Source organism: Periophthalmus magnuspinnatus, chromosome 8 (assembly GCF_009829125.3).
Source record: "Periophthalmus magnuspinnatus isolate fPerMag1 chromosome 8, fPerMag1.2.pri, whole genome shotgun sequence".
NCBI lineage: Eukaryota > Metazoa > Chordata > Actinopteri > Gobiiformes > Gobiidae > Periophthalmus > Periophthalmus magnuspinnatus.
Genome location: NC_047133.1, coordinates 100700 through 172597, shown reverse-complemented (window position 1 = coordinate 172597; position 71898 = coordinate 100700). Strand labels below are relative to the sequence as shown.

Genomic DNA, 71898 nt, shown 5'->3' with positions numbered 1-71898 from the left:
CTTTAGTCCTGCAGACTCCGCCCCCTCACTCTCCCTTTAGTCCTGCAGACTCCGCCCCCTCACTCTCCCCTTTAGTCCTGCAGACTCCGCCCCCTCACTCTCCCCTTTAGTCCTGCAGACTCCGCCCTCTCACTCTCCCCTTTAGTCCTGCAGACTCCGCCCCCTCACTCTCCCTTTAGTCCTGCAGACTCCGCCCCCTCACTCTCCCCTTTAGTCCAGACCTTAAAGATTGTAACATTTATTGTAACTGACCATAACTAACTGTTTGACATATACATGGCAGGGCATCTGAGTATTTCAAAGTATCTGTGAGCAATAAAAACCCCAGGAACAAAACAAACCTTTTATTTGTTCTTGCTGAAATGTTACGCAGTGGGGCTTTAATCATCTTAATTACAAAGCATCAGTGACATGTTTGTTGAAAGTGGTTAATATGACTCTAAATCCCACAATGCATCAGTGTGGGTGATGATGTCACTGACAGGGCGGGGCATTCACACAGTTCTCCTCCTCCTTAGTGGCGGGGCGTCCACAGTCCGCTCTAGGCTCCCCGAAAAACGTCGCCTTATCCTCCCTCAGGCCAATGGTGGGACTGCAAGAGAGAAGACGCGTCGGAACCAGGACTAAACCAGAACTAAACCAGGACTAAACCAGGACTAAACCAGAACTAAATCAGGACTAAACCAGGACTAAACCAGGACTAAACCAGAACTAAACCAGAACTAAATCAGGACTAAACCAGGACTAAACCAGGACTAAACCGGAACTAAATCGGGACTAAACCGGGACTAAACCGGGACTAAGCCGGGACTAAGCCGGGACTAAACCGGGACTAAACCGGGACTAAACCGGGACTAAACCAGAACTAAACCAGGACTAAACCAGAACTAAACCAGAACTAAATCAGGACTAAACCAGGACTAAACCAGGACTAAACCAGGACTAAACCAGGACTAAACCAGGACTAAACCGGAACTAAACCGGGACTAAACCGGGACTAAACCAGAACTAAACCAGGACTAAACCAGGACTAAACCAGAACTAAACCAGAACTAAATCAGGACTAAACCAGGACTAAACCAGAACTAAACCAGGACTAAACCAGGACTAAACCAGAACTAAACCAGAACTAAACCGGGACTAAACCGGGACTAAACCAGGACTAAACCAGGACTAAACCAGAACTAAATCAGGACTAAACCAGGACTGAACCAGGACTAAACCGGGACTAAACCAGGACTGAACCAGAACTAAACCAGGACTAAGCCAGGACTAAACCAGGACTGACAGGTCTGGACTCACCTGTAGTTCTCGTAGTTCGGTTGGCACCTCATTTTGCGTGAGCGTATGGATTTGTCTCCACAGGGGGGTATGCACTGGCTCCAGGGCTCCCAGCCGCTCCACTGACCCTTCACTGGACAGAGAGACACGTCACGTCACACACTGACCCTTCACTGGACAGAGAGACACGTCACGTCACACACTGACCCTTCACTGGACACAGAGACACGTCACACACTGACCCTTCACTGGACACAGAGACACGTCACGTCACACACTGACCCTTCACTGGACACAGAGACACGTCACGTCACACACTGACCCTTCACTGGACAGAGAGACACGTCACGTCACACACTGACCCTTCACTGGACACAGAGACACGTCACACACTGACCCTTCACTGGACACAGAGACACGTCACGTCACACACTGACCCTTCACTGGACACAGAGACACGTCACACACTGACCCTTCACTGGACACAGAGACACGTCACACACTGACCCTTCACTGGACACAGGGACACGTCACGTCACACACTGACCCTTCACTGGACAGAGAGACACGTCACGTCACACACTGACCCTTCACTGGACACAGAGACACGTCACGTCACACACTGACCCTTCACTGGACACAGAGACACGTCACACACTGACCCTTCACTGGACACAGAGACACGTCCCACACTGACCCTTCACTGGACACAGAGACACGTCACGTCACACACTGACCCTTCACTGGACACAGAGACACGTCACACACTGACCCTTCACTGGACACAGAGACACGTCCCACACTGACCCTTCACTGGACACAGGGACACGTCACGTCACACACTGACCCTTCACTGGACACAGAGACACGTCACACACTGACCCTTCACTGGACACAGAGACACGTCACACACTGACCCTTCACTGGACACAGAGACTCTCTTAAATACTTGTGTCTTATAGATGTGCTTATAAACTCATCGTGGTAAATAATTAAGATGTTCAGAATGTTCAGTGAGGAAGAACTTTGTCAAATAAAACCAGATTAAAGCTAAAAATGTGCAATTTCTTGTGAAAAGTAAAAAGACGTATTCTGAACGGTTCATGGGGTTTTCTGGGAGATATAAAGTACAGAAGTGTCTTGCTCCATGGCACAACCACATTACGCCCCAGAGCAGTGACCCCATAACCCTCAGGGGCCAAACTCCGACTGACCGTAGCAACCCTGGACGTCATAGCACACCCGCAACTCGGACAGCGGCTGTAGTGGACAGGGAGCGCCCCCTAGTGCCCTGTGGAGGCAGCGGCGCTCTCGGCTCTGGCTGCCCCCTATGGGCTCACATCTGATGGAGTAGGAGGGGTCAAACACCTCCAGACAGGGGCCCCAGGACGACCACTCCGACCACACGCCGTTCACTGGTCACCACCGAGACAGGAGCAAAAAGACAGGTCAGGTCAGACGGTTTTCACCTCAGAAATATACTTTAAAGGACATTAGTTTAAGAAAAGTATTTTATATATAAAAAGCATTTAACGATTTTATTTTATTGACTTTCATTGACTTTTGTAGCTTTGAGCCATTATGTCATTACCTCATCAAAAACATGCCTTAAGTTGTGTTTTGTTTCATTCATACATTTGAGTAACACTTCATTATTAGTCTGTCTTCATCTCCAAAGCTCAAAATGCTCTGTTCCACCCTGTGATGTATTTAAAAGTCTTTAAAGTCTTTAAAAGTTTTTAAAAGTCTTTAAAGTGTTTCTATGGGCTAATAACACATAACACATTTAAATCTTCATGTTGAAAATGCTACAGTACATTCACTGAAAAAAAACTTAACATGTTTTTCTTTTGTTTTTGATGCTCTGAGTGGAGAACAAAGGGAGGGCCCCTTTGCTCTCCATGCTAAGTCGCCCCCCGTTTAGAGAGATAACAGTCAGTGTGCATCCTGCTGATGAAACTACATCAGGTTTGTCACGTGGTGTGATGCAGTTTTGTATCATGCTTTTGTGTCTTTATGTAGAAGTGTCATGTGGTACGGGCTCGTGCTGCTGTAAGGACGGTTCAAATAGGAGAGATTGATATTATTCAAACATACATAGGCCGTTGGCGTCTCTTGGCTGACGTCATTTCCGGGTGAGTGCATTCTGTTTTGCGAGTTGTATATCTAGCGTATCTAGCGTCTCTCTCCTGAAATTGTTAATCCACGAATCTTTACAATTTTAAAAAGCAGTTTCTAACATCTACACTAGTGCCTGAATACTTCGCTAAACCACCGAAGTTTCATTCAGCATCTATTGCTCCGCACTTCGTGGATTAATCCCCTCTATCTCTCGGTTCAGCCTGAACTAGCCTAGCCGACTAGCATCATGGCTAAACCTTCCCCCTCTTCTCTCGCTTTTCCCTGCCCTGGTTGCCATATGTGGAGTGATGACCCTGGCTTATTTGATGATGATAGGGACAGTTGCGTTAAGTGTAGTGTAGTGGCAGTCCTGCAGGCCAGGGTCTCAGAGTTAGAAACGCGGATCCGCTCATTGGAGGCTCTGACCCCGAGTTACAGTCAGGTAGCAGCAGTAGGGACCGCGGACCGCAGTAGCTTTAGCGTAACTAGTGAGACTAGCCCCCCAGCGCAACCCGTGCAGCCGGGATCAGACCAGGACAGGTTTGTGACGGTTAGAAGAAAGCGTAGGACAGGCCAGGGACACAGGGCTGAGAATAGGACTGTAGCAGACCAGGGACACAGGGTTGAGAGTAGAGAGCTCCCCGTCCAGAACAGGTTTGCTCCCCTGAACTGGACCCGGGACACTTTAGTCATAGGGAGCTCCATAGTCAGGGACGTGGAACTGCCTGCAGCTTCCACGCGGTGTTACCCTGGAGCCAGACTGGGTGACATCGAGGGGAATCTTAGGCTTTTAAAGAAAAGTAAGAATAGGTACCGCCGGATCGTTATACACGCGGGGGGTAACGATACTCGGCGCGGTCAGTCAGAGGTGGTTAAGTTACAGATAGCTGCAGTCTGTCAATTGGCTAAGTCGATGTCGGAGTCCGTGTACTTCTCTGGCCCCCTCCCAACCTACACCAATTGTGAAATGTACAGCCGCTTTTCAGCAGTCAACCAGTGGTTGACCAATTGGTGCCCGCAGAATGGTGTCGTCTTCATAGATAATTGGAGGGCATTTGAGGGGAAGCCTAGGCTTATACGTAGAGACGGCATCCATCCCACGCAGGCTGGCTCCGCCCTGTTAGCTCAGAATATGATTGCTAGTCTAGATTGACCAGGTAAGACTAGCACGCAGAATAGCTCAGGGAAGCACAGTGACAGTGATAGTGACGTTAGGGAGCAGTTTAGACCAGTGAAGCACAACTCAGTCAGAGGGAACAGCTCCAAACAGACAGAGACTGTGTGTGCCCCACGTACAAAAAGCACAAATAAAACACCCCTAAACTCTGACAAGGAAGCTGTCAGATCTCATAACTTAACAAAAATAAATAAATGTGCCGCAAATAAACAAAATGATAAGTGTGTAAAATGTGGACTGCTAAACATCAGGTCTCTTTCCTCCAAATCTCTTTTAATAAATGAACTAATTGGCGACCTTAATATTGATCTGTTAGCCCTAACTGAAACATGGCTTCAGGAAAATGATTATGTTAGACTAAACGAATCTACACCATCAAGTCACATGAACTTTCAGAGTGCCCGGAGCACAGGTGGAGGTGGTGGTGTGGCCGTCATCTCTCATTCTAGTCTAATTCTCAGCCCCAAACCCAACTATACTTACCTCTCCTTTGAAAGCCTCGCACTCTCCATTACGTGCCCCAATTGGAAAAACCAAAAAGCTGTTATATTTATAATAATTTATCGACCTCCTGGTCCATATGCCGACTTCCTGACAGAGTTTTCTGATTTCATCTCAAGTTTAGTCTTGAACTGGGAAAGGATTGTTATAGTCGGAGATTTCAACATTCATGTAGATAACGGCAGTGATTGCCTCAGTAATGCTTTTGGTGCACTCCTGGATGGGATCGGTTTCACCCAGAGTGTGAATAAGCCGACTCACTGTCACAATCACACTCTAGATCTCGTTCTAACCTATGGTATTGAGATTAATGATCTAATTGTCCTTCCTCAAAACCCTATACTCTCTGACCATTTCTTAATTACCTTTCAATTTATACTAAAAGACTATCCAGCCCCACAGAAAAAAACTATAATGAAAAGAACATTATCAGATAAATCGGTTACAGAGTTTAAAGAAATTATTGAGCCATTACTGAAAGATATGTCATGTGACAATGGCAATAATTTTAATCCAATTGTCACTGATCAATTGGTTGACAGAACAATGCTCACCTTAAAATCTGCTCTCGATGTTGTAGCTCCGCTAAAACAGAAAAGCATTAAACCAAGACCTCCGGCTCCATGGTACACGTTACAGCTCAGGACACTCAAACAACATGTAAGACGCACAGAGAAGCTTTGGCGCCGCTCGCGCTCTGAGCAGTCTCTGAAGGCATGGAAGCTCTGCCTGCTCACTTATAAGGCCGCTCTGCGGAAAGCCCGAACTAGATACTATTCAAATCTAATAGAAGTAAACAAAAATAACCCCAGATTTTTGTTCAGCACTGTAGCCAGGCTGACAAACTCCCACACTGCTAATGAGTCTCTTATCCCCTCGAACATTAGTTGTGATGACTTTCTTCACTTCTTTGATTACAAAATCACAACCATTAGAGACAAAATTAACAAAGCTACTCCAAAAATCAGCTCTGAGCAAATCCAGTCTGTAATGCCAATATCCCATATGGACCCTCTAATAATATTAGATAAATTTACTCCTGTTGATGAGGTGGAGATTACCTCAGTCATCATGTCGTCAAAACCATCAACCTGTTTGCTCGACCCTATTCCAATCAGACTCCTCAAAGAAGCCCTCCCCCTAATAATAGATTCCATCCATAACATATTAAATATGTCGTTAGAAAATGGCTACGTTCCTCAGTCCTTTAAGTATGCTGTGATTAAACCCCTTTTGAAAAAACCTAACCTAAATCCTGATGAATTAGTCAACTATAGACCTATCTCTAATCTTCCCTTCCTCTCAAAAATTCTAGAACGAGTTGTGGTGAAACAGCTCTGCCGCCACCTGCAGGACAATAATATATTTGAAAAATTTCAATCTGGATTCAGAGCTCACCACAGCACAGAGACTGCACTGCTTAAAGTAACAAATGATTTACTACTAGCTGCTGATAACGGGCTGGCTTCAGTCCTGGTCCTACTGGACCTCAGTGCAGCGTTTGACACCATTGATCACAACATTCTACTGCAGAGATTAGAATGTGACATTGGAATCAGAGGGACCGCCCTCAAATGGTTTAAATCCTATCTATCAGATAGGTACCAGTTTGTTAGTATAAACCAGAGCACCTCTCCCTGTTCTAAAGTAGCCTGTGGTGTTCCACAAGGATCTGTGCTTGGTCCAATCCTATTTACTCTGTATATGTTGCCATTGGGTAACATTATCAGAAAACATGGCATTAATTTTCACTGCTACGCTGATGACACTCAGCTGTACTTATCAATGAAACCAAATCAGACTGATCAAATAGATAAACTCAGTGCCTGTGTGAAGGACATCAAAACCTGGATGACCTTGAATTACCTGCTCTTAAATCCTGAAAAAACAGAGGTCATTGTCGTTGGTCCCAAAGGTCAAAGAGATTCTCTGTCAGACCAGATAATCTCACTCGACAATGTGAATATAGCTTCTAGCCCTACTGTAAAAAATCTTGGAGTCCTATTTGATCAAAATCTCTCATTCACAGCCCATATAAACCTAGCTTGTAAAACCGCATACTTTCACCTGCGAAATATAACTAAAATTAGAAATATTTTACCTAAAAACGATGCTGAAAAACTCATCCATGCATTTGTTACTTCCAGACTTGATTACTGTAATTCCCTGCTTGCCGCCTGCCCCAAAAGTACTATAAAGTACTATAAAGTACTATAAGGAGCCTCCAGTTGGTCCAAAATGCAGCGGCCAGAGTCCTAACAGGAACTAAAAGAAGAGACCACATCAGTCCTGTACTAAAATATCTGCACTGGCTTCCTGTCGAGCTTAGAATCAAATTCAAAGTCCTCCTCCTGACATACAAAGCCCTAAACGGTATGGCCCCATCCTATCTGCAAGATGCTATTGTCCCGTACCAGCCAAACAGAGCACTCCGCTCTCAGAATGCAGGACTATTAGTGGTTCCTAGAGTGTCCAAAAGTACAGTGGGAGGGAGAGCATTCAGTTACCAAGCTCCTGTGCTATGGAATCAACTCCCTGCTGATGTTAAACAGGCCCCCACAGTCTCTGTATTTAAGACCAGGCTTAAAACCTTCCTCTTCGGTATAGCATATGACCAGGTTACTTAGTGAGGGAGTTAGGGTTATTAAAACCCGGGATAAGATAAGCTGCAGTAGGAGTAACTAGCTGGGGGAAGTATGGCAACCTGAGCACTATCCTCTACTTTGCCCTATTTTCTCATCAGCAATGCTATTCACATGTTGTCCCCTGTCCCACTCCCCCTGTGGAGTGTATCTCTTTCAGATGCCCCGATGACAGTTGGACCTCCTCCTTGCCTGGCTCTCCTCCTCCTCGCCCGGCTCTCCTCCTCCTCGTCTGGTCTCCTGGCCGATTTCTTATGTTGTCTGATTTTTCCTGTTGTGTCTGATTTTTCTTGTTGTGTCTGATTCTTCCTGTTGTTTTGTTTTTTGTGTCTTGGCGGCACGGTGACTGAGTGCCATCACTCATGTCTCACAGCAAGAAGGTTGGTTCGATCCCCGGGTCACCAGGCCTTTCTGTGTGGAGTTTTTCATGTTTCTCCCCGTGTCTGGATGGGTTTCCTCCGGGTACTCCGGTTTCCCCCATCAACCAAAACATGAACGCCCTTCGAGACAACTGTTGTTGTGATTTTGGGCGTTACAAAAATAAATGAATTGAATTGAATTGAAAATTGAATACATGGATATAAAACCCTTCAGACGTGTTTTTGACGAGGGTGTCATTACAGGTTCAACGCTTCTTTAAAGGCCACGCCCTTCACCTGGACAGTGCTGCTGGGTGTTGCACACCTGGCTCATGGTGCTGTCTCCGTCGCAGCCCTGACCTCCATGTTTAGGGGCGGGGCTGTCGCAGAAACGCCTTGACACCTGGAGCCCCACCCCACAGGTGACCGGGCAGGGCGATAAAGAGGACCAGGGCCCCCAGGAGCCGTGCACTGGAGCAGACACACAAATACTACAATCAATACATGAGCACACACACAAATATTACAATCAATACACGAGAACACACACAAATACTACGATCAGTACACAAATACTACGATCAATACACAAATACTACGATCAATACACGAGCACACACAAATATTACAATCAATACATGAGCACACACACAAATACTACAATCAATACACGAGCAACCACACAAATACTACAATCAATACACGAGCACACACACAAATACTACAATCAATACATGAGCACACACACAAATACTACGATCAATACACAAATACTATGATCAATACACGAGCACACACACAAATACTACGATCAATACATGAGCACACACACAAATACTACAATCAATACACAAATACTATGATCAATACACGAGCACACACACAAATACTACGATCAATACACAAATACTACGATCAATACACGAGCACACACACAAATACTATGATCAATACACAAATACTACGATCAATACACAAGCACACATACAAATACTATGATCAATACACAAGCACACATACAAATACTATGATCAATACACGAGCACACATACGCTGCCTCTAGTGGACAGTTTGAGAATGTCAGTGTAGTTGGTCAAAGTGCACTGGACTGACCCTGGCAGTAGCTGAGCCCGGGACAGGGGCCTCTCTCGTGGTTGGACCCCTCACACGTCCCACTGCCGCTGGGGGAGACGCAGACGCGACGCCTGGTCCTGTGTGGAGCCGTCCCCCCGTCAGGAAGACACGTCCCAGAGCACTCCGACCAGTGGGACCAGTCCGTCCAGAAGTTAGGCACTGGAGAGAGGGTTAGACCTGGTTTAGACCTGGTTTAGTCCAAGTTCAGTCCTGGTCCAGTCCTGGTTTAGACCTGGTCCAGTCCTGGTTCAGTCCCGGTCCAGTCCAGGTTCAGTCCCGGTCCAGTCCAGGTTCAGTCCCGGTCCAGTCCCGGTCCAGTCCAGGTTCAGTCCAGGTTCAGTCCCGGTCCAGTCCCGGTCCAGTCCCGGTCCAGTCCAGGTTCAGTCCCGGTCCAGTCCAGGTCCAGTCCCGGTTCAGTCCCCGTCCAGTTCTGGTCCAGTCCAGGTTCAGTCCCAGTCCAGTCCCGGTCCAGGTTCAGTCCCAGTCCAGTCCCGGTCCAGTCCTGGTTCAGTCCTGGTCCAGTCCAGGTCCAGTCCCGGTTCAGTCCCCGTCCAGTTCTGGTCCAGTCCAGGTTCAGTCCCAGTCCAGTCCCGGTCCAGGTTCAGTCCCAGTCCAGTCCTGGTTCAGTCCTGGTTCAGTCCAGGTCCAGTCCCGGTCCAGTCCTGGTCCAGTCCCGGTCCAGTCCCGGTCCTCCAGTCCCGGTCCAGTCCCGGTCCAGTCCCGGTCCAGTCCCGGTCCAGTCCCGGTTCAGTCTTGCCTGGACAGGGGCTGTCGCACACTGAGCTCTTGGTGCTCGGTCCGCTGCAATGGCGTCCTCCGTACTCAGGGCGGGGCTGGTCACATGATCTGTGGCTGAGCTGGAGGCCCTCCCCACACGACACGGAGCAGGGCCCGGGGTCCGACCAGGGGCCCCAGCCTCCGTCCACTACAACGGCCAATCACAACACAGTTATTCATACTTTGCGGTGACATCATGCTGGAAGCGTTGTACATGCATGTCTATGGTGGAATATGCAGCAGTTTCTGTGGTGACACAATGCATGTATTAACAAATACTGACAGAAGGTTCGGTCGAGGTTTAGTCCTGGTCTAGTCCTGGCCTATGCTAATGCTAATGCTAACACTAATAAATCCTGATGAATTAGTCAACTATAGACCTATCTCTAATCTTCCCTTCCTCTCCAAAATTCTAGAACGAGTTGTGGTGAAACAGCTCTGCCGCCACCTGCAGGACAATAATATATTTGAAAAATTTCAATCTGGATTCAGAGCTCACCACAGCACAGAGACTGCACTGCTTAAAGTAACAAATGATTTACTACTAGCTGCTGATAACGGGCTGGCTTCAGTCCTGGTCCTACTGGACCTCAGTGCAGCGTTTGACACCATTGATCACAACATTCTACTGCAGAGGTTAGAATGTGACATTGGAATCAGAGGGACCGCCCTCAAATGGTTTAAATCCTATCTATCAGATAGGTACCAGTTTGTTAGTATAAACCAGAGCACCTCTCCCTGTTCTAAAGTAGCCTGTGGTGTTCCACAAGGATCTGTGCTTGGTCCAATCCTATTTACTCTGTATATGTTGCCATTGGGGAACATTATCAGAAAACATGGCATTAATGGATGGGGCCATACCGTTTAGATATGGCCCCATCCTATCTGCAAGATGCTACTGTCCCGTACCAGCCAAACAGAGCACTCCGCTCTCAGAATGCAGGACTATTAGTGGTTCCTAGAGTGTCCAAAAGTACAGTGGGAGGGAGAGCATTCAGTTACCAAGCTCCTGTGCTATGGAATCAACTCCCTGCTGATGTTAAACAGGCCCCCACAGTCTCTGTATTTAAGACCAGGCTTAAAACCTTCCTCTTCGGTATAGACCAGGTTACATAGTGAGGGAGTTAGGGTTATTAAAACCCGGGATAAGATAAGCTGCAGTAGGAGTAACTAGCTGGGGGAAGTATGGCAACCTGAGCACTATCCTCTACTTTGTCCTATTTTCTCATCAGCAATGCTATTCACATGTTGTCCCCTGTCCCACTCCCCCTGTGGAGTGTATCTCTTTCAGATGCCCCGATGACAGCTGGACCCTCTCCTCCTCCTCGCCCGGCTCTCCTCCTCCTCGTCTGGTCTTCCTCCTCCTCGTCTGGCCGATTTTTCTTGTTTTGTCTGATTTTTCCTGTTGTTTTGTTTTTGTGTGTAGGCAGCAACAGTTTTCTTTGTGTTCAGTCTCTTTGTGTTCAGTCTCTTTGTGTTCAGTCTCTTCTCACATGTTCTGGGCGTGTCTCAAACTAGGGGCATATATTTTGAGTGTGTTACTTTGGGTGTAGTTGTTTGGTTGTAGTTGTTAGTTTGGGTGTAGTTGTTTGGGTGTAATTGTTAGTTTGGGTGTAGCTGTTTTGGTATAGTTGTTAGTTTGGGTGTAGATGTTAGTTTCGGTGTAGTTGTCTGAGTGTAGATGTTAGTTTGGGTGTAGATGTTTGGGTGTAGTTGTTTGGGTGTAGTTGTTAGTTTTGGTGTAGTTGTTTGAGTGTAGTTGTCACTTTGGGTGTAATTGTCTGGGTGTAGATGTTAGTTTGGGTGTAGTTGTTTGGGTGTAGTTGTCTGGGTGTAGTTGTTACTTTGGGTGTAGATGTTAGTTTGGGTGTAGTTGTTAGTTTGGGTGTAGTTGTTTGGGTGTAGTTGTTATTTTGGGTGTAGTTGTCTGGGTGTAGTTGTTACTTTGGGTGTAGTTGTTACTTTGGGTGTAGTTGTTAGTTTGGGTGTAGTTGTTTGGGTGTAGTTGTCTGGGTGTAGTTGTCTGGGTGTAGTTGTTTGGGTGTAGTTGTCTGGGTGTAGTTGTTTGGGTGTAGTTGTCTGGGTGTAGTTGTTTGGGTGTAGTTGTCTGGGTGTAGTTGTTTGGGTGTAGTTGTCTGGGTGTAGTTGTTTGGGTGTAGTTGTCTGGGTGTAGTTGTTTGGGTGTAGTTGTACACCTGCCATTTGCACCTTCAACTTTAAACTAAAGGAGAGAACGTGAACCACCAAACACAGGATTTGTGCTGAAAGTGGAAACTTCTGCACATTGTAGAAGTTTAGAAAAAAATAGTTTAAGGTCATTTCTCCAACTACAGGAGAATGAGGACGTGTCTCCTCACACAGACCAGAGCCTCACCTGCACAGTGAGGCAGCTCGGTGCACTGCTGTGTCTGCAAACTGTCTCCAGGGCAGTCGTCACCAGGGGGCAGCACTGAGGGAGGAGGACTGGAGCAAGAGCGGAGCCGCTCTCGAATCGGAGTGGCTCCGTGGAGACTGATACACGAACCTGAACACTCGAACCACTCTGACCACGCTGACCATCCCCCATGGACTGGACAGAGGATCATGGGACACGGGGGACATGTGAGACATGTGGGACATATAAGACATGTGGGACATATATAAGACATGTGGGACATATATAAGACATGTGGGACATATATAAGACATGTGGGACGTATATAAGACATGTGGGACATATATAAGACGTGTGGGACATATATAAGATGTGTAGGACATATATAAGACGTGTGGGACATATATAAGACGTGTGGGACATATAAGACATGTGGGACATATATAAGACATGTGGGACATATAAGACATGTGGGACATATAAAACATGTTGGACATATATAAGACATGTGGGACATATATAAGACATGTGGGACATATATAAGACATGTGGGACATATATAAGACATGTGGGACGTATATAAGACGTGTGGGACATATATAAGATGTGTGGGACATATATAAGACATGTAGGACATATATAAGACGTGTGGGACATATATAAGACATGTGGGACATATATAAGACATGTGGGACGTATATAAGACATGTGGGACATATAAGACATGTGGGACATATAAGACATGTGGGACGTATATAAGACATGTGGGACATATATAAGACATGTGGGACGTATATAAGACATGTGGGACATATATAAGACATGTGGGACATATATAAGATGTGTAGGACATATATAAGACATGTAGGACATATAAAACATGTGGGACACTGACCTGGACACGTTGGGAGGACACAGTCTTGCGTGTCCTCCGCTGCTCCGCTACATGCTAGCTTACACTCGCTGCGATCAGTGCACTTCCTGTTTCTGCTCTTGACTCCGCCTTTTCCACAGGTCACTGAACACGCAGACCAAGAGGACCACAGGCTCCACCCCTCCCCTGCAAAATCAACCAATCAGAGGCCGTCCTGATGACACCGCAGTTACACGCGCCGTCCCGATGGGGCAGTATTTACCGTCGCAGCAGGTGCCGTCGCACCGCTCGGCCTCCTGCTTGTGTCCGGTCTTCTCGCAGTCTGATTGGCCGATGCCGTAGCAGCTCCGCCTCCTGAGCCTCACCCCCGCCCCACACAGAGTAGTGCACTGGGACCATTCAGACCAGCTGGACCAGCTCGGGGGCCTAATGTCGCAAAGTCGTGACGTCATTAGTCGTATTTCGTTCACATCGCACACGTCTCACAGATCCTCAACAGTAAAACTCGTGTATAAGGCGTCCAGGTCTAATCCAGGTCTGATCCAGGTCTGATCCAGATCTAATCCAGGTCTAATCCAGGTCTAATCCAGGTCTAATCCAGGTCTAATCCAGATCTAATCCAGATCTAATCCAGGTCTAATCCAGGTCTGATCCAGGTCTAATCCAGGTCTAATCCAGGTCTAATCCAGGTCTAATCCAGGTCTAATCCAGGTCTAATCCAGATCTAATCCAGATCTAATCCAGGTCTAATCCAGAGCAAAAGGCAGTTTGAGGTTCCAGTCTTTTTCAAACCTACAAACACTTTAAGACAGAGAAACTAAACAGTCACTCCATAAGAGAAAGTGCCACCACCGTGGAGAGAGCAGCTCAGGACACAGTCTGCGGTCCACCTCAGGGTAGTTCACATAAAGACACTGTCCCCATGGGGTGGTAGTTTGACTGTAGTTAGCTCCTCCCTTCAGATTTAAGGCAGTGACTCACCAGAATCGAGTCAGAATTGAAAAAGCCTCTTGGTTGTGTTACAAAACATGTCAACTCTTAAAACCTTTGGCCAGAACGATTCAGTTTTCTTTTCCAATCATAAAGTAAACATCTGTGTAATCCTCAGTCGTCCAGGTCTAATCCATCGCATTTTCTTTTCTCTGGCTCAGATCTGAACCTCACTCTGTTTAAAGGAGGTGAGTTTGAGATGAACAGCAGACTGTGTCCTGAGCTGCTCTCTCGTGTTGGTTCTTTCTCTTGTGGAGTGTTTAGTTTCTCCAGTGTGACGCTCACTCTTCACTGAGTGTGACGCTCACTCTTCACTGAGTGTGACGCTCACTCTTCACTGAGTGTGACGCTCACTCTTCACTGAGTGTGACGCTCACTCTTCACTGAACGGAGGAGACACTTTGTGTCTCAGGGTTTTGTCATTTGAATGAACCAGTTTCTGCCTTAAAGTGTTTGTAGGTTAGAAAAAGAAAATTCTCTGAGGTTTTTCAGACACACTCGCTGTGTCATAAAATAGTTTTACAATTTCATGTTTGGATCCTAAACTCTTTTCTTTAAAAGTGCCTTCATCTATTTTATTAGTAAATATAAATCATAAATATTTAGTAAATTATATGAGTTTTGGTCCTTTTTGACGTTGCCAGATCACAGTTATGTCAACGCCGTCCAACCAGGAAGTAAAATGTATGTTAATAATGTTAATAATGTTGATTTACACGTGTTGGGACTGACCCGCAGGACTGGCACTGCCCGTCCTCCGTCTCGTAGCCGTACTTGGGGTTGAAGCAGCAGTCGTCCTTGTCCACCTGCCCAATGTCCCCTTCACAGCTCAGGGTGGACACGACAAACTGTGAAAAGCACCTCACTCCATCTGGACAAAACACCCAAGGCCACACACGGGTGTCATTAACACCACATACAGGTGTCATTAACACCATACACAGGTGTCATTAACACACACAGGTGTCATTAACACACACACACACACACACACACAGGTGTCATTAACACACACATACAGGTGTCATTAACACACACAGGTGTCATTAACACACACACACACACACACAGGTGTCATTAACACACACATACCGCTGGCATTAACACACACAGGTGTCATTAACGCACACACACACAGGTGTCATTAACACCACATACAGGTGTCATTAACACCACACACACAAACAGGTGTCATTAACACCACATACAGGTGTCATTAACACACACATACAGGTGTCATTAACACACACAGGTGTCATTAACACACACACACACACACTGGCGTCATTAACACCACATACAGGTGTCATTAACACCACACACGGGTGTCATTAACACCACACACAGGTGTCATTAACACCACACACGGGTGTCATTAACACACACGGGTGTCATTAACACACACACACACACACACACACACACAGGTGTCATTAACACACACACACACACAGGTGTCATTAACACACACATGCAGGTGTCATTAACACACACACACACAGGTGTCATTAACACACACACACACGGCTGTCATTAACACCACATACAGGTGTCATTAACACCACATACGGGTGTCATTAACACACACGGGTGTCATTAACACACACGGGTGTCATTAACACGCACGGGTGTCATTAACATGCACATGCAGGTGTCATTAACACACACACACAGGTGTCATTAACACACACAGGTGTCATTAACACACACATACAGGTGTCATTAACACCACATACAGGTGTCATTAACACACACAAGTGCCATTAACACACACACACAGGTGTCATTAACACACACAGGTGTCATTAGCAGACACATACAGGTGTCATTAACACACACACACACACAGGTGTCATTAACACACACATACAGGTGTCATTAACACACACATACAGGTGTCATTAACACACACATACAGGTGTCATTAACACAGACACACAGGTGTCAATAACACACACATACAGGTGTCATTAACACACACAGGTGTCATTAACACACACAGGTGTCATTAACACACACACACACACACAGGTGTCATTAGCACACACAGGTGTCATTAACACATACATACAGGTGTCATTAACGCCACATACAGGTGTCATTAACACACACACACACACAGGTGTCATTAACACACACATACAGGTGTCATTAACACACACAGGTGCCATAACACACACACAGGTGTCATTAACACACACACAGGTGTCATTAACACACACAGGTGTCATTAACACACACACAGGTGTCATTAACACACACACACACACAGGTGTCATTAACACACACATACAGGTGTCATTAACACACACAGGTGCCATAACACACACACAGGTGTCATTAACACACACACAGGTGTCATTAACACACACAGGTGTCATTAACACACACATACAGGTGTCATTAACACACACATACAGGTGTCATTAACGCCACATACAGGTGTCATTAACACCACACACGGGTGTCATTAACACGCACACACAGGTGTCATTAACACCACATACAGGTGACATTAACACACACATACAGGTGTCATTAACACACACACATACAGGTGTTAAAAACACAGTGGAGCACTTCCTGTATTCCACCTGACATCACAAAGTGTTTTCAGTTTGAGAGAAGAGCTCAGTCTGAACATGCAGGGTTTGTGAGTTAAAAATGTGAATGAAACAAAACACAACTATTGGAAAAAACTTTGTAATAAATCATAAAATAGAGTGATATTTGCTCTTTAATCTTATGTGGTTTGTAAAAAGTCAAAAATCAGATACTCATTAATATTAAAATTAATCTCGAAACTGGATTCCTATTTAAACAAGTATCAGTGCTGCAGAAAATCACATCAAGTAAAAGAGCTCATGGTAACACTAGTATTATTATTTTGTGTTGAAACTGATATTCTGTTGTTGCAAAAGTGTTAGGGTTACATGTTTTGTCCTCACTGTGGTACTGGAGTCGGTATTGAGTACTGAGTACTGAGTACTGAGTACTTTAGCATCGACAAAGAGTGATGTGGCACCATGAGGTCATAGATCTGATACAGATCAAGACCATTCAAACAGAAAGGTCCAAAACTGTCCTGTTCATGTAATAGACAGATACAAAATAGATACAAGGTCAAGTGAGTCTGTAGTTTCAGCCCTGGCCGTAGCAGTTATTATCTGGGTGTCCATTCTTGACTCCCACTGCCTGGTTTGAACAGCCTGTGGAGAAGTGAAACTGACCGTGCATGAAACAAACTCTGTTATGTTTCTTAAGAAATGACTGGACATGGAGCTTGGTTAAGGTTTGGGGAGTGGGGTCAGATAGAGAGTGTGTGGTGATGCAAACAGCAGTGACGGGAAACAGATGCTGGCTCCTCCCCAGACTCTTCCCGGACTGAACCAAACCCCTCACACTCACACTAGGGCTGTGTGTTCATGTTTGTTCATGTTTGTTCATGTTTGTTCATGTCTGTTCATGTTTGTTCATGTCTGTTCATGATAAAATAAACATGTTTTAGGGGAGTTGTTCTTATGAGACTGTTGTGGTTTTCTCACTCTCTCCTGCTCAGTAAATTTATGTTTTCTATCTGTCCAAATGTTCTTTTTACTTGTATGTGCAAATAAAATCTCATCTAATCTAAAGTAAAAGTATTAAAGTACCCATTCAAAAATGTACTGCAAGAATAAAAAGTAAAAGTATTTTGTGCAGATTTTGAGATCTAATAAAGCTTCAAATGTAGTGATTTTGATAAAGATTCAAGACAGAAACAACTGAATCGATATTTTTCTTCTGTTTTTTTTTTTGTTTTTTGTTTTGTTCTACAAATATGTTAAAACTCAATCCTCAGTCTTTTCAGCAAGTCTCAGACAAAAAATTTAACAAAAATGTTCAAAAATGCTGTGGAGAACAGATACCTGCTTTTAAATGTAGTGAAATAAATGTATACACTTAAAAATGTGTTTAAAGTACATATACCTAAAATGTGTACTTAAGTACGATACTTCACTACTTTTACTCTTTTATCTTCCACCACTGTGCAAAATAATGAATAATCACAGTAAATATAAGCTCTTTATCCCACCACCACACTCTGCACCCCCATCACCCTCCCCGCCCTCCCCCTGTACTGACCTGTGCTGTGGAGGTGCAGTAGTAGTAGTAGTAGTAGTAGTAGTAGTAGTGTTCCCTTGAACACTTCCATGTCTGTGTGAGCTCTGTACATCTCCTGCCCAGTGCTTATCTCTCCTCCCCTCTGCTCTTATACTCCCCCCTCCCGGCCCCTGGACCCTGTTCACAGTAAGAGTACATGAAAGTGAAGTATCTCAGAGTGATTTGTTGACTTTACTTTAGGTTTACATTGGCTTTGAAATGATGTTACTCAAATCTAACTAGTTTAGTTCTAGTTTTTAAGTTTATAATTTCACTGCGTGGTTGGACATGGACAGAAGACATGACTCTGTAGAGTTAACACCCGGCAACTAAAGTGTTAACAAGGACCAAAACTTATGATTTATGATGAGTTATGATTACACTAAACTTTATTGTGTTAAAAGATTAAGCTGTCAGAAAAATGCCTTTTTTGTGCGTAAATTGTCTCTGCGAGTTTTCCATTTTGAAAACACAGAATTCTCTGTTAGAAATTCCTTCATCACCCAATCGGGCAAAATGGCAACCACAAAGTGCTCAGAATGAGACTGCAGCAGGGGTCTCAAACTCAATTTATCTGGGGGCCGCTGGAGGCACAGTTTGGGTGAAGCTGGGCCACTTTAGGTCTCTCTCTCTCTCTCTGACAAAATAAATCAAAGTGATGCGTCTGCAGCGTGATAAAAGAAAACTAAGGCGCTCAGTGTGACGTGTCTGCCGTCACATAGCCACACCTGTCCGTACAATAACAGTCCCCGGTAACCCGGACCAATTATAGGGTCGCACGGTGGGTTTATGGGTCAAACCCACGCGTCCCAATTCGCCACATGCACAGTTCAAAGTGCCGTTCGAAGTACTCGGCCAGCGAAGGGGACTCCTCCGTGTACCCGCCTTTGTGCTGAAATGGGACACGGAGCGAACTTCAACCTCGGTCTGTGCGCTCACGTAACGTATCTTATGTGACGTCACTGAAATAATTAGTTTTATTTTTAATTATTTATTATTTAATAGAAGAAGAGTCAAGGTGTTGTCGTCAGAGCCGTTTATTTGTTTAAATTGAATGAAGTAAGGAATTAATCTTCCCTTTGAATATCAATTGGCAAATATAAGGTCCGAGGTGATTTTTTCACAATTGTAGCTTCTACATAACTTTAACAAAATAAACCTTGTTAAAACTTCTCTGTGGGACCAGATAATCTCACTCGACAATGTGAGTTTAGCTTCTAGTCCTACTGTAAAAAATCTTGGAGTCCTATTTGATCAAAATCTCTCATTCACAGCCCATATAAACCTAGACATATGAACACGACACATAAAACTACTACTACTACTACATACTTTCACCTGCGAAATATAACCACTCCCCCTGTGGAGTGTAACTGTCAGATGCCCCGATGACAGATGGACCCTCTCCTCCTCCCCACCTGGCCCTCCTCCACCCCCTCCCTCCTCCTCCGCCCCCTCCCTCCTCCTCCGCCCCCTCCCTCCTCCTCCGCCCCCTCCCTCCTCCTCGTCTGGCCGATTTTTCTTGTTTTGTCTGATTTTTCCTGTTGTTTTGTTTTTGTGTGTTGTGTGTTTTTGTGTGTTGTTTTGTTTTTGTGTGTTTTGTTTTTTGTGTTGTTTTGTTTTTGTGTGTTGTTGTGCTTTTGTGTGTTGTTTTGTTTTTGTGTGTTGTTTGTTTTTGTGTGTTGTTGTGCTTTTGTGTGTTGTTTTGTTTTTGTGTGTTGTTTTGTTTTTGTGCGTTGTTGTGTTTTTGTGCGTTGTTTTGTTTTTGTGTGTTTTTGTGTGTTGTTTTGTTTTTGTGTGTTGTTTTGTTTTTGTGTGTTGTTTTGTTTTTGTGTGTTGTTGTGTTTTTGTGTGTTGTTTGTTTTTGTGTGTTTTTGTGTGTTGTTTGTTTTTGTGTGTTGTTTGTTTTTGTGTGTTGTTTTGTTTTTGTGTGTTGTTTTGTTTTTGTGTGTTGTTTTGTTTTTGTGTGTTGTTTTGTTTTTGTGTGTTGTTTTGTTTTTGTGTGTTGTTTTGTTTTTGTGCGTTGTTGTGTTTTTGTGTGTTGTTTGTTTTTGTGTGTTGTGTGTTTTTGTGTGTTGTTGTGTTTTTGTGTGTTGTGTTTTTGTGTGTTTTTGTGTGTTGTTGTGTTTTTGTGTGTTGTTGTGTTTTTGTGTGTTGTGTGTTTTTGTGTGTTGTTGTGTTTTTGTGTGTTGTTTGTTTTTGTGTGTTGTTGTGTTTTTGTGTGTTGTTGTGTGTTGTTGTGTTTTTGTGTGTTGTTGTGTTTTTGTGTGTTTGGTTGATCCCCGGGTCACCAGGCCTTTCTGTGTGGAGTTTTTCATGTTTCTCCTCGTGTCTGGATGGGTTTCCTCCGGGTACTCCGGTTTCCCCCATCAACCAAAACATGAACACCCTTCTCAACTGTTGTTGTGATTTTGGGCGTTACAAAAATAAAATGAATTGAATTGAATTGGTTAATGCGGTGCGTCAAATGGCAAAAGTTACTTTGGACGAGCAAACCGAGCGTACGACGTGTGAATGTTCATGATGCATCAATACCAGACGCCACAGTGATGCTTGAAAATGCACCGCAAAATCACAGGACGGACTAAACACACGTCCACCATCGACTTCGCTTGTAAATGCCACGCCTGACGCCACGACCTGAACGCCGCTTTAGAATTCCACCACCTCCCACATTCTACTTTGAGATGTGGCTACAGAAGTGTCTGATTATCATTGAGAAGAAGCCCGCCCACCATCACCACTGACTCCGCCCATTATCACCATAGACCCCGCCCACCATCACCACTGACCCCGCCCATTATCACCATAGACCCCGCCCACCATCACCACTGACTCCGCCCATTATCACCATAGACCCCGCCCACCATCACCACTGACTCCGCCCATTATCACCATAGACCCCGCCCACCATCACCACTGACTCCGCCCATTATCACCATAGACCCCGCCCACCATCACCACTGACTCCGCCCATTATCACCATAGACCCCGCCCACCATCACCACTGACTCCGCCCATTATCACCATAGACCCCGCCCACTGCCTCACTGTGTCTCGATTTCTTCGTCTGAGTCTGTGACACCATCACCTCTGAGGATCTGACCTTGGTCTGGTCTCTGGTCTCTGGTCTCTGGTCTGGTCTTTGGTCTGGTCTCTGGTCTTTGGTCTGGTCTTTGGTCTGGTCTCTGGTCTGGTCTCTGGTCTCTGGTCTCTGGTCTGGTCTCTGGTCTCTGGTCTGGTCTCTGGTCTCTGGTCTCTGGTCTGGTCTCTGGTCTCTGGTCTGGTCTCTGGTCTGGTCTCTGGTCTCTGGTCTCTGGTCTCTGGTCTCTGGTCTCTGGTCTGGTCTCTGGTCTCTGGTCTCTGGTCTCTGGTCTCTGGTCTGGTCTCTGGTCTGGTCTGGTCTTTGGTCTTTGGTCTGGTCTCTGGTCTCTGGTCTCTGGTCTGGTCTCTGGTCTGGTCTCTGGTCTGGTCTCTGGTCTGGTCTTTGGTCTAGTCTCTGGTCTGGTCTTTGGTCTGGTCTCTGGTCTCTGGTCTGGTCTCTGGTCTCTGGTCTCTGGTCTCTGGTCTCTGGTCTCTGGTCTCTGGTCTCTGGTCTCTGGTCTGGTCTCTGGTCTCTGGTCTCTGGTCTCTGGTCTCTGGTCTCTGGTCTGGTCTCTGGTCTGGTCTTTGGTCTTTGGTCTGGTCTCTGGTCTCTGGTCTCTGGTCTGGTCTCTGGTCTGGTCTCTGGTCTGGTCTCTGGTCTGGTCTTTGGTCTAGTCTCTGGTCTGGTCTTTGGTCTGGTCTCTGGTCTCTGGTCTCTGGTCTCTGGTCTCTGGTCTCTGGTCTCTGGTCTGGTCTCTGGTCTGGTCTTTGGTCTAGTCTCTGGTCTGGTCTTTGGTCTGGTCTTTGGTCTTTGGTCTGGTCTCTGGTCTTTGGTCTGGTCTCTGGTCTCTGGTCTCTGGTCTCTGGTCTGGTCTCTGGTCTGGTCTTTGGTCTAGTCTCTGGTCTGGTCTTTGGTCTGGTCTTTGGTCTTTGGTCTGGTCTCTGGTCTCTGGTCTCTGGTCTCTGGTCCCTGGTCTGGTCTCTGGTCTGGATTTGCAGATTCCTGAGCTGTGCTGAGGCAGTGAACGCTTCATGAGCAGCTGCTGAGACTTGAGACCCTCAAGGGACCTCATTAGACCTGAGTCCAGAGATCAGGACTAACCCAGGACTAAACCAGGACTACACCAGAACTAAGCCAGGATTAAGACAGGACTAAATCAGAACTTAAACAGGACTAAACCAGGACTAAATCAGAACTAAACCAGGACTAAACCAGGACTACACCAGAACTAAGCCAGGATTAAGACAGGACTAAATCAGAACTAAACCAGGACTAAAACCAGGACTGAATCAGCACTAAACCAGGCCTAAACCAGGACTAAACCAGGACTAAACCAGGACTAAATCAGAACTAAAACAGGACTAAAACAGAACTAAACCAGGACTAAATCAGGGTTCATTCTGTCCTTCACACTGTGGCACTGTTATAGTGTGTGATTCTTGAAACCTGCTTTTCCAGTTTCATCAGAAATATACTATTAAAAATTCAAATCCTGGTTCAGTCCTGGTTCAGTCCTGGTTTAGTCCTAGTTCAGTCCTGGTTTAGTCCTGGTTCAGTCCTGGTTTAGTCCTGGTTTAGTCCTGGTTCAGTCCTGGTTTAGTCCTGGTTTAGTCCTGGTTTAGTCCTGGTTTAGTCCTGGACTGATCCAGAGGAAATGCTTGTGTCTGAGTCTGGTCCAAGTGGATTCTCAGGTTTAATGTTTCACACAGAGCTCAGAGTGGCAGAGTGGTTATCCTCTCCTCCCTCTCACCAGGAGGTTGTGGGTTAGACTCTGAGTGTGTTGCTCTGGCAGAGTCGTTAGCCTGAGGTTGTGGGTTAGACTCTGAGTGTGTTGCTCTGGCAGAGTCGTTAGCCTGAGGTTGTGGGTTAGACTCTGAGTGTGTTGCTCTGGCAGAGTCGTTAGCCTGAGGTTGTGGGTTAGACTCTGAGTGTGTTGCTCTGGCAGAGTCGTTAGCCTGAGGTTGTGGGTTAGACTCTGAGTGTGTTGCTCTGGCAGAGTCGTTAGCCTGAGGTTGTGGGTTAGACTCTGAGTGTGTTGCTCTGGCAGAGTCGTTAGCCTGAGGTTGTGGGTTAGACTCTGAGTGTGTTGCTCTGGCAGAGTCGTTAGCCTGAGGTTGTGGGTTAGACTCTGAGTGTGTTGCTCTGGCAGAGTCGTTAGCCTGAGGTTGTGGGTTAGACTCTGAGTGTGTTGCTCTGGCAGAGTTGTTAGCCTGAGGTTGTGGGTTAGATTCCTGATCTCTCTGAGTGACCTGAGCATGTTGAGAATCTCATTTCTCTCTAATGCACTTGTTGCTCAGCTGTCAGAGTCTGGGCCAGACAAGTCACTGATACATGCACGTGCACGCTCACACGCACACTCTCTCTTTCACACACACACACACACACTCACACGTGCACACTCACACATGCACACTCACACATGCACGTGCACACTCACACATGCACGTGCACACTCACACACGTCCACAGTGAGACACTTGTACAACTCTGCTCACAAACATATGAACAAGTGTCACTGACTCAGAGTCCACTACCACAACGCAGCAAAGACTCGAGAAGACAAGGACACAAGGAGAGAAGGAGACAGGAGACAGGACACAAGGAGAGAAGGAGACAGGAGACAGGACACAAGGAGAGAAGGAGACAGGAGACAAGGAGAGAAGGAGACAAGGAGAGAGAAGACAAAGAAAGAGGAGACAGATAGAGAGGAGACACCTGTGAGGAGACTAGGGGAAAGGATACAAGGAGACCAGGAGAGAGGAGACACCTGTGAGGAGACTAGGGGAAAGAATACAAGGAAACCAGGAGAGAGGAGACAAGGAGACCAGGAGAGAGGAGACAAGGAGACCAGGAGAGAGGAGACACCTGTGAGGAGACCAGGGGAAAGGAGACAAGGAGACCAGGAGAGAGGAGACACCTGTAAGGAGACCAGGAGAGAGGAGACAAGGACACTAGGAGAGAGGAGACATATGTGAGGAGACCAGCGGAGAGGAGACAAGGAGACTAGGAGAGAGGAGACATCTGTGAGGAAACCAGGAGAGAGGAGACAAGGAGACCAGGAGAGAGGAGACACCTGTAAGGAGACCAGGAGAGAGGAGACAAGGAGACCAGGAGAGAGGAGACAAGGAGACCAGGAGAGAGGAGACAAGGACACTAGGAGAGAGGAGACATATGTGAGGAGACCAGCAGAGAGGAGACATCTGTAAGGAGACCAGGAGAGAGGAGACACCTGTAAGGAGACCAGGAGAGAGGAGACACCTGTAAGGAGACCAGGAGAGAGGAGACACCTTTGAAGAGAGAGACAAGGAAAGAGGAGACAAGGAGGGAGGAGACAAGTAGAGACGAGACACCTGTGAGGAGACGAGCATAGAGGGGACAAGGAGAGAGCAGACAAGGAGACATCTGTAACCAGATGAGGAGACACCTCTGAGGAGACAAGGGCGCAGACGAGGAAACAGGACGCAGCCTGGCCTCAGTCCAGTTGTGTTTATGGTTTGAACTTTGACCCAGTGCGTGAAGAGGATCCTCACCTGAAGGATATAGGAAAGGAGACAAGGAGCTAGGAGGCAGTAAGTGTCAGATTGAATAGTTGAATGTGGCCGAGTGGTTTTCTATCTTTGGTTTATGGCTCTGTGTCGATGAAATAAAGTCAACCTTTGAATTCATTTTGACAAAGTCTCAGGTCCAACCTCGAGCTCAGGTCCATTAAACTGTTTTATTATAAATAAATGAAGCCTAAACCTGATTAATCCTTTTATCGAAATACTATACTAGTGCCGCTGTGCCCACGAGCCACACACCTGCACCTCAGGCTTTTATGAATGAACACAAGAAACATCCCAGTACGGACACTAAAGATCTGAGGTCCTGGTTCAGCCCCATTTCAGTCCCAGTCTAGTCCCGGTTCGTCTTGGTTCAGTTGTGGTTCAGTCTTGGTTTAGTCCTGGTTCAGTCCTGGTTTAGTCCTGGTTCAGTCCTGGTTCAGTCCTGGTTTAGTCCTGGTTCAGTCTTGGTTCAGTCCTGGTTCAGTCCTGGTTCAGTCCTGGTTTAGTCCTGGTTCAGTCTTGGTTCAGTCTTGGTTCAGTCCTGGTTCAGTCTTGGTTCAGTCCTGGTTCAGTCCTGGTTCAGTCCTGGTTCAGTCCTGGTTCAGCCCTGGTTCAGTCCTGGTTCAGTCCTGGTTCAGTCTTGGTTCAGTCTTGGTTCAGCCCTGGTTCAGTCCTGGTTCAGTCCTGGTTCAGTCTTGGTTCAGTCTTGGTTCAGTCCTGGTTCAGTCCTGGTTCAGTCTTGGTTCAGTCCTGGTTCAGTCCTGGTTCAGTCTTGGTTCAGTCCTGGTTCAGTCCTGGTTCAGTCTTGGTTCAGTCCTGGTTCAGTCCTGGTTCAGTCTTGGTTCAGTCCTGGTTCAGTCCTGGTTCAGTCTTGGTTCAGTCCTGGTTCAGTCCTGGTTCAGTCTTGGTTCAGTCTTGGTTCAGTCCTGGTTCAGTCCTGGTCTATCTGATGGACCAGGTTCACATGAGCCTGGTCCTGTTTTTAGACCACAGTGATCTGTGTGGGAAGAGCTCCCAGAGGATCCAGTGTCAGATCCACTTTCACCAGAGCCTTTGGTCCAGACCGGTCTGGGTCTGAGTTTGCACCTGGGTCTGAATCTAGGTCTTGACTCTGGGTCTGAGTCTGGGTCTGAGTCTGGGTCTGACTCTGGGTCTGAGTCTTGTTCAAATCCACATCCTGCTACTCGCCGTGTTCCAAACGGGAAGTGACCATTTGGATGATTCAAAGTCCAGAGTCCATCAGCTCTGATTTAGTCTATACCCTGGTGCTGTTTAGTCCTAGTTTAGTCCTGATTTAGTCCTGGTTTAGTCCTGGTTTAGTCCCAGTTTAATCCCGGTTTAGTCCTGGTTTAGTCCTAGTTTAGTCCTGGTTTAGTCCCCGTTTAGTCCTAGTTTAGTCCCGGTTTAGTCCTAGTTTAGTCCTGGTTTAGTCCCAGTTTAGTCCTGGTTTAGTCCTAGTTTAGTCCCGGTTTAATCCCGGTTTAGTCCCACTTTAGTCCCAGTTTAGTCCTAGTTTAGTCCTGGTTTAGTCCTGGTTTAGTCCCGGTTTAGTCCTGTTTTGTCCCGGTTTAGTCCCGTTTTAGTCCTAGTTTAGTCCTGGTTTAGTCCCAGTTTAGTCCTAGTTTAATCCTGGTTTAGTTCTGGTTTAGTCCTGGTTTAGTCCTGGTGTAGTCCTACTTTAGTCCTGGTTTAGTCCCAGTTTAGTCCTAGTTTAATCCTGGTTTAGTTCTGGTTTAGTCCCGGTTTAGTCCCGGCTTAGTCCCGGTTTAGTCCCGGTTTAGTCCCGGTTTAGTCCTAGTTTAGTCCCGGTTTAGTCCCGGTTTAGTCCCGGTTTAGTCCCAGTTTAGTCCTGGTTTAGTCCTGGTTTAGTCCTAGTTTAATCCTGATTTAGTCCTGGTTTAGTCCTGGTTTAGTCCTAGTTTAGTCCTGGTTTAGTCTGGTTTAGTCTGGTTTGGATGTGCAGTCTTGGCTGACACTTGTTGAAACACCTGCAGAGTTCAGAGGTCAGAGGTCAAGGGCCACGACTGAGCAGCAGCTGACAGACAGGAATGAGAACATAAATACACACAGATGCCCTCCCGTCCTCCTGTGTGTCAGATGCCCTCCCGTCCTCCTGTGTGTCAGATGCCCTCCCGTCCTCCTGTGTGTCAGATGCCCTCCCGTCCTCCTGTGTGTCAGATGCCCTCCCGTCCTCCTGTGTGTCAGATGCCCTCCCGTCCTCCTGTGTGTCAGATGCCCTCCCGTCCTCCTGTGTGTCAGATGCCCTCCCGTCCTCCTGTGTGTCAGATGCCCTCCCGTCCTCCTGTGTGTCAGATGCCCTTCCTTTGATGGGTTAAGTGAGTCAGTTTGTGATAAACTGAGATCTGATCTGTTTTTACAGCAACGTCATTAGAGAGAAAGAAAAAGGGAAAAATGGAGGTAAAGAGAAGGAGAGGGGGAGGGAGACAAAGAGAGAGAGAGAGAAAGAGGGAGAGATGGAGAGAAAGAGGAAAGAACAAGGGAAAGATAAGGAAAGGGATAGAGAGAGAGAGGCAGGGGAAGAGAGAGAAAGAGAGGGAGGGGGAAGGAGAGAGAGAGAGTGAGAGATTTTATTTATTTTATGGCTCAGAGTTTGACTGTAACATTTTAAATGTAAAATAATAGAACTAATAACTAAAGACTAAAAATGTAATAAATAAGATGAAAATATAATAATATGATAAAAATATGATACAATATTGAAAAATGCAATGCAAATATAACAACAACAACAACAACAATAATAATAATAATAATAATAATAATAATAACTATTATTATTATTATCATAAAAAGCTAGGAAGATAGGAGCTAGGAGGTATGAATTAGGACATAGGAACTAGGAGAGAGGAGTTAGGACATAGGAGGTAGGAGGGAGGAGTTAGGACATAGGAGGTAGGAGGGAGGAGTTAGGACATAGGAGGTAGGAGTTAGGAGTTAGGACATAGGAGGGAGGAGTTAGGACATAGGAGGTAGGAGTTAGGACATAGGAGGTAGGAGGGAGGAGTTAGGACATAGGAGGTAGGAGGGAGGAGTTAGGACATAGGAGGTAGGAGTTAGGATATAGGAGGTAGGAGTTAGGACATAGGAGGTAGGAGTTAGGACATAGGAGGTAGGAGGGAGGAGTTAGGACATAGGAGGTAGGAGGGAGGAGTTAGGATATAGGAGGTAGGAGGGAGGAGTTAGGACATAGGAGGTAGGAGAGAGGAGTTAGGACATAGGAGGTAGGAGGGAGGAGTTAGGACATAGGAGGTAGGAGGGAGGAGTTAGGACATAGGAGGTAGGAGTTAGGAGTTAGGACATAGGAGGTAGGAGGGAGGAGTTAGGACATAGGAGGTAGGAGGGAGGAGTTAGGACATAGGAGGTAGGAGGGAGGAGTTAGGACATAGGGGGTAGGAGTTAGGAGTTAGGGCATAGGAGGTAGGAGGGAGGAGTTAGGACATAGGGGGTAGGAGTTAGGAGTTAGGACATAGGGGGTAGGAGTTAGGAGTTAGGACATAGGAGGTAGGAGTTAGGACATAGGAGGTAGGAGTTAGGACATAGGAGGTAGGAGTTAGGATATAGGAGGTAGGAGGGAGGAGTTAGGACATAGGAGGTAGGAGGGAGGAGTTAGGACATAGGAGGTAGGAGTTAGGACATAGGAGGTAGGAGTTAGGACATAGGAGGTAGGAGGGAGGAGTTAGGACATAGGAGGTAGGAGGGAGGAGTTAGGACATAGGAGGTAGGAGGGAGGAGTTAGGACATAGGAGGTAGGAGGGAGGAGTTAGGACATAGGAGGTAGGAGGGAGGAGTTAGGACATAGGAGGTAGGAGGGAGGGTTGTGTGACTCAGTAAAAGTGAATGAGGAGCAGGAAACTTTTGCGTCTTTGAAAGTGAAACCAGAGAAAGACAACAGCTGCTGCCATGACGACCACAAGTGCACACGTGCACACTCACATGCACAATCACACACACATGCACGTGCACACATGCACACACTCACACACAAACACATTCAGAGTTTCACAGTTTGACCTTCGTTATGGGCTTTTATGTAAACTTTAACTCATCCCAGTCTTTCATAACGGCGTCTCATCATTTGACTGAAGTGTAATGAGGCGTCTCAACTTATTTGTCTTCACACTGTCCACTGTCCACAGCAGACACCGGTCTGTCCTCGTGTCCCACTGGAGTCACGGTGAAGCCCAGTGCTCCATACTCTTCATCAGACTCCTCCTCGTCTTATTTTTCATGTGACTTTACCTCCGTCTCTCTCCTTCTTTCTTTTCATCCCTGTTAAAATGTTTTCCATAGTGTCTCTTTAGCAAAAGTGTTTCTTGTTCACTGCCCTGTGTCACAATCTGTTCGCTCTCTCCTGCTCTTTGCTGTGTGTGTACAGTACTACAGTACAGTACTACAGTACAGTACTACAGTACTACAGTGTCATACGCAGAGTCATACGCGCCCCCCGGTATCTCACCGCCCACTATTTGAGAACCACTGTCCTAATGGAAATGCTCACACATTTTCTCATTCATCAGAAAAATATTAGTTTCATGGAATATTGTGAAAATTTGTGCAATGACTCTTCATGTCATCCTGATCAAATAAGTCAAAGGGAACATGTCATATTTTTCACTGGGTTTCCATGGCGATGCGCAAAACAGCCTATGTTAACCTAATGTGAAAATTTCCTACTTTTTGTACATTTCAAAGTCTTATAACGACTTATTACCTTCAATGACAAACACCAAATTTGGCACAGTGATTCTTCAGGTTGTCTCTGTCAAAAAAGTCTGGGGGGCCAAGTTTTTATTTTGCACAGTGTTGCCATGGCGATGCCTGGAAAAAGCCATGTTTTTGCATTTTCTGCATCAGCGCTTCCAATGTGTTTTGACTTGTTTGGTGCAAAATGCAGCCCAAAGCCGCAATAAAACAGAGGCAAGTGGCGCTTCAACGGGAGTGCCGGGTCGGCCGACTGTGAAGCACGGCCCGTGAGGGCCATTCGATGCCGCTTGCAGCTTTAATTTTCTTGTTTGTTTTCTTGTTTTTTTCTCATTTGTTTGTTTTCTTTTTTGCTTTTTTTCTTGTTTTTTTGTTTGTTTGCTTGTTTGTTTTTTATTTATTTGCTTGATGTTTTCTTGTTTGTTTTCTTGTTTGTTTGTTTTCTTGTTTGTTTGTTTTCTTGTTTGTTTCTTTTCCTGTTTGTTTGTTTGTTGATTGAAGAGGGAGACTGCAGTGGGATCATGCACAGCCTGCAGCGATCACACTTGTATCTGGCTCTGTAGTGCTGTCCAGAAGTAAAACAGTTCATATTCTGAAAATAGAACATGAGAAGGGTCAGAATCCTGATTGACCACAGCTTCCTCACACAGGGATTGTACAGACGTTTGGACTTCAGAGCTGTTCATACCAATCTGAGGTGTAAGAGAGTCACACCAGGCCCCCTGACCCTAACCCTGACCCTAACCCTGACCCTAACCCTGACCCTAACCCTGACCCTAACCCTGACCCTTCTCTCTTTGACTTAAAAACAAATATTTTTCTTTTTCTTTCACAGCTGTGCGATGAGAGATGGCGCCGGTGCTGCCCCCTATTGGCGCAGAGCTGTTCAGACCTTTCACTTTAGAGTCTCTGCAGAAAATACAAGAGAAGTACGAAGAAGAAGAGAAACTCGCCCAGAAACGCAAAGAAAACAACATTGAGGTTTGAAACTCACACACACTGTGGGCCCGGTGTGGGCCCAGTGTGGGCCCGGTGTGGGCCCAGTGTGGGCCCGGTGTGGGCCCAGTGTGGGCCCGGTGTGGGCCCAGTGTGGGCCCGGTGTGGGCCCAGTGTGGGCCCAGCTGTGGCTCGTAGGACTTAGGGGCTTAAGATCAACTCAGCAGGAAAAAAAAACCTTACATGAGTCAGAAAGAACAACAGGGTCAAAGAGTGTTTGAAATGATCTTTTAAACCAGAACATTTTAAATCTAACCCTAACACTGTTTTCATTAGTTACTAAAAGGTTTTACTGCAGCTTTCAGAGGATGACCTTCCCAAACCTGCGTCTGACCTTGAGGCAGGAAAACCCCTGCCCTTCATCTATGGAGACCCTGCACCGGAGTTTTTCAATACGCCTTTGGAGGATCTGGACCCGTTCTACCAATCACAGAAGGTATGAGGAAAAACTGACCACTCAGAGCACACCCGGACCCCTTCCACCAATCACAGAGATTATTAATCCTTTGCAGCTGATGTCATCAACATTATCTGTGGGTGTGATGCTAGCTTTAGGCCAGTGGTTCTTAACCTGGATTCGATCGAACCCTAGGGGTTTGGTGAGTCATTCTCAGGGGTTTGGCAGAGGTCAAGACATCACATGTCATATGATTCACAGACTGCGAGCATCTCCAGGTGTCGGCCGTGCCCCAATTTGACAAATGCACCTTTGATGTGCCTATCGAAATACCCGCCCGACTTAAATGAGCCGTCCGAACGGCATAAAAACATAAAACGACATAAAAACGAAGAAAAGGAACAGACTTTGCTGTGAAAATGACATGAGTGGCCAAGGGGAAGCCCTGCATTTCTGACCTGGTCTCTCAAAGGAAACAGCAGAAGTCACTGATTTGCAGTAAATATTCATTATTATTCTTGCCTGATGGAAATGAGGTGATGGGTGTGTGTTAAAATGTTAGCATAAATACAATAGGTTCATTATTTGAATACATAAGGTTAAAAAATTTAAATTATTTCAGTGCGGTAGTGTTAAAAAAGGTCAAGTCTTTGTGAAAAGGTGTGTGTGTAATGTGTTGTGAGTTCGTGCGTTGTACTGGTTTTATTCTTTGAACACAGTGACGTTAATGCACGATTCATTTTGTGCATCAGTAAAACAAACATATGTCTTGAATTTGAAAACAATCATATTTTATTTTTCAATAAAGAAGGGTTGAATGTGCATATGAAACTGGTGGGGTTCAGAACCTCCAACAAAGTTAAGAACTACTGCTTTAGGCACTGCTTTGTCAGACGTTCTGTTAGACTTTAATCTGAGTTTTGTTTAAACACAATCTCCTATTTGATCAGGTGAGCTGATTTGTGCTGTTAAACAATATTGTTATTACTCTATTCTCATTTTTATGCAGGTAAATGGTTCGTCCATTAAAAGAGTCGACACTTATAAATATCTTGGATTTTGGCTTGATGAAAATGGATCTTTTATAAAACACATGTCAGAATTATGTAACAGTTTAAAATCTAAATTATCATTTTATTACAGAAACAAATATTATATCCCAATAAATTACAGAAAAGAAACAGTGCAAACACCTTCCTGTCTGTGGATGTGGAGGTGGTGCAGACTTCAGCCTCTGCTTTGGATCTTTAACTCTGTCCTTCGTTTTATTGCAGGTGATGGACTTGAAACTCATCTGTGTTTCTCTATGAAAAAGTGTGTTGTCCATCACTGTCTGTTAGAAGAGAACAGCACTGTATGACATTTATCTATAAGGGACGACTTCAAAAACTGTCAGAATCCCTCACCTGTTTGTTAGTCATTGATACTGGAACATTTAACCCCACATGATGCATAAGGCTAAAGGCTTTTAGCTGTTTTGCTTCAGAAAAATGAAATACACTACAAGGAAAAGTAAAACTGGACACGTTGGTGACACAGTCGCAATTTAATAATCTGAAAACAAACTTTATACACATAACTGCACCTGTTTTAGACTTATTAGTTTGTAATAGGACTTATTTGTTTTTGATTGTTTTTTCAGTTTGTATTGTATTTTATTTTTTTTGCTTTTTTTTTTAAAACAGGGCCCATGAGAAGGAGAGCCAAAGTGCTCTCCTGTGTAAATAAAGATAAATAAAATAAATAAAGTCCCTCTCAATTACGATTACAGTCACAAGCTAGCTAGCATTAGCATTAGCCAACAGTTTTTCACTCTCACATTTTTGCTGAAAAACAAACCATAAAAACTTAGATCACAGCCTCCTGAAAATGTTCTGTTTAAAGTTTTTGGACTATTTTAATATTTTTTGCAGTGTATGCTCATGTGCGCTTAGTGTTACCATGGTAACGGATGAACATTACTCCTTCACTTTACTTTTGGCCGTGCTCAATAATAAAATGTTACATTCTGAACTTTGTGTTTTGTTTCAGACTTTCATAGTTTTGGGCAAAGGAAACGTTATCTATCGCTTCAACGCGGAGCCGGCCTGTTACCTGCTCTCCCCCTTCAGCCGCCTGCGGCTCCTCGCGATCCGGATCCTCATCCATTCATATCCTTCATCACGTGTTCACCTTCATCACGTGTTCACCTTCATCACGTGTTCATCTTCATCACGTGTTCATCTTCATCATGTGTTCACTAACCCCTGCAACCCTAACTCTATAAACTCAAGAGTGCACCCTAACCCAGTGATCCACAACTCTAACCCGGAGACTCTTTACATTTACTGCACAACAAACCAGCAGCTAAAATGAACAACCCCATCACCCCTAACATGACCCCTAACCCCAACAACCCCATCACCCCTAACATGACCCCTAACCCCAACAACCCCATCACCCCTAACATGATCGACATTAACTGTATGAACACAATAAGTACTGTAACATGTACTGACAGAACATGTCAAATATTTAAGATATATGGAATTATGCACCAAGAAAATAATTAAACACGTCATCTAAATTTAATTAAATCAAATCAGTTAAAGATGTCTGTGTAATCCCTCAGTCGTCCACGTCTGATCTATTGCAAAAGTGTTTGCTACAAATCAATTAAAATTAAAATGTTTTATATATTTTATATTCAAATCCTCAGAGTGTCCACCCTTTGCTTTGTGGAGTTTAAACCCTTGTCCTTTTCACAATGAGCTTCATGATGAAGTTCTTAAAATTGTTTTCACTTCACAGCTGAGCCTCAGGGTCAAGAAATGACAAGGTGAAAACCCGGGTTCAAAGCAAAGAGTGAAGGATATTTTAAATGTTTTAATCTTCACAGTTATCGTTCAAAGTTTGATGCTTCAGTGAGACTTTACAATGTAAATATCCCTGATGCACAGATCACAGTTTCTTTGACTCTGAGTTCCACAGTCTTCAGTCTCTTTATCATGGTGACGATACTGACCAACTGTGTGTTCATGACGATGAGTGACCCGCCGCCCTGGAGCAAGACCGTGGAGTGAGTATCCACCAATCACAACGATCCACACTTCACAGCAACCAATCACAGCGCTCCACACCCACAGACAGGGTCATCTTGACTCACCACTTTCCAGTCAGAACCATAGACTGTGTCACAGCGTTTGGCTCTAGTCAAACGAAGCTCATCGAGGTTAGCAGTTGCTGTCAATCAAAATTGTTGCTAATGCTACTGTAAGCTACCTCGGGGAAAGGAGGGACTTCCTTCTTCTATTATTACCTTCATATATTGATTTACAGACACAATAGTGAAATAAAAACCTCAGGATCATGTAGAGTGAGTTGATATGAACATTTTAAGACCAGTTACAGAGACATTGGAAAGTGAATTGGAGTTGATGGAGCCAGAACTGCACCCATGGCCACTTCCTGTTTGGAACACAGTGGCTAACAGGTTAGCTATGTCCATTTATATTTACAGTCTATGGTAAGAACTGAAGAATCCTCTTGGATGAGTGGCAAAACAGCTTAACCCTTTAAGGACTGAGCACATTATAGACCAGTACAGCTCACCTAGACTTTTATTCTTTTTAGCCATAAAAACCATGTTAAAGGAAATATCAGAATGTACTGCCTTTTTTCACCCAACTTCCTCTATTTTACATATCCATCCATATTTTTTCTTTGACGCATCAAATAACTGACTGGGAGAGTCCCTGGGGCACCTGGCTTCTGATTGGTCGTCTTCGAGGGGCAACGTAACATTACCGTAGTGACAGCAAAATATTTAAAGAGCCCGATGCCTCTACTTTGAGATGTTGTTTGAATTTACATGAGAGCACACTTGGTAATGGAGTTACGGTAATGGAAAGTCCGCAACCACGCTCTATCGGCGACACCAGCCTCTGCCTCTATAGCACATGTGTCAAACTCAAGGCCTGCGGGCCAAATGTGGCCCTCCACATCATTTTATGTGGCCCTCGATAGGGTAAATTAAAAGATATGATGGTCTTAAAATGCCATTTTATCAGGAGATGCACAGTTACACCGCCATATTTTTACATCTAGGAAAATGCATGTACAATATCTGTAAACTTGAATAAGAAATAAACACAGAAATAGTTAATTAACAAGTTTAAAAAGTAGTTTGATTTATTTAACATCTGGCCCTTTGAGAGCAGCCATTTTGCTGATGTGGCCCTCGGTGAAAAAGTGTTTGACACCCGTGCTCTATAGGGTTAACTCCAAAACCAGTTACAGAATTCTTTTTTTTTTTTTTTGCCGTGGAAAAGGAACAACAGAAACATCTAACTCCTTCTGAACAGATGCTCAGATTAAGATGGGAATGTCCACAACTTCAATTTATTGCTCCCTGAAGATGCTTCAAAAGTAAAACTACTAAACAGAAAACTACCCTTAGCACAGTGCAAAATATGGCTAAAGTTAGCTTGAACACACAGAAAATACCATTAAAATGGTCACTGCCTCGGGCCCAGTCCAGCACCATAGAAATCTCTAAGTGCTGTTCTTGAAGTCAAACAGACGTGAACAAACTCATGTGCTCACTAAAAACAATATGGCTGATTTCCTGTCGCAACTACTCTCTTAATTGGCCCTTCAAAATAAAAGACAGTAAAAAGAGCTAGTTTAATGCAGAACAAATATACAGAAAATGACAACTGATTTTGTGTCATCACTTTGTTTATTTCTGGGACTAAACTGTTAAATCAAACCTGTTCTTTGTTGATTTTATTTTTCATTCTATGTTTTTTAAAATGTTAAATGTTTAAATCAGACCTATTCTTTGGTACAAATGAAAAAATAAAATAAAAGCTAGGACAGGCCGACGTTTATGGCGACATCAACTCCCATTGAGCATTGCAGTTTTCTAAGTCTAGTCAGTGGACATTTTTTATTTTATTAAATTGCATGGATGAATATTGTGATTTAAAATTATCTACAGAGAAGACACAAGCACAATAGGTCTATGTCCTTCTCTTCAGGTACGTGTTCACAGGGATCTACACGTTCGAGGCTCTGGTCAAAGTCTTCTCCAGAGGCTTCTGTGTGGGAGACTTCACCTTCCTCCGAGACCCCTGGAACTGGCTGGACTTCATGGTCATTTCTATGGCGTGAGGACACTTGACCTTAATCCCCAAACCCAATCCCCTTAACCCCCCAAAACCCTAAACCTAATGTATATGAATTTATTTAAACCAGGAATAGTTTCAAAGAGAGTAGAGAGATAGAAACAGCAGGTCTAATGTGTCAGTAGATGGCGCTGGTGTGTGACTCTTTTGTGTTTGGTTCTGGTCTGAGGCAGGTACCTGACCGAGTTTGTGGATCTGGGAAATGTGTCAGCGCTCAGGACTTTCAGGGTCCTTCGTGCTCTTAAGACCATCACTGTGATCCCAGGTGAGAGTCTTAACCCAGAGACCCTAACCCAGAGACCCTAACCCAGAGACCCTAACCCAGAGACCCTAATCCCTAACCCAGAGACCCTAACCCAGAGACTCAGAGACCCTAACCCAGAGACCCTAACCCAGAGACCCTAACCCCTAACCCAAAGACCCTAAGCCTAACCCTTAACTCTGGTCTAACCCTGTTTCTGGTCCCTGGTCTGGTCTCTGTTCTAAAACCAGTCTCTAGTTTCTGATCTAAACCCGATCTCTGTTCCCTGGTCTAACCCGGTCTCTGGTCTAAACCCGGTCTCTGTTCTCTGGTCTAAACCCGGTCTCTGGTCTAACCCGGTCTCTGGTCTAAACCCGGTCTCTGTTCTCTGGTCTAAACCCGGTCTCTGGTCTAACCCGGTCTCTGGTCTAACCCGGTCTCTGGTCTAACCCGGTCTCTGGTCAAACCGGTCTCTGGTCTAAACCCGGTCTCTGTTCTCTGGTCTAACCCGGTCTCTGGTCTAACCCGGTCTCTGGTCAAACCGGTCTCTGGTCTAAACCCGGTCTCTGTTCTCTGGTCTAAACCCGGTCTCTGGTCTAACCCGGTCTCTGGTCTAACCCGGTCTCTGGTCTAAACCCGGTCTCTGTTCTCTGGTCTAACCCGGTCTCTGGTCTAAACCCGGTCTCTGTTCTCTGGTGTAAACCCGGTCTCTGTTCTCTGGTCTAACCCGGTCTCTGGTCTAACCCGGTCTCTGGTCTAACCCGGTCTCTGGTCTAAACCCGGTCTCTGTTCTCTGGTCTAAACCCAGTCTCTGGTCTCTGGTCTAAACCTGGTCTCTGGTCTAACCCGGTCTCTGATCTAAACCCGGTCTCTGGTCTAAACCCAGTCTCTGGCCTAACCCGGTCTCTGGTCTAACCCGGTCTCTGGTCTAAACCCGGTCTCTGTTCTCTGGTCTAAACCCAGTCTCTGTTCTCTGGTCTAAACCCGGTCTCTGGTCTAACCCGGTCTCTGATCTAAACCCGGTCTCTGGTCTAACCCGGTCTCTGGTCTAACCCGGTCTCTGGTCTAAACCCGGTCTCTGTTCTCTGGTCTAACCTGGTCTCTGGTCTAACCCGGTCTCTGGTCTAACCTGGTCTCTGTCCTCTGGTCTAAACCCGGTCTCTGGTCTAACCCGGTCTCTGGTCTAACCCGGTCTCTGGTCAAACCGGTCTCTGGTCTAAACCCGGTCTCTGTTCTCTGGTCTAAACCCGGTCTCTGGTCTAACCCGGTCTCTGGTCTAACCCGGTCTCTGGTCTAAACCCGGTCTCTGGTCTAACCCGGTCTCTGGTCTAACCCGGTCTCTGGTCAAACCGGTCTCTGGTCTAAACCCGGTCTCTGTTCTCTGGTCAAACCCGGTCTCTGTTCTCTGGTCTAACCCGGTCTCTGGTCTAAACCCGGTCTCTGGTCTAAACCCAGTCTCTGGTCTAACCCGGTCTCTGGTCTAACCCGGTCTCTGGTTCTGCTCAGGTCTGAAGACCATCGTGGCGGCTCTGATCCAGTCTGTGAAGAAACTGTCTGATGTGATGATCCTCACCGTCTTCTGCCTCAGTGTCTTTGCTCTTATTGGACTTCAGCTGTTTATGGGAAACCTGCGGCAGAAGTGTGTCCTGGCCACGCCCCTCAACGCCACCACCGCCACCACCTCCAACGCCACTGACCTTGAGCAAAACAGCACTCACACCATCCACGACTTTGACTACTACGAATACATCAATAATCCAGGTGTGCAATCCAAATTTATTCTAGACCCGTTAGAATTCTCCTCAAGACCGGTTAGGATCCTCCTGTAGACTGGTTAGGATCCTCCTGTAGACCATTAGCAAATTTGGTTGTTTTTAAAAGAGGGGGTATTATGCAAAAATGGCTTTTGAGCTTTCTACCATTTTATAAAGGTATTCCCTCATCAAAAACATGCCTGAAGAGGTTTTAGATGTCATTTATTTGACTAATCTAGCAATCTCTCCCTATGTAGAGCTCCTGCCCCCATGTGACAGGGATGATAAGCTGGGGCAGGGGTGATTGTCACGAGTAATGTGACAATGTGATAATGTGATAATGAGATAATGTGACAATGTGATAATGAGATAATGTGATAATGAGATAATGTGATAATGTGATAATGTGATAATGAGATAATGTGATAATGTGATAATGTGATAATGAGATAATGTGATAATGTGATAATGTGATAATGTGACAATGTGATAATGTGATAATGAGATAATGTGACAATGAGATAATGTGATAATGAGATAATGTGATAATGTGATAATGAGATAATGTGATAATGTGATAATGTGATAATGAGATAAGGTGATAATGTGATAATGAGATAATGTGATAATGTGATAATGTGAACATACCCGTGCACAACAATAATCCATTATCTCTGAAACTCACATAAAGTTTGTTCATTACGGCCAACTCTGTTTCTATGGCAATTCTCCACTCCACAGGCAGTGTGGGGTTTGGAGGTGCATAGATGACAACTGCAGGAGCTCTATTCACACCCTCCTAACAGTACGTGCCAGTACAAGGCTCCGCCCCCAAGCCTACGTCACCCATCGCCCACAAGACAATTCTCCATAAATATACAAAAACATGATGAGATACACAGCAACTTTACAAACCTGATGTGCAGTAGTTTCATTAGTGATATGCAGCTGATGAGTTGTGATGGTGCTCTGAAGGGGGAGTGGCTTAGCGCAGAAAGCAAACAAAGGGGGGATGCACGCTGATTGTGTTGTGATAGTGGCCTGAAGGGGGAGGGACTTTTGACTCAGAGTGTCAAAAACAAAAGTTAAATTTATATTTATTCAAAACAAACACGGCCTGCAGTCTGCAGCCCAAACATGTCCACAAGGTCTGAAAGTAAACAAAATGAACATTTTTGGATTACTACTATAGACCCGTTCAGATCCTTTTCTAAACTGGTTCTGATCCTTCTCTAGACCCATTCAGATCCGCCTCTAGACCTGTTCAGATCTTCGGTCTTCTGTGTTTTGCAGAAAACTACTACTTTTTGGAAGGACAGAAGGATCCTCTTCTTTGTGGGAACAGCTCAGATGCTGGGTGAGTCTCATTGTTGTTGATTTTATGTTTTAATGTGAAATGTTTAAACTGTTCTTTTCAGATGTTTCTCCATGTTCTAGTTGTTTCTTCTCATTGAGCCTCTGAAGTTGTATTTGGAGTGATTCATGTTTGAGTTAAATCTTTAATCTCTTATTTTCAAGACACCATTTTGACAATCTACTCTAGTTTTCACCTCCACCGGTACACACCCACTGTACTGTGACGTATGCACCCAGTGTGACACGCCCACTGTAAGGTACCCGCCCACTGTGAGGTACACGCCCACTGTGACACGCTCACTGTGAGGTACACGCCCACTGTGACAAGCTCACTGTGAGGTACACGCCCACTGTGACACACTCACTGTGAGGTACACGCCCACTGTGACACGCCCACTGTGAGGTACACGCCCACTGTGAGATACACGCCCACTGTTACACACCCACTGGACTGTGACGTATGCGCCCAGTGTGACACGCCCACTGTGAGGTACACACCCACTTTGACATGCCCACTGTGAGGTACACGCCCACTGTGACGTAAACGCCCACTGTGATGTAAACGCCCACTATGACATGGCCACTGTGACACGCCCACTGTGACACGCCCACTGTGATACGCCCACTGTGACACGCCCACTGTGACACGCCCACTGTGACACGCCCACTGTGATACGCCCACTGTGACACGCCCATTGTGATGTACGCACCTACTGTGACGTATACGCTTCCTTCTCCCGTTTTATTTTTTAAATTGGTGATAGTCGAAAGATTTTGCATTATCACGTAGTTATTTTGGTTCAAATTAAAAAAAAAAGTCTGCTTGCTGGTGTGATGTGTCTGTCCATAGGTTGGTGTGATGATGTTTATGGGGACATCAGATCCCACTGGACAATGCAGACGTCAGTTGACTTGTTTTTTTATGAATTTGTTTTAGATGAACATTGTGATTTAAAATGTGCAAATTATATCATAATGATCCACAGGTGTCGTAGATTAGAACTATATGTGTGAATGCAAAACAGGTTTCTCCAGCTCAGCTCGTACAAGACTCAAGTCATCATCTTTGTCCACAGAAACAGAGAGAAAGTGTCAGCGTCACCTCCAGTCTCTCTCTCTAAAACCTTCAACTCAGGCCAGAAATCTAGAGGTGATAATGGACTCAGACTTGAACTTTAACAGCCACATCAAATCAATAACATCTGCAGCTTTTTACATCTAAAAACATGTCAGAAATCAAAGGTAAACTAGGGACTTGGAGAGTCCATTTGTGTCCAGTAGGTTAGACGACTGTAACGTCTCACTGGCCTCTCCAAACGAGCCTTAGGAGAGAAATGAGCCTAAAGAGACACAAGCTCAATAATCAATATGATTTAAATGTTTGTGTTTGCACAGAGTTTGTCCTGACGGCTACGTGTGTCTCAAAGCCGGACCAAACCCAAACTACGGCTACACCAGCTACGACACCTTTGCCTGGGCTTTCCTCGCTCTCTTCAGGCTCATGACACAAGACTTCTGGGAAAACCTCTTCCAGCTGGTACAGGACTAAACCAGGACTAAACCAGGACTAAACCAGGACTAAACAAGGACTGAACCAGAACTAAACCAGGACTAAACCAGAACTAAACCAGGACTGAACCAGGACTAAACCAGGACTGAACCAGGACTAAACCAGGACTGAACCAGGACTAAACCAGGACCAAACAAGGACTAAACCAGGACTAAACCAGGACTAAACGAGGACTAAACCAGGACTAAACCAGAACTAAACCAAAAATAAACCAGAACTAAACCAGGACTAAACCAGGACTGAACCAGGACTAAACCATGTCTCTCTGTGAGTTGTTCTCTCTGTGCTTTGTTCTGCCTTTGTTGTTCTCTATGTGAGTTTTTTCTCTCTGTGAGTTGTTCTCTCTCTGTGTTGTTCTCCCTGTGTTGTTCTCTCTCTGTGTTGTTCTCCCTGTGTTGTTTTCTCTGTGAGTTGTTCTCTCTCTGTGTTGTTCTCCCTGTGTTGTTCTCTCTCTGTGTTGTTCTCCCTGTGTTGTTTTCTCTGTGAGTTGTTCTCTCTCTGTGTTGTTTTCCCTGTGTTGTTCTCTGTCTGTGTTGTTCACCCTGTGTTGTTCTCTCTCTGTGTTGTTCTCCCTGTGTTGTTTTCTCTGTGAGTTGTTCTCTCTGTGTTCAGTTCAGTTTGACTGCAGTGTAGAGAGGGGCGACACAGCCCACAAGTCCCTCTGCTATTCCCTTGTCTCTTCTCTCCTAACTACTCTTTCTCCTCTCCTCATCTCCTATCCTTCTCTCCTCTAACTCCTCCTCTCCTCTCTCCTCCCTCCTCCATCCCTCCTCTTCCTCTCCTCCTCCTCCTCTCCTCTCCTCTAACTCCTCCTCTCCTCTCTCCTCCCTCCTCCATCCCTCCTCTTCCTCTCCTCCTCCTCCTCCTCCTCCTCCTCTCCTCTCCTCTCCTCTCCTCTAACTCCTCCTCTCCTCTCTCCTCCCTCCTCCATCCCTCCTCTTCCTCTCCTCCTCCTCCTCTCCTCTCCTCTAACTCCTCCTCTCCTCTCTCCTCCCTCCTCCATCCCTCCTCTTCCTCTCCTCTCCTCTAACTCCTCCTCTCCTCTCTCCTCCCTCCTCCATCCCTCCTCTTCCTCTCCTCCTCCTCCTCCTCCTCTCCTCTCCTCTCCTCTCCTCTCCTCTAACTCCTCCTCTCCTCTCTCCTCCCTCCTCCATCCCTCCTCTTCCTCTCCTCCTCCTCCCCTCTCCTCTAACTCCTCCTCTCCTCTCTCCTCCCTCCTCCATCCCCTCCTCTCCTCTCCTCTCCTCTCCTCTAACTCCTCTTGTCTCCAGACCCTGAGAGCAGCGGGTAAAACTTACATGCTGTTCTTCGTGGTGGTGATCTTCTTGGGGTCTTTTTACCTCATAAACCTGATCCTGGCTGTGGTGGCGATGGCGTACGCTGAGCAGAACCAGGCCTCCATCGATGAGCAGCTCCACAAGGACCAGGAGTACCAACAGATCCTCGAGGCCCTGAAGGCCCGAGAGGAGGAGGTGAGTACAGACTGGGACTAAGCAGGACCGAACCAGGACTGAACAAGGACTGAGCCAGACCTGAGCCAGGACTGAACCAGGACTGAGCCAGGACTGAAACAGTACTGAACCAGGAATAAACTAGGACTGAATTACAACCAAACCAGGACCAAACCAGGACCAAACCAGGACCAAACCAGGACCAAACCAGGACCAAACCAGCACTAAAACTCTGACTGACTCAGGACTTGGATTTACCAAGAGTAAATAGTTTGGAGCCAGGACTTCTCTGTGTCTGCAGCAAGCTGCTCTGAAGAAGAACGACCCAGAGTACCAGGACCAGGCGCCTCTTGCAGGTAAAGAACACCCAGACACAGAGACACACACGCAGAGACACACATGTACACAAACCCACACACACATGTGTCAGACATCCATACATTTTCTTTCGCTTTGTCTGGGGCCAGATTGCAGAGGGAGGCCTCTCCACACACACTTCCTTCAGCTATTGCAGGAGGATCCCGAGGCATTCCCAGGCTGAGAGACATAGAGACATATGGCCCGAACACCTCTTCAGGGAGGTGTCTAGGAAACATACAGAAAAGATGACCGAGCCACCTCAGTTGGCTCCTCTCAACAAGGAGGAGCAGCAGCTCTACACTGAGCTCCTCCCGTATGACTAAGCTCCTCACCCCCTCTCAAAGAAAGCGTCCAGCCGCCCTGTGGAAGAAACACATTTAACCGCTCATCCGCAATCTTGTCCTTTCAGTCATTACTCAAAGCTCATGACCATAGGTGAGGGAGGAACCAGAGATCTAAACCAGGACTAAACCAAGTCTAAACCAGGTCTAAACCAGGTCTAAACCAGGACTAAATCAGGACTAAACTAGGACTAAACCTGGACCATAGATCAGGGTAAACCGAGAGCTTTGCCTTTGGGCTCAGATCCTTCACCACAGCAGTCCAATACAGCGACCGTATCACTGCAGATGCTGCACTTATACAATGGTCAATCTGACGCTCCATCCTTCCCTCACTCATGAAAAAGACACCAAGATGCTTGAACTCCTTCACTTGAGGCAGAGGGTGCCACCTTTTTCCAGATAAGAAGCATGGCTTCAGATTTTGAGGAGCTGATTCTCATCTGAGCTGCTTCACATGCTCCTGCAAACCGTCCTACTGCACTTTGCAGGTCCTGACTCAATGAAGCCATCAGGACAATATCGTCTGCAAACAGCAGAGATGAGATTCTGTGGTCCCCGAACCGGACCCCCTTCAGACCCACAACATCCACAGCCAGGGTGATGCATGAGTCCACCTCCAAGATCTCAGTCTCTGCTTTCTCCTCAGAAGACATGACGGTGGAACTGAGGAGATCCTCAAAGTATTCCTTCCTCCGCTCGCACTGTAAACAGTGTTGGTGAAGCACTGCTTCCCCTTCCTGAGGCATCAGACAGCTTGCCGTTTCTGTGTAAACTCCGCACACCCAACTGGGCGACAGGTGCGTAGGAGGTGAAGCACTTCTCTGAAAACTAAAGAAAAACTCCCGCACACTGTCTCACTCTTAATGCAATTTTATTCCATACAACGTTTCGGTCACTCTGACCTTCTTCAGGTATGACAGTTTGCCAAAATTTCTTCAAGGCTGACCAATAGTCCGTCTCCATGGCCTCCCTGAACTCCTCCCAACTCCAAGTTTTTGCCTCTGGGACTGCACGAGGCACAGAACGCTTGGCCCACCAGAACCTGTCAGCTGCTTCAGGAGTCCCACAAGCCAACAAGGCTCGATAGGACGCCTTCTTCAGCCTGAAAGCATCCCTTACTTAAGGTGTCCACCACAGGGTTCGGGGGTTGCCACCACAACAAGCACCAGAGACCGTATGACCACAGCTATGAGCAGCCACATTGACAATGGGTGCAGAGAACATGGCCCACTTGTAGTGTCCTGATGCCACACACACTGATGGACACCCTTGTGCAGGGGTGTCAAACACATTTTCGCCGAGGGTCACATCAGCAAAATGGCTGCCCTCAAAGGGCCAGATGTAAAATAAATCTAACTACTTTTAACTTGGTAATTAACTGTTCAAGTTACAAATATTGCATAAGCATTTGCAAAGATGTAAAAATATGGCTGTGTAACTGTGTATTTCCTGATAAAATGACATTTGAAGATCATCCAACCTTTTAATTTACCCTGTCGAGAGCCATATAAAATAATGTGGAGGGCCACATTTGGCCCGCGGGCCTTGAGTTTGACACACATTTGTGCTTGAACATAATGCTCGTTATGGAGGAACTGTGACTAGCACAGAAGTCTAATAACAGAGCACCACTTGGCTTCAGATCAGAGAGGCTGTTCTTCCCAGTCACCCCCCTCCAGGTGTTACTGTCGTTGTCCACATGGGCGTTGAAGCCCCCCATAGAACAACGGAGTCCCCGGTCAGTGCACTTTGTAGTATTCATGCATTTATGCATGTTTGAGTAATCTAGTGATCTCTCCCGGGTCCTTTTAAACCCTCCTTATGGTTAGCAGTACAAACCTGTAGGAGGCTGCACCCACAAGCCTGTGTCACCCACGCTCTCACACCACAATTCCCCATAAATATACAAAATCATGATACAAACTGATGTGATGTGCAGTAGTTTCATTAGGGGGATGTATTGTGTTGTGATAGTCCTCTGAAGGGGGAGTGACTTGGAGCATGGAGGGCAAAGGGAGGGGAGACTCAGAGTGTCAAAAATGAAAGTGAAACTTATAAACCATGTTTTGGACGAATATAGCATTTTCAAAACAATAAAAGGAAACATGGTGATCTAAATATGTTATGTGTTACAGATAATAAACCATAGAAGTCACATACCCCCTTTTTAATGTTTTCTCTCTCAGAACCGGAGGAGGAACGACCCTGTCCGCCATGTTGGTACTGGCTCTCGTCTCGGTTCCTGGTGTGGGACTGTGCGTGCTGGCGCCCCCTGCAGAGGGTGATGTACCTGATTGTCATGGATCCCTTTGTGGACCTGGGCATCACCATCTGCATCGTCCTCAACACTGTGTTCATGGCCATGGAGCACTACCCCATGTCTGAAGACTTTGAACATCTGCTGACTGTCGGAAACCTGGTGAGGACCAGGCTAGACCAGACTAGACCAGGCTAGACTGAGCTAGACCAGGCTAGACTGAGCTAGACCAGACAAGAACAGACTAGATGATGATAGACCAGGACTAGACCAGGATAGACCAGGATAGACCAGGATAGACCAGACTAAACTTGACTTAGACCTGGTTTAGTCATGGTTTATTCCTGGTTTAGACCTGGTTTAGTCCTGGTTTATTCTTGGTTAAGCCCTGGTTTAGTCCCGGTTTAGTCCTGATTTAGAACCGGTTTAGACTCAATTTAGTCCTGGTTTAGACTTGGTTAAGTCCTGGTTTAATCTTTGTTCATTTTTGGTTCAGTCTTGGTTCAGTCCTGGGTTAGCCCCTGATTTAGACCTGGTTTAGACCGTGGTTTATTCCTTGTCTGAACCTGGCTCTGGTTGCAGGTTTTCACTGGGATCTTCACAGCTGAGATGGTGCTGAAGCTCCTGGCTCTGGATCCATATCATTACTTCCAGGTGAGATTGATTCACTCTACAGTCCTGCTTTAGTCCTGGTTCAGTCCTGGTTCAGTCCTGGTTCAGTCCTGGTTTAATCCCTGTCCAGACCTAGTTTAGCCCTGCTTTAGTTCTGCTTTAGCCCTGGTTTAGTCCTGGTTTAGTCCTGGTGTAGTCCTGTTTTAGGCCTGGTTTAGGCCTTGATTAGTCCTGGTTGAGCCCTGATTTAGCCTTGGTTTAGTCCCTGGTTTAGTCCTGATTTGGTCCCTGATTTAGACCTGGTTTAGTCCTGGTTTAGTCCTGCTTTAGACCTGGTTTAGTCCTGGTTTAGTCCTGCTTTAGACCTGCTTCAGATGTGGTTTAGACTTGGTTTAGTCCTACTTTACTCCTGGTTTCAGCTCCTCCAAATCCGAGGCCATGATTCTCGACCGGAAAAAGGTGGTTTGCTCTCTCCGGGTGGAGAGTCTCTGCCCCAAGTGGAGGAGTTCAAGTATCTCGGGGTCTTGTTCACGAGTGAGGGAAGGATGGAGCGGGAGATTGACAGGCGGATCGGTGCAGCGTCTGCAGTGATGCGGTCGCTGTATCGGTCCGTTGTGGTGAAGAAGGAGCTGAGCCCAAAGGCGAAGCTCTCGATTTACCTCAGTCTAAGTTCCTGCCCTCACCTATGGTCATGAGCTCTGGGTAATGAGCGAAAGGACAAGGTCGCGGATACAAGCGGCTGAAATGGGTTTCCTCCGCAGGGTGGCCGGGCGCACCCTTAGGGATAGGGTGAGGAGCTCGGTCACACGGGAGGAGCTCGGAGTAGAGCCGCTGCTCCTACATGTTGAGAGGAGCAGCTGAGGCTCGGGCATCTGCTCAGGATGCCTCCTGGACGCCTCCCTAGGGAGGTGTTCTGGGCATGTCCCACCGGGAGGAGGTCCCGGGGAAGACCCAGGACACGCTGGAGGGACTATGTCTCTCTGGCCTGGGAACGCCTTGGGATCCCACCGGAGGAGCTGGAGGGACGTGTCTGGGGTGAGGGAAGTTTGGGAGTCCCTGCTTAGACTGCTGCCCCGGCGACCCGGCCCCGGATAAGAGGAAGAAAATGGGTGGATGGATAGTCCTGGTTTAGTTCTGGTTTAATCCTGTGTTAGACCTGGTTTAGTCCTGCCTTAGACCTGCTTTAGTCTTGGTTTAGTCTTGCTTTAGACCTGGTTTGGTCCTGTTTAGTCCTGTTTTTTAATTGGCTCTTCTTGTGTCCAGGTGGGCTGGAACATCTTTGACTTCCTCATCGTCTCCATGAGCCTCGTGGAGCTGGGATTGGCCAATGTCCAGGGCCTGTCTGTGCTGCGCTCCTTCAGACTGGTCAGTCCAGCTGTAATACAACTGTGTTTCAGATTACCTCATGTTCCATTGGCCCATCATATTCACACTTTGTCATCGACATTCTCTGAGGGGGTGATGCTAATTAAAGGCACTGCTCTGTCTGAAGTTCTGTTAGACTTTAATTTGAGGTTTGTTTTAACACAACCATAAGGAACTCACTTATCTGAACTACAACAGGTGAGCTGATTGGTGCTGATAAACAAGTTCCTCTCAAATAACATTACAGTCACCAGCTAGCTAGCATTAGCTTTAGTATTAGCCAGCAGTTATTCAGTTAGTCACTCTCGCCTTTTTGTGTAAAATCAAACTCCTAAACAGGACCATGAATGCTCAGACTGATCACAGGCTCCTGAACGTGTGCTTTTTAAATCACTTTGGGATTTTGTTTTGAGTTTTTAGATGATCTTAAATTTTTTTGGTCATTACTGCAAATGTGTGCATGGTGTCTCCATGGTAACTGCAGAACATTCCACCATTGACTTACAGACAGAACACCCTCAGTGTGATGCCACTGCAGAGTAAATGTAGGGCTATAGCTATTTAATTGTTTAGTTGATTAATCAACCAAAAGGTTAAGCAATTAATCGTTTAGTCGATTGCAGTAGTGTGGAGAGCTTTGTTACTTTAGTTGTCAGACCTGGCTGGGGCTCCTGCCCAGTGCTGTCCTGCTCAGATGAAGAAGTTGTCCTGATCAGATGTAGTCAAATCCAGTGATGTGACACAGGGGACACGTGCAAACAAGGACAGCAAGTCCTGATGCATATGTCTTAAACAAACACGACCAATATATCCAGGCTGCACATAAGAGTGGGGCATTACATTCAGGTTTGGTTTACTGACAGTTTAACCTTCAGACAAATAGTTTATTGCAGAAATGATTCAATAAGGTAAACAGATAAATGTATTTAAATACAAAATGTTAACTTTTAGAATGAGTTTATTTAGATCAGGGGTCACCAACCCTGTGCCCGCGGGCGCCATGTCGCCCCCAAGCCCCACATGAGTCGCCCGCAGACGGTTCTAAAAATAGCACAACTCACTAATGAGCTGCATCTAAAATTTAATTTTATTCTGTTCTGTTCTTGCATTTATATAGATTTAAAAATGACAATATCTTAAACATATGTTCATTATACTTGAAGTTTAGATAAGTTAAGGTGAACTTTGACCTCACTTCAAAGGTCAGTATTGTGCACGTGACAAAACCAGTGCTCCCTCTGTGAGGATGAAGCAGTTTGACTCCAAAGCATGGAAGAAAATAAAGAGAATCACTTTCACAACGATTTAAGACAAAAGAAACATGTGCGTCTCTGCAGAGCGACTGTGGAGACAAAGACACAATGTGGAGGGACACGTCACTACGTCTCACAAAACTCCACACGCACTCCCCACGGGGACGCACACTATGGGCAGAACAAGCCCAGAGCTAAACGCAGCTTTGGAGAAACGACACCGGTGAAAAAGTCACACAACACAACTGAGATTTACTTAAAAATATGTAATCTTATTTTTCTTTAACATTACATAATTGATAACTTTATGAAACATGGTGCAATGTGTATTATTTATGTTTTGTTTAAAAGGTTTGTCATAGTGAAAATGGGACAATTTCCTATGAGATGTAGTGATGTGTCATCTGGAAATTTAACAATTACTAAGATCAGTAAAGTTAAAGTGCTAAATACTGATATCTGTTTCCCTCCTTGCTCATTGTTGATAATTATTTTGAGAAATCATTAATGTGATCAGTGTCTTGCAACATGATCAGTGTGTTCACATAGATGATTATCATTTATCATTATTAATAATGTAGAACTAAAGGCAAACTGAGAAAATGTGTTATTTCAGAAGAGCGTCTCAAACTGGTCGCCCTTGGTATGACTCAGTGACATAAAGTAACTCTCAGGTTAAAAAAGGTTGGTGACCCCTGCTCTAGACTGAGGCACTTCTATTGTAAATAGTGTAATATCATGTTATTGTGTTCTCATGTTGTGTGTTTATGTCTGACTGGTGTAATGTCTAAATGTTTGTATTATCATATTGAATGTTTCATGTTTGCACCTCACAACGGATGAAATTTAGCTCCAGTGCTAACTCCGGATATTTATGTGGGAACTTTTTTGTAGACACATTGATTAATATGTACTGTCCTAATAAAAAAAAAAAAAAAAGACAGAGTTTTTGGCACGCCTCCTTCCAGTTGACCAATTGAGCAGCAGGGCATGTCTTTAGTGGATGACATCACAGAGGGGCATATTAAGTGTTTTTGTGTGTTTAGACAGTAAAGTGCGTTTTTAACACGAAACAACAAAACTGGAGTCTGTGCGAAGGCAACAGCTTAATCTGTGTTGTACTATAGTAAAAGTACTCACAGTAAAAGTACTGTCATTCTGACTTTGCTGTTTGTGTTTCCAGATGCGAGTGTTTAAGCTGGCAAAGTCCTGGCCCACTCTGAACATGCTCATTAAAATCATTGGGAATTCTGTGGGTGCCCTCGGGAATCTAACCCTTGTCCTGGCCATCATCGTCTTCATCTTCGCGGTGGTGGGGATGCAGCTCTTCGGACGCAGCTACGGCGAGTGCGTGTGCCGGATCTCCGACGATTGCGAGCTCCCACGTTGGCACATGACCGACTTCTTTCACTCGTTCCTCATCATCTTCAGGGTTCTGTGTGGAGAATGGATCGAGACCATGTGGGACTGTATGGAAGTGTCTGGGCAGGCCATGTGTCTCATTGTCTTCATGATGGTCATGGTCATCGGGAATCTGGTGGTTAGTCCTGCTGAGGAATTTAGCCTTTTCCTCTCGTGTTCATAGTTTCTGCTAAGACAAAGAATAACCTTGAAACAGAGATAAAGTTCAGAAAAGAATTTACTTAATCACCCAGTAAAGAGCAATACTTGTACACGGAGTCTGTGCAACTGACATTCCCAGGCACAGACTGAATGTTTACACCTATACAATGAGTTTTTATACGCATACTATAGTGGGAGGACACCATGGTTTAGACTTAGCACCTCTTCGTTGGTGCACAGGCCAGGCAGGCCTCTTGGCACGTTGCACAGTCTTATCAGGCTGTGACGAGCATCCTTTTTGTCTCTTGCTCCGATTGCTGACACATATTTTGTTTGTTTTAACCAGGGTGACAAGTCATGAGTCAGTACATGTCTATCAATAAGTCATTTCCCTGCTTAGTTATTTGATTAGATTTATAGATAGATGTAGAATATGCGGTACATGTCCTGAACATATATCTGCACCACACAGCTGTAATAAAGACCTCGTCTTCTCATAAGCACAGCTACAATAATGAACTATAGCAATACAATAATAAACTATGGCAACAGTCCTATACCAGAACTAAAACAGGACCAAACCAGAACTAGACCAGGCTTAGACCAGGCCTAGACAAGGCCTAGACCAGGCCTAGACAAGGCCTAGACCAGGACTAGACCAGGACCAAACCAGGACTCGACCAGGACCAGAAAAGGACTAGGCCAGGACTAGACCTGGACTAGACCTGGACTAGACCTGGACTAGACCTGGACTAGACCAGGACTGAACTATGTGAGACTGTATGGAAGTGTCCGGGCAGGCCATGTGTCTCATTGTCTTCATGATGGTCATCGGGAATCTGGTGGTTAGTCCTATACCAGAACAAACCAGAACTAGACCAGGACTAGACCAGGACCAAACCAGGATTTGACCAGGACCAGACAAGGACTAGGCCAGGACTAGATAAGGACTAGACCTGGACTAGATCTGGACTAGACCTGGACTAGACCTGGACTAGACCTGGACTAGACCAGGACTGAACCACGTGGGACTGTATGGAAGTGTCCAGACATGTGATGTGTCTCTATGTCTTTATGATGGACATGATCATCTGGGATCAGGACTAACCCGGGTCTCTGGTCCAGGTCTTGAATTTGTTCCTGGCCCTCCTGCTCTCCTCCTTCAGTGGAGACAACCTCTCAGCTACAGAGGACGACTCCGAGAACAACCTTCAGATTGCCGTGAACCGGATCCAAACAGGAATTGACTGGACTAAGACCAAAGTCCGAGACCTGGTCATGAGGCACTGTGCCCAGAGACAAAAAACTGGTAAAATCAACCACACTAAACCAGGTCTAAACCAGGTCTAAACCATGACTAAGCCACAGAAAAACTGGACCAAATTATTTTGTGTTTCACATCAGATACAGGTGCAGCTGAGATCAACCAATCAGATGAGACAAAGAGTGAGGGGGAGGAGCTTGTGGCACTGACCCCTGTGATGTCAATGGATCAAAGTCATGGCGACAGGACCAGTTGTTACTATGACAACATCGTGGCTCTGAAGGTTCCCCTAGCCCCTCCTGAGTCCGAGTCCGAGTCTGAGTCCGACCTATCGGACCAGGACCAGGTCAGAACAGTATGGCTGTGTCCTATGAGCTCTGTGCTGTTTGTCTGTCTAAAAATGACCTTTCACCCCTCATGTCCACACTGACCTGAGAGTAATGATGTGATGAGTAAATTAAACCTGCCCGTTTTGTCCAGGAGGTGGAGCTATCGTCTGAGTGCAGCACTGTAGAGAGAAACCCTGTGGTGGAGGAGGAAGAGGAGGAGGAGCCTGACACCCCCGATGACTGCTGCTCCGAAAGTGAGATCCCCAACCACGGAACCTCAACCACCCAACCATCTAACCACCCAACCACCAACCCCAACCCACCAACCCCAAACCACCCAACCAGCAACCACCAACCACAAAGCCACAACCACCCAATCATCTAACCACCAACCTCCAATCACCGAAACCCAACCACCAAACTATCTAACCACCCAACCCCCAACCCCAAGCCACCCAACCACAAAGCCACAACCACCCAATCATCTAACCACCAACCTCCAATCACCGAAACCCAACCACCAAACTATCTAACCACCCAACCACCAACCCCCAACCCCAAGCCACCCAACCACCAACCACAAAAACCCAACCACCCAATCACCTAACCACCAACCACAACCACTAACTACTAACCAGCAAACCCACCTCCCTTTTACTCTCTTTCCTCCTCTACCTCTCTTCTCCCTCTCTCCTCCTCCTCTCTCTCCATCTTGCTTTATTACTATCAATAGTATAAAGTACTTGTCATAGAAATTACAGTTCCTATCAGGCAGATCTGTTAAACAGCCTCGTGTAAGCTGAAACCCTAGTGTTTTCACTGGCATTGTGTCCACAGACTGCTACAGGTGCTGTCCGAGCCTGGACATAGATACGGGCCTGGGCCGGGGTCTGATCTGGACCAACATCAGAAAAACCTGTTTCTCCATCGTCGAGCACAATTACTTTGAAACTTTCATCATCTTCATGATCCTGCTGAGCAGCGGCGCCCTGGTAACCACAGCAACAAGACTCTTGCACAATCAGACAATTTGGGTTAGGGCTAACACTGATCCTTACCTGTGACCTTAACCCCTGACCCTAACCCACTGCTCTGATGCCCACTGTTCTACAGCCCAAGACTCCCACACAGTCTTGCTATTCCCACACACCCTAACCCTCCATTTAGGCTACTTCTAAGAAAAAGTAACCCTAACCCCTGAGTCTAACTCCTGACCCTAACCCACTGCTCTGATACCCACTATTCTACAACCCAAGACTCCCGCACACTCCCGCTATTCATTCAGGCTACTTTTAGCTACTTTTTTAAATGTTTCCCTAATCTGGTGCCATCAGATAAAAGTAACCCTAACTCCTGACCCTAACCCCTGACCCTAACCCCTGACCCTAACCCCTGACCCTAACCCCTGACCCTAACCCCTGACCCTAAACCACTGCTCTGATGCTCAGTGTTCTACAGCCTAAGACTTGCACACATCCTAATCCACTTTATTTTTACACAAAGACACAAAGAACAACAAAGCTGTGTGCTACATGCTAACATGAGCTGTGTGCTACATGCTAACATGAGCTGTGTGCTACATGCTAACATAAGCTGTGTGCTACATGCTAACATAAGCTGTGTGGATATAGAGACTGGCTTTGGGGATATGGAATGTCACCTCGCAGGAGGGAGGAGTCTGAGCTTGTCCGGGGAGTTGAGTGTTATTGACTAGATATAGTCGGCCTGACCTCCATGCACATGAGAGGCGAGCTGGTGTGGGCTTATTGCCCCACAGCTCAAAGGGTCACGTCCCTTCGGGTCGGGGATAGGTCTCTCATTATTGTGTCAACCTACAGGCCAATCAGCAGTGCAGAGTACCTGGCCTTCTTGGAGTCCCTGGGGTACTAAACAGTGCACTGATCGGGGACTCCGTTATTCTACTGGGGGACTTCAACGCCAGTGACACCTGGAGAGGGGTGATCGGAAAAACGGCCTTCCTGATCTGAACCCGAGGGGTGTTCTGTAACTGGACTTCTGTGCTAGCCACAGTTTGTCCATAAGGAACACCATGTTCGAGCATAAGGGTGTCTATCAGTGCACGTGGCACCGGGACACCCTAGGTTGGAGGTCGATGATCAACTTTGTTGTCGTGTCATCTGACCTCCGGCCACCTGTCTTGGACACTCGGGTGAAGAGAGGGGCAGAACTGTGGGTGGTTTGAACCCGCAAACCCACAAACACTTTAAGACAAAAACTGCTGCACCCAAAGGACAAAACCCCAAGCCATAAACAAAGTAATGTAGCACTCCAAATACAATCTATTGAGCTTTCAGAATTTTATCAAATTTAGAAATGCCTGTTTGATGTATAAGACTTTACATGGTTTAGCTCCAGCCCCACTTAATGACTATATTAGGTACAGGTCAACTCTTTCATCTCGCAAACCTCTTTTAGTCAAAATGTGTTTTCATATAAGGGCAGTGTTCTGTGGAACAGTTTACCACCTGCAGTTAGAGACTCCCCCAGCTTCACTACTTTTAAAGGCCATTTAAAGACACGGCTCAGGTCAACACGGGTGTGTGATCATGTACAATAGTTTATAATGTTATAATTATTTATTAATATTTTACTTACGGACAATATGCAATATACTAATGAATATTACCTTTGAGGGCACATGCAATATATTGTAGAATAGCACTATATAAGCCGGGTTATTTAGCAATTTCACCTTGCACCTTCTCTAAGTCTGTGATCTTGACACTGACCATCTCTTTATGTCTGTTTGTTTTATTGTATTGTCTCTCTGGTGTATTGTTTTTACTGTGTGCATTTTTTTTAATGATTACATCAACCTGTCTAGGGACAGCAGATGGAAATTAATTAAATTAAATTCATTTATTTTTGTAACGCGCAAAATCACAACAACAGTTGTCTCGAAGGGCGTTCATGTTTTGGTTGATGGGGGAAACCGGAGTACCCGGAGGAAACCCATCCAGACACGAGGAGAAACATGAAAAACTCCACACAGAAAGGCCTGGGCGACCCGGGGATCAACCAAACCTTCTGCTGTGAGACATGAGCCACTCAGCCACCGAGATATACATACAAAAACACACAACACACAAAAACACACAACACACAAAAACAAAACAACACACAAAAACACAACAACACACAAAAACACACAACACACAAAAACAAAACAACAGGAAAAATCAGACAAAACAAGAAAAATCGGCCAGGTGAGGAGGAGGAAGACCAGGCGAGGAGGAGGAGAGCCGGGCGAGGAGGAGGAGAGCCAGGCGAGGAGGAGGGGAGGGTCCAGCTGTCATCGAGGCATCTGAAAGAGATACACTCCACAGGGGGAGTGGGACAGGGGACAACATGTGAATAGCATTGCTGATGAGAAAATAGGACAAAGTAGAGGACAGTGCTCAGGTTGCCATACTTCCCCCAGCTAGTTACTCCTACTGCAGCCTGTCTTATCCCGGGTTTTAATGTCCCTAACTCCCTCACTATGTAACCTGGTCTATACCGAAGAGGAAGGTTTTAAGCCTGGTCTTAAATACAGAGACTGTGGGGGGCCTGTTTAACATCAGCAGGGAGTTGATTCCATAGCACAGGAGCTTGGTAACTGAATGCTCTCCCTCCCACTGTACTTTTGGACACTCTAGGAACCACTAATAGTCCTGCATTCTGAGAGCGGAGTGCTCTGTTTGGCTGGTACGGGACAATAGCATCTTGCAGATAGGATGGGGCCATACCGTTTAGGGCTTTGTATGTCAGGAGGAGGACTTTGAATTTGATTCTAAGCTCGACAGGAAGCCAGTGCAGATTGTAGCCCAATTGGCCTTGGGCTACAATCTGACAACATATTTACATATCTTGTATATGTTCATTAATGTGTTTTGTCCCTTTTTAAATAAAAATAAATAAATAAATAAATAAGCGATACATTGGAGAAACTAAACAGCTACTCCATAAAAGGATGTACCAACACTGGCGTGAGAATTCCTCTGGACCCTAGTCTGCCGTACATCTCCATCTCAAAGTCACTAACCACTCCTTTGAGAGGGGAGTTAAAGAAGCTATTTTTGTTAGGGAAGAGAATTCTTCCTTAAACAGGAAGAAAGAGCTGAAACTGGAGACAATAAATATTTACATTTTCAGTGGGGTTAGCCCCTCCCTTCAGATAGATATAAAGGCAGTTGCCACCAGCATCTGACCAGAACTGAACAAGCGGCTTGGATGAGCAGCAAAACGTCTTCACTCTTACAACGATTTATCCACTTGACAGATTTAACTTCGTCTTTTGCTGAGGAGCAGTGTGCTTTTCATCCCGGTCACGGAGCATTCTATACTCTTCATTGGGGCCTCGAGGGTTCATGGGAGTTTGGCCAACCACTACACATGTGTTGTGTGGATCTGGAGAAGGTATTCAACCGTGTCCCTTGTGGTGTCCTTTTGGGGGGTGCTCCGGGAGTATGGGGTCTGGGGCCCTTTTGCTAAGGACTGTTGCCCCTGCAACGCAGCCCCAGATAAGCGGAAGGAAATGGATGGATGGCTTTTAGAATGTGGGGCGTGGCCTGGAGCACAGTGTTAGGAGCACATTTGGATATCTGGACTCTGTGTCTTGTTTAGGCCTTTGAGGACATTTACATTTGGACTGTTTTGTGTGGGCTTTTCAGGATATTTACTTTTGGACTGTCTTGTTGTGTAGGCCTTTGAGGATGTTTCCTTTTGGAGTGTCTTGTTGTAGACCTTCGAGGACATTTACCTTTGGACTGTTTTGCAGGCCCTTGAGAACATTTACTTTTGGACTGTCTTGTTATAGACCTTTGAGAACATTTATTTTTTTTACCATTTTATTCACCTGTGAGGACTTTTACATTTGAACTGTCTTGTTGTGTAGGCCTTTGAAGATGTTTATCTGGAGCAGCGGCGTGTGGTGAAGATAGTCCTGGAGTACGCAGACCAGGTCTTCACATATGTCTTTGTGGTGGAGATGATTCTCAAGTGGGTGGCCTACGGTTTCAAGACATACTTCACCAATGCCTGGTGCTGGCTGGACTTCCTCATTGTAGACGTAAGTCCAAATAAGTGGCAGTGGGATTCTAATTGGTTTAGAGGAGGATCTAAACAGGTGTAGATGATGATCTGAAAAGGTCTAGACGAGCATCTGAATGGGTTGAGAGGAAGATGTGAACAGGTCTTAGAGAAGGGTCTGAACAGGTCTAGAGGAGGATCTGAACAGGTCTAGAGGAGGATCTGAACAGGTCTAGAGAAGGATCTGAACAGGTCTAGAGGAGGATCTGAACAGGTCTAAAGGAGGGTCTGAACAGGTCTAGAGGAGGATCTGAACAGGTCTAGAGGAGGATCTGAACAGGTCTAGAGGAGGATCTGAACAGGTCTAGAGGAGGGTCTGAACAGGTCTAGAGGAGGATCTGAACAGGTCTAGAGGAGGGTCTGAACAGGTCTAGAGGATAGCTGATTTTGGTTTGTTTCTTAAATGAACTCTCTCTCCTCAGGTGTCACTGGTGTCTCTCACGGCAAATATCTTGGGATACTCTGAGCTGGGGGCCATCAAGTCCCTGCGGACGCTGAGAGCACTGAGGCCACTGCGTGCTCTGTCGCGGTTTGAGGGCATGAGAGTAACTAACCCTCACTGTATTTAGCATTCATTATTATTGATACTTTGTAGCTGATGGAGGGGGGTGATGCTAACTGTAGACACTGCTCTGTCTGAAGCTCTGTTACTCAAGTTAAACTTTAATCTAAGCTTTGTTTTAACACAGTCTGACCAAGAGGCTGAAGAAGCTGATTTGGGCTGTTAAACAAGTCTCTCTCAAATAACATTACAGTTACAAGCTAGCTAGCATTACCTTTTTGTGTAAAATCAAACTCCTAAACAGGACAATGAACACTAGCACTGATCACAGGCTCCTGGAAATGTGCTCTTTAAATCACTTTGGGAGTTTTCAGACTATCTTAAAACTTTTTGGCTGTGTTTGCTAATGTGTGCATTGTGTCTCCATGGTAACTGCTTAACATTTCACCATAGAGGTACATGTAGAACACCCCCAGCATGACATCACTGCAGAGTATCTCTTTTGGACACAGTTTTACAGTTGTTTGGCTGTGGTGCAGGTGGTGGTAAATGCCTTGGTTGGAGCTATCCCATCCATCTTCAACGTCCTCTTGGTGTGTCTCATCTTCTGGCTCATCTTCAGTATCATGGGCGTCAATCTTTTTGCTGGAAAGTTTTATTATTGTTTGAACGAGACGTCGGGGGAGGTGTTTCTGCCCGAGGAGGTGGAGAACAGATCTCAGTGTGAAGACCTGATGGTGCAGAACCCAGGACAAGTCCGATGGAAAAACGTCAAAGTCAACTATGACAACGTGGGCATGGGCTACCTCTCTCTGCTCCAAGTGGTACCTCCACACACAACTATCTATAGATCCACAATGTTCAAATCATACTTTACAGCTGATCATCATCATTCCCTGGGTGTGTGATGCTAACTGGAGGCACTGCTCTGTCTGAAGCTTGTTACTCAAGTTATAATGTTGTTCCCTCCTCAAAAACAGACCTAAAGTTGTGTTTTGTTTCATTCATTGAATAACCCTTTATTATTAATCTGTCTATATCTCCAAAGCTCAAAATGCTCTGTTCCACCTTGTGATGTCATATAGTAGTAGTTTTCAAGTTAATAGCTACCCTAATAGTTCTAATGAAGGTGTATGGACTTTAAAAACAAACTGGAGCACCTCCTGTATTACGCCATGACATCACAAGGTGGAACAAGGTGTTAAACATGTGTTAATGAAACAAAACACAACTGTAGGTCTGTTTGGGATGAGGAAACAACAGTAGAACAGAGATCAAAGGATAGAGTAATTTTGGCTTTTTAATTTGAGTTTCGTTTTAATCTGACTATAAAGAACTGACTTATCTGAACTACAGGTGAACTTATAGTCACAAGCTAGTTAGCATTAGCATTAGCCAACAGTTTTTCAGTTAATCACTCTCACACTTGGATGGATCACAGGCTCCAGCTCCTAAACAGGACATTAAAAAAATATGTGTAAGGGAGATGCAGTAAAATCATTGCTGTGCAAAACACGAGTTTAACCACAGGTGGGCAGTACTCAGTTGCATTTACTTGAGGTAACAGTACTCATACTCTAATAATATATAGTACAGAGGAACAGTATTCTTATTCCAGTAATATATAGTACAGTGTAGCTTTACTCTTACTTGAGAAAAGTGATGGTTCCTCTTCCCTCTGTCTGAGTCTAGTGACTGGAAATTTATGTAATAATATAAAATGATCTGAACATTTGATTTAATCCTGGTTTAGTCCTGGTTTAGTTCTGGTTTAGTCCTGGTTTAGTCCTGGTTTAGTCCTGGTTTAGTTCTGGTTTAGTCCTGGTTTAGTCCTGGTTTAGTCCTGGTTTAGTTCTGGTTTAGTTCTGGTTTAGTCCTGGTTTAGTTCTGGTTTAGTCCTGGTTTAGTCCTGGTTTTGTCCTGGTTTAGTCCTGGTTTAGTTCTGGTTTAGTTCTGGTTTAGTCCTGGTTTAGTTCTGGTTTAGTCCTGGTTTAGTCCTGGTTTAGTCCTGGTTTAGACCTGGTTTAGTCCTGGTTTAGACCTGGTTGGGATGATTGAGTTTGGCTCATTTTTGTGGCTAATTTCATATTTTGTCACAGTCACCTTAAATCATAAATCTTATGTTTATAATCTTTTACTCTGATTACAGTTACTCTGTAAATTACTCTTACTTGAGTAGTACTTTTCACGAATATGTCTGACTCTTACTTGAGTAATTTCTTGGAACACTACTTTGTACTTTCTACTTGAGTAATATTATTTTGAAGTAATGTAACTTGTACTTGAGTACATTTTGGTTACTCTAATTCAGATAAACCTGTATTTGTCCCACCATGAAGAATGAGCTGAGCTCAAACTCTTTTTCAGGCCACGTTCAAAGGCTGGATGGACATCATGTACGCTGCTGTGGACTCCCGCGAGGTCAGACTTCGGCCCCTCTGACTCCTCCTCTCTCTCTCCAGACGACTCCTCCCTCTGTCCAGACTCCTCCCACTCCCCAGACTCCTCCTGCTTTTCTCCAGACTCTTCCTCCCTTTCTCCAGACTCCTCCTCCTTCTCCCTCTCCTCCCTCTCCCCAGACTACTCCCTTCCTTTACACATGTTTGTTTTTGGTTTATATTGTGTTTTCAGGTCGAGTCCCAGCCACAGTACGAGGCCAGTCTCTACATGTATCTGTACTTTGTCATCTTCATCATCTTCGGATCCTTCTTCACGTTAAACCTCTTCATTGGAGTCATCATTGACAACTTTAACCAACAGAAGGCAAAGATAAGTGTCCCACACAGGTCACAGCGCGTTAGCCGTATTAGCCTCGTTTGACAAGTATGCTACGAGAAATTTATTTGGCTGTAAAAACCTTTCTGATTGGCTGATCGGATCCAATGACACCAACAGATGCAGCAGGGTCTGAAGAGTCAGATTAGATTTAGGCAGTTATACCAAGAATCTAAATGTAGTAACCCATAGACCAGAGTCAGTGAATTCACCAGACAGACTGTGAATGCATCTTCAAGAGTGATATTAAGGAGGGGGTATTTCACTTCTATGAGATATTAAAGAGGAGGTATTTCTTCTATGAGGTATTAAAGGGGTGGTATTTACTTCTATGAGGTATTAAAGGGGTGGTATTTTAGTTTACTATGGGATATTAACTGTAATCCATCACATATTTAGATCTGCATGTTTCCTTTTATTGTTTTGAAAATGCTATATTCACCCAAAACAACATATTAACATGTTTTATAAGTTTAACTTTTGTTTTTGACGCTCTGAGTCTCTCCTCCCTTTGTTCTCCTTGCTAAGTCACTCCCCCTTCAGAGCACTATCACAACACAATACATCCCACTAATGAAACTACTGCACATCACATCAGGTTTGTGAAGTTGTCGTGTACAGTTTTGTATCATGTTTATATTTATGCAGAATTGTTGTGTGGGAGCATGGGTGACGTAGGCCTGTGGGCGGAGCCTTGTACAGGTTCGTACTGCTAACTGTAAGGAGGGTGTGTATAGGGCCCAGGAGAGATTACTAGATTGGTCAAAAATGACCTTTAAAACTTCTTCTGGCATGTTTTTGGTGAGGGAACAGCATTAGAACACTGGAGAAGTACCCCCTTTTTAAACCTCAAGGAGATTTGACACTCTGTTGTGTGTTCCTGAACTTAGGAGGGACCGACATCTTCATGACTGAAGAGCAGAAGAAATATTACAACGCCATGAAGAAACTAGGCTCCAAGAAACCACAGAAACCAGTGCCCAGACCAGAGGTGAGGAGGTCTCCTCTCAGGAAGGAGGGTGTGAGTTAGACTCCTCCTCATTGAGGGTTAGACTCAGAGGTTGTGGGTTAGACTTCCGATCTCTGGAGGTTGTGGGTTAGACTCCTGATCCCTGTTGCACTTGTGGTTTTGTGTTGTACAGAATCGGTTCCAGGGCCTTGTGTTTGACTTGGTGACGCAGCAGGTGTTTGACGTGACCATCATGGTTCTGATCTGCCTGAACATGGTGACTATGATGGTGGAGACAGACGAGCAAAGTGCAGAGAAGGAGGAAATCTTGTACTGGGTGAATCTGGTCTTCATCGTCCTCTTCACTGGAGAATGCTCTCTGAAGATCATCGCTCTGAGGCACCATTACTTCTCTGTGGGCTGGAACATCTTTGACTTTGTGGTTGTCATCCTTTCCATTGTAGGTGAGTGAGGGAAGAAGAAGTTAGCCTTTTCACAATCAGTTCCCCACACTATAAATTTTGAAATCACCTCAATCAGGTGGAGGTGAAAACAGGGATGGATCGACAAAATACCATCTTGAAAATAAGAGATTAAAGATTTAACTCAAACATGAATCACTCCAAATACAACTTCAGAGGCTCAATGAGAAGAAATTACATGGTTAAAAATCTAAAAAGTCCAGTTTGAAGAACAAGTCTGATTATTTATTTGAACAACAGGGATTTTGTTCAAACTGTTTCCTTGCTAAATATTTAATAATGATATAAAAAGTTTTCTTTGTAGATTGGGTTTATCCCTGATTTGGATGTTAGCTTGTACTTCTTGTTAGCTTGTACTTCGTGTTTGCTTGTATGTCATGAACATATCATTTTCATTCACTTCCAGGGCTGTTATTGGCTGACATTATAGAGAAGTATTTTGTGTCCCCGACCCTGTTCAGAGTGATCCGATTGGCTCGTATCGGCCGAATTCTCCGCTTGATCCGTGGCGCCAAAGGGATCCGCACACTGCTCTTTGCCCTAATGATGTCTCTTCCTGCGCTCTTCAACATTGGACTCCTCCTCTTCCTCATTATGTTCATCTTCTCCATCTTTGGCATGAGTAACTTTGCCTATGTCAAGAAGGTGAAAAAAGCTTTTGTTTGTCTTCACCAAAGGTTACTGTATAGTTTTAGTTATATTTATAACACATTCAACACAAACCAAACTGTAGCTGGATCCATTAACCTGAACACAGACACAAAAATAGAGCCAACTCCTTACCTGTGTGTTTCATTCCAGGAGGCGATGATTGATGACATGTTTAACTTTGAGGACTTTGGGAACAGCATGATCTGCCTGTTTATGATCACCACGTCAGCAGGTTGGGATGGTCTACTCAGCCCCATCATGAACACGCCTCCAGACTGTGACCCCAACCTCGAGAACCCGGGCTCCGAGGTCCGGGGGAACTGTGGCAGTCCTGGGGTGGGCATGATCTTTTTCACCTCTTACATCATTATGTCGTTCCTGGTGGTGGTGAACATGTATATCGCTATCATCCTGGAGAACTTCAATGTGGCAACGGAGGAGAGCACAGACCCCCTAAGCGAGGAAGATTTTGATCTTTTCTATGAGACCTGGGAGAAGTATGACCCCAACGCAACTCAGTTCATTCACTACAGGTATGAGTTCGATCTGACCTAGGGATGCACCAATCCGACCCTAGTATCAACATCAGCGCTGATACTGAAAATTTCAATGGATACAAAGTTGTTCTGTCATTACTTGAGGGATCAATAACAGCTCCATAACACATTTGTGTCATTTCAGTTATTCAGGTTATTTTAGTTAAAGGAAATAAATTCTGTTTTCAGACTGGACAGAACCAGGTCTGAACCAGGTCTGAACCAAGTCTGATCCAGATCTAGAAAAAGTCAGAACCAGGTCTGAACCAGGTCTAAAATAGGTCTGAACCAGGTTTGATCAAGGTCTAAAACAAGTCAGAACCAAGTCTGAACAAGATCTAAAACAGGGTCTGAACCAGGTCAGGCCTGTAGATAAAGAGATGTTTGAACGATGTTCTCTCAGTTTATATCTCAAACTCTGACCCCAAAACTCATGGATTATGGAAGACGTTTTAAACAGAACGAGAGCCGGGCGAGGCGGATGAGAACCAGGCGAAGAGGAGGGCCAGGCGGGGAGGAGGAGAAGCTGTCATCGGGGCATCTGAAAGAGTTACACTCCACAGGGGGAGTGGGACAGGGGACAACATGTGAATAGCATTGCTGATGAGAAAATAGGACAAAGCAGAGGATAGTGCTCAGGTTGCCATACTTCCCCCAGCTAGTTATCTCCTACTTCAGCCTGTCTTATCCCGGGTTTTAATGTCCCTAACTCCCTCACTATGTAACCTGGTCTATACTGAAGAGGAAGGTTTTAAGCCTGGTCTTAAATACAGAGACTGTGGGGGCCTGTTTAACATCAGCAGGGAGTTGATTCCATAGCACAGGAGCTTGGTAACTGAATGCTCTCCCTCCCACTGTACTTTTGGACACTCTAGGAACCACTAATAGTCCTGCATTCTGAGAGCGGAGTGCTCTGTTTGGCTGGTACGGGACAATAGCATCTTGCAGATAGGATGGGGCCATACCGTTTAGGGCTTTGTATGTCAGGAGGAGGACTTTGAATTTGATTCTAAGCTTGACAGGAAGCCAGTGCAGATATTTTAGTACAGGACTGATGTGGTCTCTTCTTTTAGTTCCTGTTAGGACTCTGGCCGCTGCATTTTGGACCAACTGGAGGCTCCTTATAGTACTTTTGGGGCAGGCGGCGATCTTATGCCGGGTTTTAATGTCCCTCACTAAGTAACCTGGTCATAAGCTATACCGAAGATTTTCTTTATTCACATGTTGTAATGAAACAAAAACACTTGATAATGTTTTGTAAAAACAATAATTTTTATTGAAACTCTGAGTTTGCTCTGGTCACGTGACACAGTTCAGTCGCTTCTGCCAGAGTCTGTTCTAAATAGGCTCCAGCTAAACTGAGGTGCTAATGAAACACAGGTGCTGTGCATTGGGGTGAGGTAATAAAAGGCACAAGAGGGCAGGAAGTAAATCTGTAACAGTGATTTCAAAATAAAATGCAAAAAAGCTAAATAAAAGGGGGCAAAACTGGACATTATGAGATGAGTTAGGGCTCAAAGACACAAAAGAATAACGAGTTGTGTGTTCGTGATTATATTTAGCTGAGACTGAATAGACTGAACAACATTTGAAAAAAAAAAAAAAACAGGACTGAGCTGGACCCAGGACAGATCCCAGCTCTGTTTCTCAGCACGCAGTAGATGCACATAACTCCTGTTGTCTTTAGTGAGCTGTCAGAGTTCTGTGATGTCCTGCAAGACCCTCTGAGAATCCCCAAACCCAACACACTCCGTCTGATCCAAATGGACCTACCACTGGTCCCCGGAGACAAGATCCACTGCCTAGACATCCTGCTGGCCCTTACTGCACAGGTGAGTACAGTTATATTAATGTTAAAACTGCTCTCCAGAGCACTGCACGGACACGCACACATAAAGTACAGACAGGTAGGGGATGGGCAGACTGGTACTCCCTTTGTGCTGTACACAGGACATTACAGATTGGAGAGAAAAGGGACAACAGGAGCAGAATGGTGGAGACAACTATATATATATATATATATATATATATATATATATACATAGTATAAATATAACTATTTTAATTATATTATTATCTTTTTTATTATATACATATAATTTTTTCCCCAATGAGATCGGGGCATCTGGGTTAGGCTTAGATCAACACAAAAATGTGAACACAATTCATAATTACTCAGTTTTAGCATTACATAAAATACTCTACCTACCTCTCGACCTATAGGACTTGTACAATACACACAGCACTTTAGGTTATGTGCAATACACACAGCACTTTAGAACTTATGCAATACTCACAGCACTTTAGAACTTATGCAATACACACAGCACTTTAGAACTTATGCAATACACACAGCACTTTAGAACTTATGCAATACACACAGCACTTTAGAACTTATGCAATACACACAGCACTTTAGAACTTATGCAATACACACAGCACTTTAGAACTTATGCAATACTCACAGCACTTTAGAACTTGTGCAATACACACAGCACTTTAGAACTTATGCAATACACACAGCACTTTAGAACTTATGCAATACACACAGCACTTTAGGACCTGTGCAATACACACAGCATTTTAAAAGTTGTAGTAACCCTCCTGAGTTTATGTTTTAGACTTGGCTTCTGTCCTGCCCTGTGTGTATTTGACTGTATTTTGTTTATCTGGTGTTTTATGTTAAATGTGACATCAGCCTGTCCAGGGACGACAGATGGAAACAGCCTGTGGCTAAAATCTGCATATTTACATATGTATCTTATGTTCATTAATATGCACTGTCCCTTTTCTAAATAAATAAATAAAAATAAAATAAAAACCCTATTGCTGCCATGACGAGATCGGGGCATCTGGGTTAGTGTAAGGTTAACCATGGGTCTGCTCCTAACCTAGTGTTTCGTACTTGTTTTGTCTGCAGGTTCTGGGAGACTCGGGGGGGATGGATGCTCTTAAATCCAGTATGGAGGAGAAGTTCATGGCGAACAACCCTTCAAAGGTCAGTGCCATATTATCAGGTCAAAAGTCAGTATCACATCGTCATATGCTCAGGTCAAAGGTCAGTGCCATATTCTCAGGTCAAAAGTCAGTATCATATCGTCATATGCTCAGGTCAAAGGTCAGTGCCATATTCTCAGGTCAAAGGTCAGTACTATATTCTCCTATTGTCAGGTAAAAGATCAGGGTCATAGTTGCATCGGATCCTGTTGTCCTTAAGGTGCCTCTGACAGGTTCAAGTTCATTATGTTTAAAATTTACGACAAACCCAAACAAACAAAAAAATAGGAAATTCCATAAATGTTCTCTAGCAACCATACTGTACACCATGCCAAAATGTCAATAATATACACAGAAATTGAGTATGATGTCATCATGTGATGTCATCAGTGCAATGTCAGCAGTGTGTGATGTCATCAGTGTGAGACCTCTCAAAAATAGAACTTTCTGTCATTTTCAACATATTTTTCATCTTTTCTTCACAAACTCCTTGATTTGTGTAAAAGTATCATTATTATTTAAATAGTGTTTATCCTCCAGCTTAATTCAAACGCAATTTAAACTGTAAATTGATTTTTTATTTTTTATTTTGCAGGTGCCTTATGAGCCCATCAGCTCCACACTGAAGAGAAGACAGGAAGAGATGGCTGCCATAGTGATCCAACGCTGCTACAGAAGACACCTGCTTCAGACAACAGTTCGGCTGGCTTCCCAGAAGTACCGAATCCTAAAACAGGGAGCTGAACCAGGTCCATATCAGAGTCCAAACCAGGGCCAGAGCAAAACCCGGAGTGGTCTCAAAGAACGCTTGGACAAACTTTATGGACCAGACACTGGAGATAAAGCTGTGGAACTACACAAAGAGGTCCAACTCCAAACGACTCCACCCCTCCCCACGTCCAAAGACCAGGGCTGTAGTTTAGACATAGAGGAGGAGCTAAAGGAGGAAGAGCTAAGGGAGTCTGTGGTCTGACTGTAAAACTGGAGCAGGCTCTGGATCATCCTAAACACCTAAATGATGGTTTCACTTTGTGATGTCACAGAAGGAGCCTAGGGGTTCATTAGACTTTTCATTGGAGACTTTGGAAGCTTTAATATGCTCAACTCAACTTTATTGCGAGAGCACTTTAAAAACGACACAGTGCTGTACACACATTGAACAGAACACATAAACAGTGAGATGTGGTAAATAGTCAACACTCAAACTGACTTAAAAGCCAAAAAGAAAAGCCAGTCTTTAGGAGGGATTTAAAAACAGGGAATTGGACAGCCGAAGAGGGAGCTACCCACCACCTCCTTGTCTTCTCCTGGTGTTTGGGACATGGACCAGAGCCTGATCTGCTCTCATTTGTGGTTGCCATGGTGTCGTGGTTGGCTGCTCTAGTGTCTTACTGGCACACTGAGCAGCAATTTTATCTTACATTTTTAACTTAATATTTGGGGATTTTGATCAACTAAGAAGTGCAGCATGTGCAGTTCAAGGACTGTTGGATTAAGCAATTTGAGCAGTTTGGTTTTCCTGTATCCATGGTGCCCCTGCATGTAACTAGCTCTGCTAGCTCTGAAATGCTACAGACTTTTTAAACCAAATATGGCAGAAGATATTTCGGAGAAAACACTTGGAGAGAATGTCCCGTCTCATCACCGACTGAAACAACAGAGCAGAAAGAGGCTTAGGAAGGGCTTTCTGTGTGTTTTCAGAGTTCACCTGGCGTTCCCTGGAGGGTAAGGTGATGCTGCAGGACACAGAGGACACAAAGGACACAGAGGACTCAAAGGACACAGAATACACAGAGGAAGGATACTGTTGACCCGAGGACTGTTACATCTCCTCACATTGCCCTGACACTGGATCTGATGTTAGGGTTGAGACTTTTGTTTGAGCTTTCTGTTGTTGTATTTTATTGCTCAATGGGCCTCATTCATGAATGTTTTCTTTAAAAAATTTAATTTTGACTTTTATATATTTAGTAAGATATATCCACTAAAGCTCCATATAAGGCCAATACAAGCTTGGCACAATGACATAAGAAATAGAGAGAGAGTCAGGTGGAGAGAATCTACAGACTTGTTTTACAGCTTCAGCAACAATTCAAAATGTCTAAACACAGATGAGCTCACTCAGTGAGGGTTTAAGTAACAACAAACAAAAAAAAAAGTGAAGGACGGGGAGTGAAGGGCACATACGACTGCACTCAGGTCATGGGGGTTGATGGGGGGTCATGAGGGGTGATGGAGGTCATGGGGTGATGAAGATGCGGGGATGATGCGGTGATGGGGATGTTGAGTCCAGCATGACCAGGTGCAGGGCCGTAACAGTGAAGAACATTGGGGCTGAGGGTGATCTGCTGACTGTATAGAGGACTCAATGCTCTATAAAACAATTCAAAAATGTTTTTGGATCATGTAGAAATATTTTTATAAGAAATGTTTTTTTTTTTTTTTTTTTTACAAAATATATAACTTACAATCATGGAGGAAATAGAATTTAGTGTTAGATGATCAGAGTTAAAAATATTCTAGAACAGTAGAATTTTTGTTCTTGTGATGGTAGGATTTGTTCGTGCACGTGCTCAAATGTGAATGAGGCCCAGCGCTCAAACTGCCCCTCGAGTCATATTGATTTTCATTTACATTTTTGTCTTTTAAAAAAAAGCTCTTCAACATTTGTCAAATGAAATAAAAGTGTACGAGTCGATGCACTGGATTCGCCCATGCACTCATCGTTGCAGACTGTCTTCACTAAGTTGCGCGCGAAGCCATGCCGTAGGCATGGGATGTGCATATTTGTTGTTGCTAGCATGTCAGCGCCAACAATGTTGACGCACGCAGCGCAAAGCGCTCATGTCCCCAAACACACTCCTGACATCGAGCCCTATCCAAGCCCCCATGCCGCAGGCAAGGGCCACCTTAATTACCACCAAAATGAATGAAAGTCAATGGGAGGTCAATGGCGGACCCCGACGTCATGGTGAATGACGGGCGCGCTAGCGCCTGTTATTCGCCATTGACCCCACGGTGATGTGGGGAAAGTCGAGAGCTTTCAAAAAACGTATAATATGTGTTTCTAATGTTATCGGATATATTGTTTTTGATAAAAATATTATTAGGCCCGAGCCCATACAGGGCGTAGGGCCTATTGCTTCCGCAACGAGATCAGAACCCAGATTGAAAATATGTTTAATGAGAATACGACTCAGGGGCACGGTGGCTGAGTGGCTCATGTCTCACAGCAGAAGGTTTGGTTGATCCCCGGGTCGCCCAGGCCTTTCTGTGTGGAGTTTTTCATGTTTCTCCTCGTGTCTGGATGGGTTTCCTCCGGGTACTCCGGTTTCCCCCATCAACCAAAACATGAACGCCCTTCGAGACAACTGTTGTTGTGATTTTGGGCGTTACAAAAATAAATGAATTGAATTGAATTGAATAGTTTAGTGTTAAAACGTGAGGTTCTGCTCAGAGAAACTTTAGAGAAACATCACAGGGAAAGAGACGCATTTTGGACGAGTCACTTGGAAAACCTGACAAAAAACAAACTGGAGCTGGAGAACAGAGTGTACGAGTTACAACAAAAGCACATGGAGGAGCGACAGAAGATCGTAGAGTTAGCACAAAGTCAACTCCAGCTCAGAATCAGAGTCCAAGAGTTATCCCAAAGTGTAGAAAATAGAGAAACAGCAACAACAGGATCGGAAAAACAGGCCATGCTCAGGGATATTTACCAGGATTTTTGGGAGAGTGAGACGCCGCTAAGGGGATCTGGTGGGTTTGGTGTCCTTGGGCAAGACACTTAACTCGCCTTGTTGTGTGAGTGCAGTGTGTGTGTGTGTGTGTGTAGACTGTTGTGGTTACAGAACAGCAGCATGGACTTTACATGAGTTCGTGAGGCTGTTCGTGAGCCTTTCAGTCACTGATTTGTGGATTAGCCAAACCCACATTTTAAAATTCATCAAAAAAATAAATAATAATATTTAATTGCACATGAGTCTTGGTTCGTTTTACCTTTTTTCAAGCATCTTGAAATAAATTCCAAGGTGGAGATATAAAAAATAAGAGAAGGGAAATTTTGCAAAAGTGGGGTTCTGTCCAATATGGCCGACGTCCTGTTAGGTTTAGGACGGGGTCAGAATAGAGTTTTTTATGTGTCATGGGCCTTTGTCACACTAAGTTTCATCTTTATATGTTTAGCAAAAGGCAAAGTTTAAATCTGTAACTAGACAAATCGTTGTAGGAGGAGCTAACGACACTGAAACTGTAAACATGTTTACAGTTTCAGTTTCAGTTTCAGACCAGGACGACTGAGGGAAACACAAACATCTTTAAATGTTGAAAAAGGTTTGGAGTCGTCACATTTACATCGTGTATTTTGACTTTTTAAGGCGGCGCCACGGAGACAATTTTTATCTTTTTTAATTGTGCGTTTAGATCACAAACAATAATAATAATCACAAATAAAATAAAACGATGAGTCTATTGGCTCATCCCAACCAATAAAGTCAATCAGACCCATGTGTTTTTTTGCACCGTGTTGCCATGGCGATGTGACAAACTGCCAATGTTATCCTAATGGGAAACCTCCCACATTTATCCATTCATCAGAAAAAAATTTGTTTCATGGAATATTGTCAAAATTGCCACAATGACTCTTCATGTCATCTTGATGAAAAAAATCAACTGGACCCATGTCATATTTTTCACTGGGTTGCCATGGCGATGCACAAAAGAGCCCATGGAGCCCATGGAAAAAGTCTTATTTTTCCATTTTGTTCATCAGCACTTCCAATGTCTTTTGACTTGTTTCGTGCAAAATGCAGCCCAAAGCTGCAATAAAACAGAGGCAAATGGCGCGTCAGCGCCACCCACAGGGAGTGCCGTGCGAAGCAGGGGTCGCGAGGGCCGTTTGATGCCGCTTGCGGCTTTAATTGTAGATTACTCTTCCACACCCTGCCCTGTGTGTGAGGAATTTAGAACTCTGTAACTTCATTTAAACATGGTGAGCTCAGAGGGTGAGGGCGTAGAGGGAGTGACCTCAGGAACAGAAGGCTCCTGATCGATCTTTTATTAATGTTTATTTCTTGATTTTGGGACAAAATAGCAAAATTTAAAAAAAAAGGATCATGTAGAGCAGGTTAATACGAACATTTTAAGACCAAAATGATGAGTGTGACAGCAGCAGTTTCAGAGAGGGCCCACAGTTTTTCAATAGAAACTGAACTGGACCCAGAGTCAGCAGAGCCAATCTGTGCTCATACTCACTTCCAGTTTGGAATGCAGCAGCTAGAAGGTTAGCTATGTCCGTTTATATAGATACAGTCTATGATTATACCTGTGCTTCAAACAAGGAAAGGAATCACAGGTGTCGTCTATTCAAAATACTGTACTATGTTCTTATCTGATGAATACTGTTGGCCTTGTGTGATATTGTCCTGATGTCATTAAAACTTCTCTAACGGCACCAAGTTTTGTCACATTATTTGTAGAATATTAAAAGGGGTAAGTAAGAAAGAGGATAAGGGGTAGAAGTAAGTATGTGTTAAAGTCTGAGACAACAGCAGAGCCCTCAACAGAAGAGGCCTCACTGGCCATGTGGTTTATCACAATGGATTCTGCATAAATGTGCATACATGTGCATACATGTGCATACATGTGCATACATGTGCATAAATGTGCATACATGTGCATACATGTGCATACATGTGCATAAATGTGCATACATGTGCATAAATGTGCATACATGTGCATACATGTGCATACATGTGCATAAATGTGCATAAATGTGCATACATGTACAGAAAGTATTTAGCCACCAGTTGTGCCACTTCTCCCACTTAAAAAGATGAGAGAGGCCTGTAATTTTCGTCATAGTTTCACTTCAACTATGAGACAGAATGAGGGGAAAGAATCCAGGAAATCACA

At 45.0% G+C, this 71898-nt stretch overlaps 2 protein-coding genes across 2 annotated transcripts; one reads left to right on the top strand and one right to left on the bottom strand.

The window, feature by feature from the left end:
• Window positions 1-325: 325 nt before the first annotated feature.
• Window positions 326-18446, bottom strand: LOC117375489 (properdin-like). The gene is made up of 11 exons (XM_033971801.2): window positions 18353-18446; window positions 14963-15101; window positions 13503-13666; window positions 13262-13426; window positions 12367-12561; window positions 9973-10140; window positions 9195-9374; window positions 8379-8552; window positions 2496-2696; window positions 1303-1414; window positions 326-592 (listed from the first exon to the last, which is right to left on the bottom strand). The coding sequence occupies exons 1-11, from the start codon at window positions 18441-18443 to the stop codon at window positions 475-477; spliced, it is 1707 nt and encodes a 568-aa protein (XP_033827692.2). The 5' UTR covers window positions 18444-18446; the 3' UTR covers window positions 326-474.
• Window positions 18447-24845: 6399 nt separating this feature from the next.
• Window positions 24846-67109, top strand: scn4ab (sodium channel, voltage-gated, type IV, alpha, b). Its single transcript, XM_055223497.1, has 32 exons — window positions 24846-25024; window positions 30558-30703; window positions 31017-31154; window positions 33147-33265; window positions 34084-34173; window positions 36137-36265; window positions 36457-36548; window positions 38031-38285; window positions 39572-39635; window positions 41030-41171; window positions 42476-42676; window positions 42957-43011; window positions 45546-45778; window positions 46199-46270; window positions 47492-47593; window positions 50030-50386; window positions 51535-51718; window positions 51814-52019; window positions 52154-52256; window positions 52840-52994; window positions 56900-57073; window positions 57516-57638; window positions 58135-58419; window positions 59963-60016; window positions 60227-60368; window positions 61261-61361; window positions 61513-61783; window positions 62208-62446; window positions 62603-62985; window positions 64676-64820; window positions 65909-65986; window positions 66581-67109. Exons 2-32 carry the CDS (start codon window positions 30572-30574, stop codon window positions 66956-66958), a joined length of 5202 nt encoding a protein of 1733 aa, XP_055079472.1. The 5' UTR covers window positions 24846-25024; window positions 30558-30571; the 3' UTR covers window positions 66959-67109.
• The last annotated feature ends 4789 nt before the right edge of the window (window positions 67110-71898 follow it).

Excerpts from the sequence above, each read along its gene's own strand:
- scn4ab (XM_055223497.1), top strand. The coding sequence starts at position 30,572 with ATGGCGCCGGTGCTGCCCCCTATTGGCGCAGAGCTGTTCAGACCTTTC. Across the intron at positions 38,286-39,571 it reads CGAATACATCAATAATCCAG|AAAACTACTACTTTTTGGAA; the intron begins GTGTGCAATCCA and ends TGTGTTTTGCAG. Across the intron at positions 60,017-60,226 it reads CTGCTGTGGACTCCCGCGAG|GTCGAGTCCCAGCCACAGTA; the intron begins GTCAGACTTCGG and ends TTGTGTTTTCAG.
- LOC117375489 (XM_033971801.2), bottom strand. The coding sequence starts at position 18,443 with ATGTACAGAGCTCACACAGACATGGAAGTGTTCAAGGGAACACTACTA. Across the intron at positions 13,667-14,962 it reads GGGCAGTGCCAGTCCTGCGG|GCCCCCGAGCTGGTCCAGCT; the intron begins GTCAGTCCCAAC and ends TTGCGACATTAG. Across the intron at positions 13,427-13,502 it reads CGACGGCACCTGCTGCGACG|GGGAGGGGTGGAGCCTGTGG; the intron begins GTAAATACTGCC and ends TTGATTTTGCAG.